The 72,089-nt window shown below is 44.4% G+C and overlaps 1 protein-coding gene across 1 annotated transcript; it reads right to left on the reverse strand.

Moving 5' to 3' along the window:
- Positions 1 to 1,359: 1,359 nt before the first annotated feature.
- LOC137359001 (probable G-protein coupled receptor 139) lies at positions 1,360 to 34,459 on the reverse strand. Its single transcript, XM_068025147.1, has 2 exons — positions 34,321 to 34,459; positions 1,360 to 2,264 (listed from the first exon to the last, which is right to left on the reverse strand). The coding sequence occupies exons 1-2, from the start codon at positions 34,457 to 34,459 to the stop codon at positions 1,360 to 1,362; spliced, it is 1,044 nt and encodes a 347-aa protein (XP_067881248.1).
- Positions 34,460 to 72,089: the final 37,630 nt, after the last annotated feature.

Below are 72,089 nucleotides of genomic sequence, written 5' to 3' on the forward strand. Positions count from 1 at the left end.
TCTTCATTAACCAAGGCCCCAGGCACTCCTTTCAGGTGAAGCAGCGATTTACTTGTATTGCTTTCAATGTATTATACTATATAATAAACCAAACACAATCATAAAGGATAATAAAAGCTTATCAAGGGTTATAAAGGATTTTAAACAGTTACAAAGGATTATGGATGATTGGAAAGTGTTATAAAGTATTATAAAGGTTTAAAAAGGTTTAAAATGGGGTATAAATGGTCATCAAGTATTATAATGGTTATAAAGGCGTGTAAAGAACAAAGAAAATTACAGCACACGAACAGGCCCTTCGGCCCTCCAAGCCTACGCCGATGCAAATCCTCTATCTAAACCTGCCGCCTATTTTCTAAGGGTCTGTATCTCTTTACTTCCTGCCCATTCATGTAGCTGTCTAGATACATCTTAAAAGATGCTATCGTGCCCGCGTCTACCACCTCCGCTGGCAATGCGTTCCATGCACCCACCACCCTCTGCGTAAAGAACGCTCCACGCATATCCCCCCTTAACTTTTCCCCTTTCACTTTGAACTCGTGTCCCCTTGTAATTGAATCCCCCACTCTGGGAAAAAGCTTCTTGCTATCCACGCTGTCTATGCCTCTCATGATTTTGTACACCTCAATCAGGTCCCCCCTCAACCTCCGTCTTTCTTATGAAAATAATCCGAATCTACTCAACCTCTCTTCATAGCTAGCGCCCTCCATACCAGGCAACATATAAAGATAAACATGTACAGATGTTTAAATGTTTACAAATAGTTATAAACATTGATAAACGTGTCTAAATATTGTAAAGGTTATAAATTGTGTCACAGAATATGCCACACCCCCAACCCGTCACTTTGGAAACATTCCCCGTCCACACTCTCCATCATCCTGGGAAACAGGCCCCGGCCCCAATTCCTGTCACCCTTGGAAACTGGCCCCGCCCCCGCTCTCCATCACTCTGGCCAACAGACCCCGCCTCCAGTCACCGTCATCATGAGATACTGGCCCCGCTCTCTCCCTCCACCATCGCACAGACCGCGCTCTCGCTCTGACTCCATAGCTAAAGTTCCCGACCGCACGCTGTCACCATAGTTACAGGCCACGCCCCACACTGTCACCATAGCGACATGTCCCGCACCGCTCTGGCTCCATACTGTGTGCCCCCGTCCTCGTTCTGCCTCCATGATGACAGGCCCCGCCCCTCTCTGGCACCATAGTAACATGCCCCGCCCCACTCTGTCACAATAGAGACAGGCCGCACCCCCCGCCATGTCTCCATTGTGACAGGCCCCACGTCACTCTCTCTCCAGAGTGACAGGCCACGATCCCCGGCTGCTGGAAATAGTCAGTAATTTAGTTTCTCTCATCACTGAATGAATTTAACAATTGTAGTAAAGGGATATTTCAGCACATTCTTCAACTGCTCTCTGAACTGACTCTGAGTCACGGCATAAATCGCAGTGTTTGTGGAGCAACTCAAGAGCTGCAGCATGAAGCCCAATTCCTGCAAATAAGCAGGTGGAGCTTCAGACTCAACCACAGGCCCCAAGTTCAACATCCGCCATCTTATTGTATTCACCGTAAACATTGCCCATAAGAGAATGAAATTCCCCGAGATAACTAACAGTAAAATTATGGATTTCCTTCGGCTCTCCATCTCTGGGTCTCTGCGACTCTCCCCACTGCTGTGAACCCGGAGTCTCTTGCGTCCTCTGCTGCTCACTAAAATGTGTCTGACGGTGACAGCATTGAGCATCAGAATCAATATAAATGGGGCAATCGGGGTTAGAATGTTATGGAGGAACTCGATTGCTGCCCAGACACGAGAGATCCTGACATCCAGTGTTACAAAACAAAACAAGGGATCGTTCGACAGCCAATACTGACCTGTTAACATAAAATACCAGAAGATGTTCTTTAAACAGCTCAGCACAGTCACTGTTCCCACAACCACAGCCGACGTTTTCTCACTGCAATATTTATTTTTCAGTTTCTGGCAACAAATGGCCACAAATCGATCAAAGGTGAAAGTGACGGTGAACCAGACAGAACAGTCTGTTGCTGCGTAAAGCAGGACGGCGTGGATATTACACACGGGGATGGAATACAGGAACAGAAACTGTTTCCGATAAACAATGGGAATGTGTCTCAATATCAGGTCCAGGATAATGACCAGCAGGTCCGCCGCTGACATGGCCACCAGGTAGCGAGTGACACATTTGGAGAGACCGCACCTTCCCCGAGACAGGATCCCAATCGTCAGCAAGTTAACTGTGAGGAAGGGAAATAAACAGAGAAATTATACATCAGGCTGGAGCAAAGTTACCAGTTCGATTGAGGACTTATTGAGATTTATAAATGTGTTCCTGTATCCAGTGAGGTATTAAAATGATTGGACCTGAATGAACAAATAGGAAGGTCTATGATACGGTGGAAGACAGGAGAGATTAAATAACAAACGGATGATATCGAAATTGTCAAACTGAATGTTGATCATAATACGCCCCCTCCCTCCTTTCCCCGTCTGGTTTAAAAACTGTTCCATCTCTAATCTCTCCCAGTTCTGATGAAGGATCACTGACCTGAAAGATTAACTCTGCTTCCCTTTCCACAGATGCTGCCAGACCTGCGGAATATTTCCAGCATATTCTGTTTTTATTTCATATTTCCAGCATCTGCAGCACTTTGCTGTTGTATATAAAGCTAAATGGTGGACTGACTGAGAGTTTCCCGCAGCTGGGAAAGGCAGCACAGAATTTAATTATTTCAAAGCAACAATTGAGAATGAGTCCACTGAAAAAATAATGAAACAAATAATCTCAATTGTTACTAAGTTGACTGTAAACAAGGGAAGTTATCAGGAAATGTTACACCAGGTTGGAAGAAAAAATAACATTTTGAAGGAATTTGGGGTGACATTTGTACATTTGTTACTACATTCAGGGATGGATCTAGTTTTTGTATCAATGACAGCAATTTCTGCTGGGGACAGGAAGCTGAATATAGTGGAGCCAGCAGGGTTCCTGACGGCAGGCCGAATATATGAGCGGAACCAGATCTTAGCAATTCAGAGCTCATTACTGACACAATTCAGTGGCACTCGGGCAATTAATTGCCTGGTTCCATGGTGCACATCCCTTTAAGGTTGGGGATTCCGCCTGCCAAAGTTGCTGAACAATTAGAGGGCCAGCAGCTCAGTTGTATTTGCAACACCACCCGGACCTTGGGAACTGCCAGTACTTCACAAGGCCTGGATGCAGGGCCATTCTGGATCCTTAAACCCTAGATTAGTGTGGAGAGGACACCAGATCCAGTCAACTGGTCATGGCCACTGCCAGGACAGCCCTGGGACCAGGACCCTGACTAAAGACCTGTACCCCTGGCAACAGTAGCAAGGACACTGGAGCCAATCATTGAGTAGGGCCACTGCCAATAATACACCAGGCCAGGGACGAATGGTACAGGTGGGAAAAGGGATGAGGTTCTGAAATCAGAATTTAGGGAGTTAAGAAGGAAATTAAAAGCAGGACCTCAAGAGCAGTAATCGCAGGTTTACTCCCACTGCCACGTGCTAGTGAGCATCGGAATAGGAGGATTGATCAAATGAAGACGTGGCTGGAGAATTGATGTAGGAGGGAGGGAATCATATTTCTGAGGCATTGTGACCGCTTCTGGGGCAGGTGGGACCTGTACAAGATGGACAAGCTACACCTTAACATTACTGGAACGAACATCTTCACAGCAAGATTTGATAGTGCTGTTGGGGAGGATTAAAACTAGCTTATCATGGGAGTGGGAACGTGAAGGGTAGCTCAAATTGGAAGTAAAGCTGATAACAGGAGGTAGAAAAGACAGTGAGGCAAAAGGAAAATGAGGTGGTGTTGCGCAGATAATAAGGGATGAAGACAGTATATTTGTAAGGGAGGATCTCAGATCGGAAGAAAAAAATGTGGACTCTGTTTGCGTGGAGCTAAGAAACAGCAAGGGGCAGCAAACATTGGTAGGAATTGTTTATAGACCACCAAACAGTAGTGGTAGTGTGGGACATGGCATTAATCAGGAGATTAGAGAAGCATGTAACATCGGTAATACAGTAATCATAGGTGACTCCAATTTGCAAATCGACTGGGTAAACCTAATGAGCAGGATGAGTTTCTAAGTGCGTCTTCGGGATGATTTTCTTGAGCAGTATTTTGAGGAGACGACTGGAGAACAGGCTATTTTAGATCTAGTATTAGGTAATGAGAAAGTACTAATTAATAATTTTGTTGAAAAATAACCTTTCGGGATAAATGACCGTAATATGATAGAATTTTACATTATGTTTGTAATTGAGGTTTTTCAATCTAATGCTAGGGTGTCAAATTTGAACAAAGGGAATTATAGAGGTATGAGGGGCAAATTGGCTGAAATATTACATAGTTTACAGCAACGATACATTCAAGTCACAATAACCAGAAAAGTAAAGGCAGTCAACCGTGGATAACAAAGGAAGTTAAGGATTGTATAAGATTAAAAGAAAAGGCCAACACAGTTACCAGAAATAGTAATGTAACTGAGGATTGGGATCATTGTAGAAAACAGCAAATGAAGAAACGATAAAGAAAGGGAGTTTAGAATATGAATGTAAGCTAGCAAAAACATATAAACGGACTGCAAAAATCTTCTATAGGTACATAAAAAGGAAACGTTTGGCTAAGACAAATGAAGGTCCATTGCAGACAGAGTCAAGAAATTTATAATGGGGAATAGAGAAATGGTAGAGAAGCTAAATGATTATTTTGTGTCTGTCTTCAATTAGGAATATGTAAGAAATCTCCCAGAACTTGAGATCCAAGGGATTAGGGGGAATGAGGAATTGAAGCAAATTAGTATCAGTAAGAAGGTTGTATTGGAGAAATTGATGGGGTTGAAGGTTAATAAGCCCCCAGGACCTGGTATTCTACATCCCAGAGTGTCAAGTGAGGTGGCAATGGAGGTAGTGGATCCATTGGTGACCATCTCCCAAAATACTATAGATTCTGGAGCGGTGGAGAGAGAGAGAGAGAAAGAGCCTGCTTTGGTGATGGATTTTCAGTTACTGTGTCTGCTGTCCGTGGGATAAAGCTTCCAGTTTCTGCAGAGCTGTGAAGGCTGTCACATGACTCCATCAAACTCTTTTGTTTTTTATATTATTGAGGGTTATTCTGGAATCCCCTTCTGGAATTCAAGGGGCTGCATGCCCCCGTGTTGATAAAGCAATTCCAGATAATTCAATCAGGGTAAGCCATTGTTCTGGTTAGGCTTTGGGAGACTTTTCGTCTGCAGTTTGATCTTTTACTGTTTCACATCTAACTTACGGTGGCCATCTTGGATGCCAGCGTTTTGCTTTTTAAAGTTACTTGCAAGACTTTTCATTAAATGTTTAATGTAAGTTACCAATTAATTCCATTAATATATCCCCTTTGGCTTGTGGAGTTTTTCATGACACATATTAATAGAAGAGGGAAACCCTCCAGTGACACAATTAGGGTCCACGGCGACTGACATTAATTACAGTCAATCAACAAACAGGTTCAGTAAACCCCTTTTAAACCAGCACTTTTTGTACCACAATAAACGGAACATTTACCCAGTCTAGATGATAGATATGAGGGTTGCTGAAGGAAGGAATGGTGGAAATGGCACAAGCACTGACCATAATCTTCCAATCATCCTTGGATATGGGAATGATAACAGAGGGCTTGAGGTTTGTACATTTTCTACCCTGCTTACAAAAGGATACAGAGAATAACTCCTGTAACTGCAGAGTAGCCAGCATAGTGCCAACGCTGGGAAATGTTCCGCGTTCACAACCCAGGACAAAAATATTAATTGTTTGGAAAATGATAGATTTATAAATAACTTGCAGCCTGGATACAGTAATGACAAAGCAAGTCTGGCAGATTTCAAAAATTCTGTTTATAAAGTGTTTTTAATATCGTAGAACATCCAGTGGTGCTTCACAGGAGCATTATAAAACAAAACATGACAGTGAGCCACAGCAGGAGATATTAGATCAGATGACCAAAAGCTTGGATCAAAGAGGTGGGTTTGAAGGAGAGTCTGAGAGGAGGAAAGTGAGGTGGAGATTACGGAGAGGTGCAGGGAGGATATTGCAGAGGGTTGCACAAGATGTCTGAATTAATGGAGAGCAGCTATCTTGGAGGGTTGTGGGGCTGGAGGAGATTACAGCGATAGGGAGGGGCGTGCCTTTGGTGGGATTTGAAAACAAGGTTGAGAATTTAAAAATCTAGACTTTGCCTGACTGGAAGCCAGTGTAAGTCAGCAAACACAGTGGTGACAGAGGAACGGGACTTGATGTTACTGAGATGTAAGCAGGCGATTTTAGTGATGCAACAAATATCAGGTCAGAAACTCATCTCGGAGTCACATGTAACACTAAAGTTGCAAACAGACCGATGTAATCTCATACCGTTGTCAGGGAGAGGAATGGAGTCTGTAGCATTGGAGGGGAGTTTGGACCAAGGACCAAAACAATGACTTCTGTCTTTCCAATATTTAATTGGAGGAAATTTCTGCTCATCCAGTACTGGGTGTTGGGTATGCAGTCTGATAATTTAACAACTGTGGAGGAGTGGAGAGAGGTGGCGGTGAGGTAAACTTGATGGAGTTCTTTGATGAAGCAAAGGAGGTGGTTGATGAATGTACATGATTGAAGTTATGTCTTTGGACTTTCAAAAGGCGTTTGATCCACTTCCGCTAAGAAACTGTTTGTCGCCTCAAACCCAACATTCAGCTTCGATGGGAAGGCAAAACAACTTCTTTCCCCTCTTTCAGCATAGCCTGGACAATAACCCACGTTCGTATCCACCTATTATCACAATGCACACCCACCATGTTCTCCTTCCCAAATATCCGGGAGTTTTGGCCCCAATTCCTTTCACCTTTTATTCTCACCTTCATTTCGTCCCCAGATTAAATTTCATCCCGGCAGATTGCCCTCCGAGGGGCCGGGCGCTCGAAATTTCTCTGCATCCATACTGTTGCTGTTAATGGACTAAAAGAGCCATAAAATCCAAAAAGAAACCCCCTCCCACAGCCCTCTGAGCGTGCCTACATTTGGTCAATGCTGTCAGTACCTCCAGAATGGATAGCAATGGCGAGAACTATGAGGAATTCCAATGCCAGCGTTCTGTGGGAATTGAGTATTAAAGAAAAAGAGATAATTTAAATTCCTGAATAGGTCCTCTGCGAACAGGGCTCAAATAAAAGTGGGATAAGTTGAAAGTTTTAACCACTGGACCATGGCAGCTGAAATCACATGCCTTTAATACAGATCAAGAATGATCTTGCACTAATTCACTTTAGTCATGTTCTTGTTTCCTGGGACAAAAAAGTTGTTTACAGATGTCAATCACAATAAACAAACTGTTGGAGGGAACTTCCTTTATTTATCAAAAAAAAAACAAAAATCAGCAATTGTCAATCAATACAGCCCAATCAGAGAGAGAGAGAGCGAGAAAGAGAGTGAGAGAAGAGAGAGAGATGAGACGGTCGAGCAACTTCCTATATCCAGTCCTGGCCCTGTTACACTTACCTGCTGCTCACCCAGGCCCCACTCTCCTAACCAGTCAATATCCTTATCGAGACCCTTCAGATATTGTTCAAGAAATGAGAACAAATTTCAAAGTTCATCACAGCTGGATTGAATGGAACAAAGTTGAATAACATTTTTACTGTCACTCGGTAACCACGTTAGACATTCCTTCAATTGGTACCACTGTTGCAATAACCTCTATGTGAGGTATGTTCCAGCATCATAAACCGGGAGAATGCACTTCATCATTAACCGGGAGAATGCACTTCATCATTTCAGGGCAGTTAGGCAATTCACATCTTGATTCTGCCCTGATTCACTTTTCCAAAGCGGACCTACAGATTCTACAATCTGGGCACTGGAGTTATTGTGTTTTTTTTTTCTTTTTAAGTTTTCTCCTTCCGGACTGACAATGTATTACAAATCTCAGATCAACCTTGTGTCATGTCCCAGTCTCGGTTAGAAGTGACACATAGCAACACCAACACGCTTTCAGACACAACACGGTCACATTCAGAGTTAGTCTGATTAATTTTGAGAATTGTTTCCAGGTCGAATGCAACTTTGAACAAATAGTGGGTGACTGAGATGCCTTTCAAATATTTACAGTGAATTTCTGCACGCAGAGCAAGTGTTTCAAACAGACATTCCGAAATCCTATCCTAAGCAAAGGTAGATAACTTTCCTGCCTGATTGTCCGACTCAATTTCACAACGTCGTCTGAATTCAGGCTGTGCTGGGATTTTAAGCCAGGATATTCTGTTTACTAGACAGCTGTTTTTCACCAACTTAGTCACAGAGCAAAATATTGCCATGTGCTTTCCTTGAGCTATAGGTTATTACAGGTCTCTGTTGCTGTGTTTATCCTGGATATTACATTTCCAGGTTCTTTTAAATCCATCAGTTTACATTTCTTTGCGAGAGAGCAGGAGCTATGAATATATGTTTAGAAGATTTCCCTGTCAATCATTCCCATCACTATCTCTTCCCAAACTTTGTACAAAGGCATTAATGAAGGAATCAAACACAGCACGTCTTGAAAATTGTCTGATAAACTTTGGAAGTTGAAAGTGCTTATTGGAGGGTATGTATTTCTGCAGAAATATAGCAGATATGAAAATAACCATTATTGGGACATGGTTTGTACATGTAACCTATTTGTATACAATGCTAATAACACAACGCTTTGATAGCATAATGATGTTATGGGAGTGGTTCTTCTTTTTCTTTAAGAGATGATATTTAAATTGTGGACTGAGTGAAGTGTTCACAGACTGCAAGGCACCTTGTTCCAAGCAGCACAACAAGAAAATGAGAGGAATAGTTATAACTGTCACATGATTTGATTGTTAATTTTAGTCTCAGTTTGCACTGTGAAATAAGTGCAACCTGGACCAGCAACATGCAGTGAGCTTTTTGCAAACCAGCGAAAAAAGCAACTCTCTGTAAAAGAAGACTTGCCTCTCTTGCAAAAATAAATCCTACTTTTGAGGTGTGGCTATCGCCTACCTGGAGAGAGGAAAGGACCCCCGGAGGGAGAAACATACCCAGGAAAAGAGGAGTTGCTACTCTCTGTGGAGGAAAAGCTGTTTTGCAGATAGGAAGCCCCTGCAATTTGAAAGGTAACAGATTCATTTTGCCTCCAGTCTCTGAAGAATCCCTGCCTCAAGAGTGATTCCTGTTGCCTCTTTTGTATTGGGAGATACTGAAATATCAAGAAAGCATCTAATGCTAGACTGCTACTTCGAAACTCAAGTACACCTGTTGCTACCCCCTTGTGTGACGGCTGCTGCAGCCAAAACAGAAATAGATCCTACAGAATTACTGGGCTGTCCTCGCAGCATATCTGGCACCATTTGCAGCCACAAAGTCCATCAAAGTTCTGAACCTCCTCAGCTCCTTTCTCCCAGGATTTAACTGCTGTCTTTAATCTGACAGCAGTTTCCATTCTATTGCAAACTGAACACGGACAGTTTCCACCAGAACAGCCCACCTCTCCAGAACTTCCTCAACTCTGCTTACTACAGTCTCGATGGTGTGCATCCACCAGTAGCACATTTATCCAAGCCCTTCAGTGACAGCTGTAAGCACTTAATGGCCAGGTCTGTTTAATCAGCCACTTTAAGTAAAAGAAACAGTTCCTGAATTCAATCTTCACTTTCTTTAGCTTGACGGTGGTCCACTCCTGGGTGATGGGCCTGATATAGAGAGGAATATGTCTTATTTTATCTGATTCCAATCAGTTTCAGTTTCCCCAGAAACCCAAAGATTTTCCCAGTTTCTGTTTCAGCGTTGCTTTCCATTTCTGTTTCAATGTTAGTTTCCCTTTCAGTTCGGGCATGTCTTAAAAGACAAGCTTTGAAAAAAAAATGTCATTGACCCAACATTCAAGAAGTCATTTGATCAGCCAGCAGCTGGCACAGCCGCCACCTCCGCCCCCACCGCCCCCCATCACCCCTCCATTGCTCCACAAACTGCAGATTTCATCAGCTTGCTAAAAATGGTGATGACAAGATGAGATAAAAGTTTATTAAAACAGGCAGTTGACAGCAGCAGGGACTGCAGTGAAAAAGATCATGCGGCTTCTGGTGACTGTCCTACTTGGGTGATGGAGAATTTGGCTGGCTCCAAGGCTGAATCAGATGGTGAAGATACCATTTGTACATCGGATAAACGTGCTTATTTTGGGACAATATGGCAGAGCCCATGGGATACAGCGGAAGACGAGGAACATATGAGAGTGCTCAACAAACATTCAGTTCTTATATTAAAATAATTGATATGATTTTTAGGGCGAATAACATTTTCAAGGTGAAAATGAAGATATCAAGGCTCAGACTGTAAGAAAACAATGCTATTAATGGAGATTGGCTTGGAAGTGTGTGGCACACGAACAAATCCTACCCGAACAAGGTAAACAATGTGTCATTTGAAACAATCATCAATAAGTTGGTGGAACATTTCAACTCAAAGCCATTAGAGATAGTGGAAAGCTACAAAGTAGGAACCAGACATGCAAAAAGTGGTGAAACAGTTGGTGAGTACATTGCGGCAGTGAACAATTTAATATTCCATTGCAGTTTCAGCACATTCTTTGACCGTGCATTATGAATCAGATTTGTGTGTGGATTGGTGGAGTTACTAAATACATAAAATCTTATATTTGAGCTGGTGTGAACGATGACTCGTTCTATAGAAGTTACCTTAAAAATGCCCGGAGAATTCATCCTGTGCAAGTGACTAGTACAGCTTTTTTTCCACAGTCAGAAGGATTTTGCCAAGCCTATGAGTAGAAAACTAGTCAGAAGTATGCTGGTGATGGCGGTTCAGTGTCTCGTTATCACTGGAAGGGCAACCACACGCATTAGCGTGTCAGTAGAGAAATGTCAAATGTTTTAATTGCCAAACGAATGACCACATTGCAACTGCTAGCTGAGAAAAGGCCAAAGCAAGAAAGGGAATTCATTCCGGTGGAATGCAAAACACTTACAGCACAAGGGTGCAGTTCAAAATCTTCAGTAAATCAAGAGTGCTTAAGTAAAGAGGAGCTATGGCTCTTCAACATTTATGCCACTCGCAATAACTCAAATGACAGAGAGCTTTGTGCAAAGGAGTTAGTAAATCAGCAGTGAAAATTGCTCCATTATGAATGCAGATATTTACGAGGTCAAATTCAGTGTCGTGCCTCTAACTGAGAGCACAGCTCAGGTGGAAAACTACTCTTCTGATGTGTTAGAAACGTGTGGACAAATGGAGTGTAATTTCCAACATAATGGCAAGTCCCTCAAGTTACCTATTGTTGCAGTGAAATATCTCAACCAACCAATGTTAGTGGTCATAGACTGACTTGACAAGCTGAAGTTAGAGTGGAAGCACATTTTCCACTTTGCTACAGTCAAGAAACTTTCTCAGCCATTGAATAATTTTCAGCAACATGTCCGTGGCTAGCTATGAAGACATAATCGGTGTGAAAGTGCACATCTGAATCAGTTCTGAATCAAAACCAGTAAATTGAAAAGCTGGGCCAGTTCCTTATGCTCTAAGAACCCAGGCTGAAGACGAGATATAGAAGCCATAGAGGAACAGTGTGTAAGAGAAAACTGATCACAGAGATTGGTAACCCCGATTGTAGTAGTGCCCAGGTCAGAACAAAATCATAAGACTATGCAAGGACTACAAAGTTGCAATCAACCAGGCAGTGGATAATGAGCAGTACCCACTGCCGACCTCTCAAACGTTGTATGCGGACTTCCTGGGATGCAAGCTGTTCATGAAGTTGGATTTGTCCCATGCTTATGCATAGCACATGGTGGATCTAAGGAGTCGGCAGTATCTTACAATAAATGCACACGTGGTGTTATACTCGTGCACAAAGCTGTCTTATGGTGTGAGGTTCTCTCCAAAAAGCTTCCAACATACAATTAATAAGATTTTGTAATGAGTTATCCATTGCTTGTGTAATCAGGATGATGCGTTGTTCATGACTGCAACAGAGGAAGAGAATCTTCAAGTGATGGATGAAGTATTAAAAGGTCTCCCTGATCTCAATGAGAAGTTCAAAAAAGAGCAAGCGTACCTTTGTTCTCTCTGAAGGTATGCACGTAAGATAAGCTTGACAGGTGATGCACTACACATTCATCATAGCACAAATCGTGACCTGTAGCCAACATGCAAGGCTTCACCTATGGCGTTGAAGCAGTGATCAATCATGCCATGTATGATGGTCAAGAGGAGCATGTTCTTCATGTGCATTGACTAAGAGTGAATGCAACTACACGCAGGTAGAAAAGGAAGTGATTGGAATCATCTTCTGGATGATAAGGCTTCACCAGTTTTTGAAATATGAAAACTACACCCCAGTAACAGATCATAAATATCTACGAATTATTCTGGGACCAAAGTCTACAATACTGACAGTGGTAGCATGAAGGATGAAAGGTGGGCTGTACTTCTCTTACAGTATGATTACATCGTCAAATATCACAGTTCGGAGAGTAACAGGGTAGTTGCTATGGGGGACTTTAACTTTCCAAATATTGACTAGAAATACTATAGTTCGAGTACTTTAGATGGGTCAGTTTTTGTCCAGTGTGTGCAAGAGGGATTTCTGACACAGTATGTAGACAGGCCAACCAGGGGCGATGCCACATTGGATTTGGTACTGGGTAATGAAACCGGACAGGTGTTACATTTAGATGTAGGTGAGCACTTTGGTGATAGTGATCACAATTCGGTTAGGTTTACCTTAGCGATGGGCAGGGACAGGTATATACCGCAGGGCAAGAATTATAGCTGGGGGAAAGGAAATTATGATGCGAATTGGCAAGATTTAGGATGCGTAGGATGGGAAAGGAAACTGCAGGGGATGGGCACAATCGAAATGTGGAGCTTATTCAAGGAGCAGCTACTGCGTGTCCTGTCAGGCAGGCAGGAAGTTGTCGAGCGAGGGAGCCGTGGTTTACTAAAGAAGTTGAAGCGCTTGTCAAAAGAAAGAAGAAGGCTTATGTTAGGATGAGACGAGACGGCTCAGTTAGGGCGCATGAGAGTTACAAGCTAGCCAGGAAGGATCTAAAGGGAGATCTAAGAAGAGCATGGAGAGGACACGAGAAGTCATTGACGGATAGGATCAAGGAAAACCCTAAGGCTTTCTATAAGTATATCAGGAATAAAAGAATGACTAGAGTTAGATTAGGGCCAATCAAGGATAGTAGTGGGAAGTTGTGTGTGGAATCAGAGGAGATAGGGGAAGCGTTAAATGAATATTTTTCGTCAGTATTTACAGAAGAGAAAGAAAATGTTGTCGAGGAGAATACTGAGATTCAGACTACTAGGCTAGATGGGATTGAGGTTCACAAGGAGGAGGTGTTGGCAATTTTGTAAAGTGTGAAAATAGATAAGTCCCCTGGGCCAGATGGGATTTATCCTAGGATTCTCTGGGAAGCCAGGGAGGAGATTGCAGAGCCTTTGTCCTTGATCTTTATGTCGTCATTGTCGACAGGAATAGTGCCGGACGACTGGAGTATAGCAAATGTTGTCCCCTTGATCAAGAAGGGGAGTAGAGACAGCCCTGGTAATTATAGACATGTGAGCCTTACTTCGGTTGTGGGTAAAATGTTGGAAAAGGTTATAAGAGACAGGATTTATAATCATCTTGAAAAGAATAAGTTCATTAGCGATAGTCAGCACGGTTTTGTGAAGGGTAGGTCGTGCCTCACAAACCTTATTGAGTTTTTCGAGAATGTGACCAAACAGGTGAATGAGGGTAAAGCAGTGGATGTGGTGTATATGGATTTCAGTAAGGCGTTTGATAAGGTTCCCCACGGTAGGCTATTGCAGAAAATACGGAAGTATGGGGTTGAAGGTGATTTAGAGCTTTGGATCAGAAATTGGCCAGCTGAAAGAAGACAGAGGGTGGTGGTTGATGGCAAATGTTCATCCTGGAGTTTAGTTACTAGTGGTGTACCGCAAGGATCTGTTTTGGGGCCCCTGCTGTTTGTCATTTTTATAAATGACCTGGAAGAGGGTGTAGTAGGGTGGGTTAGTAAATTTGCGGATGACACGAAGGTCGGTGGAGTTGTGGATAGTGCCGAAGGATGTTGTAGGGTACAGAGGGACAAAGATAGGCTGCAGAGCTGGGCTGAGAGATGGCAAATGGAGTTTAATGCGGAAAAGTGTGAGGTGATTCACTTTGGAAGGAGTAACAGGAATGCAGAGTACTGGGCTAATGGGAGGATTCTTGGTAGTGTAGATGAACAGAGAGATCTTGGTGTCCAGGTACATAAATCCCTGAAAGTTGCTACCCAGGTTAATAGGGCTGTTAAGAAGGCATATGGTGTGTTAGCTTTTATTAGTAGGGGGATCAAGTTTCGGAGCCACGAGGTCATGCTGCAGCTGTACAAAACTCTGGTGAGACCGCACCTGGAGTATTGCGTGCAGTTCTCGTCACCGCATTACAGGAAGGATGTGGAAGCTTTGGAAAGTGTGCAGAGGAGATTTACTAGGATGTTGCCTGGTATGGAGGGAAGGTCGTACGAGGAAAGGCTGAGGGACTTGAGGTTGTTTTCGTTGGAGAGAAGGAGGAGGAGAGGTGACTTAATAGAGACATATAAGATAATCAGAAGGGTTAGATAGGGTGGATAGTGAGAGTCTTTTTCCTCGGATGGTGATGGCAAACACGAGGGGACATAGCTTTAAGTTGAGGGGTGATAGATATAGGACAGATGTTAGAGGTAGTTTCTTTACTCAGAGAGTAGTAGGGGCGTGGGACGCCCTGCCTGCAACAACAATAGACTCGCCAGCTTTAAGGGCATATAAGTGGTCATTGGATAGACATATGGATGAAAATGGAATAGTGTAGGTCAGATGGTTTCACAGGTCGGCGCAACATCGATGTTCTAAAAAAAAATGTTAACGCTGATATACTGTCGTGTTTGCTGCATTAGATCTCAGAATTAGGCAGTGAAGGTGCAATCTTCATAATAGGTGTAGTGGATGATGACTTTCCAATCACTGCAACTGAAATTGCAGCTGAAACTCAGAAGGACTCAGTGTTGAAAAACAAATCCATGAACAGGCATTGAATGGATGGACAGAAAGTGACCAGTGTACAGGCGGGTAACTGAAACCATTCCACAATCATCACAATGAGTTGTCTTGTGAACAAGGGTGCATGAAGTGGGGTCATAAAGTGGTGGTACCAAGTTGTTTGAGAGATAGAATTCTGACAGAATTCCATACGGAACACACAGAAATGGTCAGTATCAAAGCTATGCAAGACGTTTAGTTTATTGGCCTTTTCTAGACAGCTATCGAGGATTATTGGTTCGCAAATGTACAAGTGCCAAAACTGCGGAAATAAGCTGCTTCAAATGCCTTAGCAATTGTGGCCATGGACGAGTCGACCATTTCAAAGAATTCATGTATAGCTTTGTAAGAAAATAAAATTACAATTTCTTAGTACTGATTGATAACCACTCGAAATGGATCAAATCAAGGTCATGAATCTAAACACCAATGCTATTATTGCTTCTCATGCTTTACCAAACGAGTTTGTCTCAGTTAATGGCTCTCAATTCAATTCTGCCTCGTTCCAAAATTTCATGAAGCGAAATGCTATCAAACCTCTCCTCACTTCATTATCATCTGGCATCAAATGGAGCTGCTGAAAGATCCTTAGGATAGTGAAAGAAGCAATGACGAAACACATGCTTCATGGTTGTTCAAATCCCAGTATGTATCCGCGGTTGGCTAATTTCCTGCTGAAGTATAGAAAAATCTCACCCTCCAGTACAGGGTATACACCTGCTGAGGTTTTGGTGCATCACAGAATCGTTAAAGTGCTGGAGGAGGCCATTCTGCCGATCGTGTCCTCACCAGCTCTCTGAACGAGCAACTCCCTCAGTTCCATTTTCTCCCTTCTCGCTGTAACCCTGCACGTTCTTCCTTTTCAGATAACTGTATAATTCCCTTTTGAATGCTTAAATTCAACCAGCCTCCAGCACACTCTCAGGCAACACATTCCAGATCTTAACCACTCGCTGCACGAAAAGGTACTGCCTCATTTCACTTTTACTTCTGTACCAATTTAGTTATATCTGTGCCCACTCGTTCTCATTTCTTTCACGAGTGGGACCAGTTTCTCTTTATCTACTCTGTCCAGTCTCCTCATGATTTTGAACACCTCTATAAAATCACTTCTCGGCCTTCTCTTCTGTGAGGAAAACAGTCCTAACGTCTCCAGTCTATCTTCATAACTGAAATTCCTCATCACTCGAAACCATCGCATGAATCCTTTCTGTACTCTCTCCAATGTGATCACATCTTTCCTAAAGTGAAGCACCTAGAATTGGACGCAATACACCAGCTGAGGCCGAACCAGTGTCATGTACAAGTTCAACATTACTTCCTGGTTCTTGTACTCTATGCTCCTATTAATGAAGCCCAGTATACTATGTGTTTTATAAACCGCTCTCTCAACCTGTCCTGTCACCTTCAATGACTTCTGCACATATACACGCAGGTCCCTCTGCTCCTGCACTCCCTTTATAATTGTACCCTTTATTTTATGTTGTCTCTCCATGTTCTTCCCACCAAAATGAATTACTTCCCATTTCTCTGCATTGAACGTCTTTTGTCACCTGCCTGCCCACTCCACCAACTTGTCCATGTCCTTATGCAGATTAACACTATCCTCTTCACAGTTCACGATGCTTCCAACTTTCGTATCATCTACAATCTTTGAAATCATACCCTGTGCTCCAAGGTGTAAGTTGTTAATATATATCAGGAAAAGCAAGGGTCCCAACACGGACCCCTGGAGAACTCCACTACTAACTTTTCTGCAGCTTGGAAAACATCCAACAACCAATACATATTCTTTCCTGTCACTCAGCCAACTTCATATCCACGTTCCCATCATCCATTTTATTCCATGAGCTACACGTTTGCTCACTAGTCTGTTGTGTGACACTGTATCAAATGCCTTTTGAAAGTCTGCAATTTCTACCGTCACTTCCCTCAGTAACCTTGGATGCATCTATCTGGTCCTGGTGCTCTATCCACTTGATGTACAGACAGCCTAGAGAATACATCCTCTCTATCAATTTTAAACTTCTCTACTGTCTGAATTACCTCCTGTTCCACCATTGCCTGGGTTGCATATTCTTCCTTGGTAAAGACAGATGCAAAGTATTCATTTAATACCTCAGCTATGCCCTCTGCCTCTATGGGTTAATCCCCTTTTCGGTCCCTAATAGGCCCCACTTCTGCTTTTACCACCCTTTTACTATTTAAATGTCGATATAAAACTTTGGCATATCTTTTAATGCAAGCTGCCAATCTCTGTTCATGCACACTTTTTGTTCCTCATATTTGCTTTTTCACATCCCCTCTGGACCTTCTATATTCAGCCTGGTTCTCAATAGTATTTTCTACCTGGCATCTGTCATCAGCGCAATTTTTCTACTTTATCGTAATCACTACCTCTTTTGACATCCAGGGAGCTCTGGATCTGTTTGCCGTGATTTCCCCTTTCGATGTAATATACCTTGACTGTGCCCAAACTATCTATTCTTTGAAGGTCGCCCATTGTTCATCTACCAGCCTTACTGTCACCTTTTGACTCCAGTTTATTCGCCCCAGTTCCATTTTTACCCCATTGAAGTTAGCCCCCCACCCACCCCCCCCCCACCCCACCCCGTTAATTATTCTTAGTCTGGATTGCTCTTTATCCTTTCCCATAGTCAGCCTAATTCTTATGATGCAATGATCACTATCCCTAAGTGCTCTACTACTGATAATTGATCCATTTGGCCCACCTCATTCCCAAGAATGAAGTCTAGCACTGCCTGCTTTCTCGTTGGACTAGAAACATACAGTTGTCGAATATAGCAACATAGGAGCAGGAGTAGAACATTCAGGCCATCGATCCTGCCCTGCCATTCAATATGATGCTGAGCGTGTACGAAGGACCCTCACAAAGTCAGAGGGAGGTAGAAGAGCAGACATGTACGCAAAGCTCTGAGAACTGGATGAACAATAGGGCAGCAATATAAGGGATTTAAATTCCCCAAATATTAAATAGGATAGTTTTAGTTTGAAAGGATTTGATGGAGCAGAACTGTTGAGATGCAATCAGGAGAACATTTCTGCCCAGTATCTGCCAAGTTCAATAAGATAGGGGGCAATTTTAGAATTACTTTTAGAAAATGAAGGTGGGCAGGTAGAAGGAGTAGCAGTGGGAGAGTGTTTTGGTGGTAGTGATCATAATTCAGTCAGTTTTAACATAATTATTGAAAAGGACAAACAGAGAACAGGAGTTCGAGTTCTCAATTGGGGCAAAGCCAATTTTACTAAACTGAGGAGTGATTTAGCGAAAGTGGACTGGAAACAGCTAATTGAAGGTAAATCAGTCTCAGAGCAGCGGGAGGCACTAAAAGGGGAGATTCAAGGTGTTCAGGGTAAACATGTTCCAACAAAGAAAAAGGGTGAGGCGGCCAAATCTCAACCCCCGTGGATATCAAGTTTAGTTTTAGCTTAGAGATACAGCACTGAAACAGGCCCTTCGGCCAACCGAGTCTGTGCCGACCATCAACCACCCATTTATACTAATCCTACACTAATCCCATATTCCTACCACATCCACACCTGTCCCTATATTTCCCTACCACCTACCTATACTAGGGGCAATTTATAATGGCCAATTAACCTATCAACCTGCAAGTCTTTGGCATGTGGGAGGAAACCGGAGCACCCGGAGGAAACCCACGCAGACACAGGGAGAACTTGCAAACTCCGCACAGGCAGTACCCAGAATCGAACCCGGGTCGCTGGAGCTGTGTGGCTAACCACTGCACCACTGTGCCGCCCCAAGCACCCGATAAGATAAGATGAGGCAGAACAGGAAAGCTTTTGTCTGACACCGAAAACTCAACATTACAGAAAGCCAAGAGCATAGAAAGTGGAGGGCTAATATCATAATGGAAATTAGGAAAGCAAAAAGAGATCATGAAGGAATATTGGCAAGCAAAATCAATGTGAACCCAAGGATGTTTTTTTTTTCAGTACATTAAGAGTAAGAGGATAACTAAGGGGAGAGTAGGGCCCGTAATAGACCGAAAATGTAACCTATGTGTCGGGGAGGAAGATATTGGTATGGCTCTTAATGAATACTTTGCGTCTGTCTTTACAAAAGGGGGGGGGGCGCAGATATTGTAGTTAAGGAGGGAGACTGTGAAGTTTTGGATATGATAAACATAGGGAGAGAGGAGGCATTAATGGGAGTAGCATCCTTGCGAGTTGATAAATCACAAGGACCGAATGAAATGTATCCTAGACTGATAAAAGAAGCAAGAGATGGATTAGTAGAAGGTCTGACCATCATTTTATAGTCTTCACGGGATACAGGTGTAGTACTGGAGGGTTAGAGAACTGCTCACATTGTACATCTATTTGAAAAGTGATTGAGGGATAAACCAAATAATTACAGGCCAATCGGTCTCACCTCAGTAGTGCGGAAATTATTGGAATCTATTCTGAGAGGCAGGCTAAACTGGCGCTTAGAAAGGTACAGGTTAATCTAGGAAAGTCAGCATGGATTTGTTAAGGGAAGATCTTGTTTGACCAACCTGATCGAATTTTTTGAAGAAGTAACAAGGAAGATAGATGAGGATAGTACAATTGGTGTGGACTACGTGGATTTTAGCAAGGCGTTCGACAATGTCCCACCTGGCAGACTGGTTGGAAAAATAAAATCCCATGGGATCCAGGGAAATACAGCAAGGTGGGTATATAATTAGCTCAGTGGCAGGAAACAAAGGGTAATTGTTGATGGGTGTTTTACCGACTGGAGGGCTGCTTTCAGTGGTGTTTCACAGGGCTCAGTATTGGGTCCCCTGCTTTTTGTGGTATATATTAATAATTTGAAGGTAAACGTAGGGACCATGATCAAGAAGTTTGCAGATGACACAAAGATTGGCCATGTGATAGATAGAGAGGAGGATAGCTGTAGGCTGCAGAAGATATTGATGGTCTATTCAGATGGGCAGAAAAGTGGCAAATGGAATTCAACCTGGAGAAGTGTGAGGTGATGCATTTGGGGAGGTAAAACAAGGTAAAGGAATACACGATTAATGGGAAAATACTGAAACGTGTAGAGGAAGTGCGGGACATTGGAATGAATGTCCAAAGATCACTGAAGGTAGCAGGACAGGTCGAAAAGGTGGATAAGAAGCATATGGAATATTTTTCTCTATTAGGCGAGGTATAGAATATAAGAGCAGGAGGTTATGTTGGAACTGTATAACTCATTCGCGAGGACTACACTTGAGTACTGTGTGCAGTTCTGGTCACCACATTACAGAAAATATGCAATTGCACGAAGAGGGCACAGAGGAGATTTACGAGGATTTATCCAGGACTGGGAAAATGCAGCTATGAAGAAAGATTGGATCGGCTGGGGTTGTTCTCATTGGAACAGAGAAGGCTGAGAGGAGATCTGATTGAAATGTACAAAACTTTGAGGGGCCAGGATAGAGTGGAGGTGAAGTGTCTACTCAACTTAGCAGAGAGGTCAGTGACTAGCGGGCATAGATTTAAAGTGATTGGGAGAAACATTAGAGGAGAGATGTGGAAAAACCTTTTCACCCAAAGGGTGGTGATGCTCTGGAAATAACTGCCTGAAAAGGTAGTTGAGGCAGAGACCCTCAACTCATTCAAAAGGAGTCTGGATATGCACCTTAAGTGCCATAATCTGCAGGGCTATGGATCAAATACTGGAAGTTGAGATTGGAATAGGTGGATCGTTATTCGGACAGCACAGACAAGATGGGTCAAGTGGCCTCTTTCTGTGCCTTAATTTCCTATGATTCTATGATAATCCACTTCAATGCTTGTTCCCACCTACCCTCATATCTCATTATGTCATTTGTGTTTGGGAATCTGTCAATCTCTGCTTTAAACAGATCCAATGAATGAGCTTCCACAGCCCTCTGGGGTAGAGAATTACAAAGATTCACAACCCTCCGAATAACGAAATTCCTCCTCATCTCTGTCCTAAGTGAATTCCCCCTTGTTTTGAAATTGTGTCCCATGGTTCTAGACTCTCCAACCAGAGGAAACATATTACCTCCATCTACCCTGTCTAACCGGTTAAGTATTTTGTAGATTTCAATTACATCACCTCTCATTCCTGGAAACGCTAGAGAATACAGGCCCAGTTTCCCCAATCTCTCTTCGTAGGACAGTCCCACCATCCTAAGAACAAGTCTGTTGAACCTTCGCTGCACTCCCTCTAAGGCAATAATATCCTTCTTAAGGTATGGGGAACCAAATTGCACACAGTGCTCCAGGTGTGGTCTACACAAGGTTCAATACAATTGATACAAGACTTCACCACTCCAGTGATCAAATCCTCTTAAGATAAAGGCTAACATGCCATTAGCCATCTTAATGGCTTGCTGCATGTTAACTTCCAGTGATTTATTAATAAGGCCACACAGGTCTCTTTGTGCATCTACATTTCTAATCTCTTACGATTTTGGAAATATTCTGCACATCTATTCCTCCTACCAAAGTGGATTACCTCACATTTTCCACATTATATTCCATCTGCCACGTTCTTGCCCACTCACTAACTCTGTCCAAATCCCTTTGAAACCGCTTTACATTTTCCTCACAACACACATTCCCACCAAAATTTGTGTCATCTGCAAAATTGGAAATACTACATTTGGTCCCCACATCCAAGTCACTGATATATTCTGTGAACAGCTGTGGCCCAAGCACTGATCCCTGCAGTACCCCAATAGTCACAGCCTGCCAATGTGAGAATGACCTGTTTATGTAATGTTCCTGAACATATTCTTGGAACTCTTGCCCCTGACTGCCCTTTGCACTAATATTATTCCAGTCCATGTTTTGTTAATTAAAGTCCCCCTTTATAACTACCCTATAATTGTTGTTCCTTTCTGTAATTTCCTTGAAATGTGTTCCTCCACGTCCTTCCCACTAGCTGGTGGCCTATAGGCAACACCGAGCAATGTAACTGCATCTTTTATGAACCTTAGCTTTAGCCAAATTGAATCGGTCCTACATTTCTGGGACATCCTTTTTCTCCAGCACTGCAATGTTCTCCTTAATCAATAATGCCAACCTTCCCCCTTTTTTCACGTTCCTGTCTTTCCTGAATACCGAGTATCCAGGAATATTAACACCCAGTTGTGCCCTTCATTGTGCCAGGTCTCTGTTATTGCTGCAACACTATATTTCCTCATGGCACACTGCACCTGTACGTCACCAGTCTTATTAACAACACTCCTTGTATTCACATACAAGTGCATTAACCTTTATTCAGACTTTATTACTTTCTCCCTTACTCTGGCACCACCTAATAACATACTATCCCTACTCGCGTGTTATCTATCAACCCCACCGTTCTGTGCACCTTGGTATTCTTCTCTAATAGTTGCTCCTGGTTCTCGCACACCTGACAAGTTCCATACCCATGACAATTTAGCATAAACCCTCCCGAACAGCACTAGCAAATCGCCCTGCGAGGATATTGATCCAAGCCCCGATACGATGCAACCCATCCATCATGTACAGGTCCCACTTGCCCCAGAACCGGTCCCAATGTCTTAGAAATCTGATGCCCTCCCTCGTACTCCAGTTCTCCAGCCACGTGTTCACTAAATTCTCCTATTCCTATTTCACTAACAGTGGGACTGGGAGTAATACTGAGTTTATTGCTTTTGAGGGCTTTCTTTATAATATCCTTCCGAGCTCCCTAAAATCTGCTTTCAGGAGCTCATCCCCTTCTTACATATTTCATTGGTACCAGTATGGACCACGACCTCTGGCTGTTCACCCTCCCCCAGAAGAATGTTATTCAGCCTTTCCATGAAATCCTTGACCGTGGCACCAGGGAGGCAACACAGCATCATGCAGTCACGTTTACTGCCGCAGGACCGCCTGTCTGTGCCCCTAACTAACGAATCCACTATCACTATTGCTCTTCCACTCCTCTTCCACCCCTCCCGTGCAGCTGAGCCACCTGTGATGCCACAAACCTGGCTCTTACTGCACTCCTCTGAGGAACCGTCACCCTCACCAGTATCCAAAATGGAAATTCGATTAGTGAGTGAGATCATATCAGGGGACTCCTGCACTCCCTGCCTGGTTCTCTTAAACTGCCTGGCAGTCATCTGCCTGTATGTTTCTAACCTGCGGTGTGACCACCTCTCTAAACGTGCTATCCACATAGGTCTCTGCCTCGCGGATGCACAACAGCGACACCAGCCACCGTTCGACTTCCGAAACCCAGAGATCAAGCTTCTGCAGCCGGTAACACTTCCTGCAGAAGTGCTTGTTTTGGACGCATGGTGTGTCCATGAGCTCCTATATGCCACAGCATGTAGAGAATGCTATGGACTCATTTTTGAGTGTGGTTCTACCAAACCGGACTGCTAACGTTGAACACAAACAAACCAATCAAAAACATCAGTATGACACAAACAAGGGAGAACACAGTTTCACATAAAATAATGAGCATGCTTGTGTTTTCAGCCATCTCACAAGTTACACAAGTCCTACCAAAATGAATCACTTCACATTTCTATGCATTGAACTTTATTTTCCACCTCTCTACCCATTCCACCAACTTGTCTATGTCCTTTTGAAGTTCTACAATATCCTGCTCACAGTTGACAACGCTTCCAAGTTTCGTATAATCTGCAAACTTTGAAATTGCGCCCTGTACACCAAGGTTCAGGTCATTAATATAACAAAGTAATTCATGACAACGCTACTTCATCGGACACGTCATCAGGATGCGCCGCGGTGCGCACATGCGCAGACTGTCTCATGCCCCCTGCGCATGCGCTGCGGTCCGGCTGACCTGATCCGCATAGCGCATGCGCAGATGACGCTGTACGCGCATGCGCACACAGTCTCCTCAGCTCTGCGCATGCGATGCGGTCCGACCTGCGAGGATCGTTGTGCGCATGCGCAGATGACGTCATCGCGTGATCTCGTCTTCCTCGCCGATGCGCCAGTTTGGCCTGTGCGCATGCGTCAAAGCTTCGGCGCGACTTTTTGAAAGTGGAAGGAGGGGAGGTTTCGTCGGGCATTTTCTCGCATTTTATCTGAATTATTTATTCGTTTTGGAGACTTGCTTCATTTTTATTTGACACAGGAGATTGTTCCAAGGTAAGTTGCTCTGCCTTTGTGAGTTGCTCTGAAAACATTTCCATTGTCTGGGCCACCGCCTGTTCTCCAGTCCCTGTTGTGAGTTGTTCTGAAAACATTTCCATTGTCTGGGCCACCGCATGTTCTCCAGCCCCTGTTGTGAGTTGCTCTGAAAACATTTCCATTGTCTGGGCCACTGCATGTTCTCCAGTCCCTGTTGTGAGTTGCTCTGAAAACATTTCCATTATCTGAGCCACCGCATGTAGCAGGATGAAGGCACAGTGACTGTGATTTCTGGCGCCAAACAGTACACACTGCAGATACATGATGGCCAGGCTACCTGCAGCTGCATCTTCTCCATTCAGCCTTTGTTGCACTGCAAACATGCTGTTGTTGTGCAGAGGCATCTGGGTCTGCCTCTGGACAGGCTCGCCCCCAATTGTCGCTGGCGTGCATCTCAGACACCAACGACGACAGGCATGGCTGCTGCCATTGTGATTACAGAGGAACAGCCAAGGCCCCTCAGCCACAATGAAAAATACCGCTTGCTTTCAGATCAATTGTACCAGCTACAACAGGCCGTTCTGCAGAGTGGAACGGCAGCATTCATGAGGAGATTGGACTGGCTGCGGCAACAGACTCTCTGCTGGCAGCAAGGACTGGCTGATGAGATGGAGCCATTTACTATGCCCAACAATTGCCCGGAAGCACCTTCGGATGGAGGTGGCCGCGTGCTGGACATCAGTCACGTGTCACAAACCCTGGATCCTGAGCGTCTCACCCCCTGGCCTAATGATCTGATGGACCATACATATGCCTGCCTGTTCAAATCTCCACTTCCCCTACCTGCGGTACCCTCTTCTTGCTGCTCAGTTACACAGTCACCTGCTCCTACACCCATCAGGGCAGTGCACATGGACACACAGTTACCTGCTCCTACACCCATCAGGGCAGTGCTCATGGGCACACAGTTACCTGCTCCTACACCCATCAGGGCAGTGCACTTGGACACACAGTTACCTGCTCCTACACCCATCAGGGCAGTGCTCATGGGCACACAGTTACCTGCTCCTACACCCATCAGGGCAGTGCTCATGGACACACAGCCACCTGTTTCCCCATCCGACGTTGAAACAACCATGCAGAGCCTTGTGAGACTCCGCAATTGCCAGTTGCGGCCTGTCAAGCAGAGAGGGCGTCCAAAGGGGTCAAGCACTTGGGGAACATTCAGCAAGAAGAGACTGAGCACTAAAAGAAACAAGCATGCCGTGTCCAGTGGTAGCAGAAATGTGAATGCTCTTGCTGTGAACACAACTGGTGATAGTAGTAGGCAGGATTAAATGGGAATGGATGGAAAGACGCACGAGTAACATAACCACTGGCAGGGAACTGCTGGGCTAAATTGCCAGCTTTATGTTCATAGCCCAAAAGAAATGTGTTTCTTTTCCAGCACCCTCACATCATTCATGTTTTCCCTGAGAGCAGCATTGAACCATCACGAGATAGGGGCAGTAACATCATCCTGCCTCCTGCAGCTGAGGTGGGTACTAAGTGATTCATTGGCGGTGTTATCAGGACATGCCTTTACCGCAGAACACAAAGCATGCTCAACAGTAATTTCATTGGAGGGAGGGAAGCTCTGACACTGATGTTCTTTCCTTATTTTCTTTCATGTAAAACGTGCCCTTGAGAAAACAATCCTTGAGACTTAAGGACGGCATTCAAGCAAAGGAGGCAGTGCGGGAGAGGACGCAAGGATGTGCTGATTCCTGCATCTGAGGTGGATAATAAGTGCTTCATTGGCGACGTTATCAATTGGTGCCTTCACTGCAGAACTTAAAAAGGTGCGCACAACAGTAATTTCAGTGGATGGAGGGAGGCAAGCTCTGACTCTGATTTGCTTTGTTTCTTTTCATGTAAAACATGCCGTCGAGAAAACAATCCTTGTGACTTAAGGTCAGCATTCAAGCAACGAAGGCAACTAGATCATGCTGCGGAGCTCATCACGATGTGGAAAGGAACATTGCATTTTTGGATGAATTGGGAATGCACATTGGGATGCGCTTGGGGAACATTCACCAAGAATAGACTGAGCTCAGACTCTTGTGACTTTGCCTTCTTCACATGGACAATACAGTAGTGGAATAGAGAGCCAAGCGTTTATTCACCACAAGGCTCTCCAGGAACAATCTCTTTAGCTGTGCATAGCAGAGACTCGGCCTGTCTGTCTAACGGGAATGCTGGACACAACACTCATGTATCCATGCACAGCAGTTCCTCGGATACTTAATGAACTTAATAAAACTTTTCAATAATTAAACCCAGAATTGTTGAGGTTTTGTTTTGCATGCTATTTCCCCGACTTTGCAACTGCACTTCAGATATTCAACTATGGTGGGGGGGTAGAGGGAGGGGTGGGTGAAGAGGGGGAGGGGTGGGGAGAGCGGGGAGGGGTGGGGAGAGGGAGCATGCAAAATGCAGGGACCAAACAGTTGCAATGCCTGAAGTACTGTGGAGAAGTAGAGAAAGCAACTGGGTAGGGGAGAAAGCAACTGGATTGGGCATCCGCAGCTGGAGGGAACGACTGAATGGAGAGGGCCGGAAGCGAGAGGCCGTAGAGAGCCGCGGGGAGCGAGCGTGCGAAGACCTTGGTGTCACCGGGTCCAGGGACTGGCCAGTAAGTCTTTTGCTGTTGTGTTTACGGCACATGCACAGAAAAAGGCGCTCCTCTTCCGTTCCGCTGCTCCCCCCCCCCACTCTCTCCCCTTCCTCCCTCTCCCCCAGCTCTCTCCCTCCCCCCTTCCTTACCCCTCCCTCTCCCTCTTTCTCTCTCCCTCCCCACTTCCTTACCCCTCCCTCTCCCTCTTTCTCCCCCTTCCTTACCCCTCTTTCTCCCCCTCTCCCTCTTTCTCTCCCCTCCCTCTTTCTCCCCCCTCCCTCTTTCTCCTCCCTCTCCCTTCCCCCCCCCTCGCCCCCCGGCACCGCTACCGCTGCTCTCCCCGGCCCCCGCGCTGCTCAACCCCGGCCCCCGCGCTGCTGTCCCCGGCCCCCGCGCTGATCTCCCCGGCCCCCGCGCTGATCTCCCCGGCCCCCGCGCTGCTCTCCCCGGCCCGCGCGCTCATCTCCGCGGCCCCCGCGCTGATCTCCCCGGCTCCCGCGCTGCTTTCCCCGGCCCCCGCGCTGCTTTCCCCGGCCCCCGCGCTGATCTCCCCGGCCCCCGCGCTGATCTCCCCCCCCCCCACCGCGCTGATCTCCCCGCCCCCCGCGCTGCTTTCCCCAGCCCGCTCCACTCTCTCACTCCGGCCATTGAATTCTGCCACGTGTTTGTCAGGTTTCATCTCTGTGATTCTTTGAGCAGCGCCATCTTTAGTCCTGGCAGCTGCGACAGTCGCAAGCTGTGACGTTTTCGTGGCACATGCTGTATTTGCGCATGTGCCAAAACAGCGCCACCTACCGATCGCGTTGTCAACAATTGCGGTCTTAATATAAACCAGTAAAAGCAAGGATCCCAACACTGATCCCTGGGAACCTCCACTACAAATCTTCCTCCAGCTCGAAAATATCCATTAATCACTACTTTCTGTTTCCTGTCACTAAGCTAATTTTGTATCAGTGTTGCGTGTGGCACTGTATCAAATGCCTTCTGGAGGTCCATGTACGCCTCATCAACAGCATCACCCTCTTGAACCCGCTCTGTAACCTTCTTATAAAAACTCCAGAAACTTAGTTAAACATGCTTTTGCCTTAATGGAATCATGCTGCCGTTCCATAATTAGCGTACATTTTTCTATGTGACGATTGATTTTAGGCCAAATTATTTTTTCTAGACGCTTTCCCACCACCGAAGTTAAACTGACTGGCCTGCAGCTGCTGGGCTTATCTTGACACTATTTTTTGACCTGGGGTGTAACGTTTGCAATTCTCCAGTCCTCTGCTACCACCCCAGTCTATGGAAGACTGATAAATTATGGCAAGTGCCTCAGCGATTTCCACCCTCACCTCCCTAAGTATCCTTGGATGCATCTCATCCGGCCCTGCTGCTTTATCCACTTAAGTACAGACAGCCTATCTACTACTTCCACATTATCAATTTTAAACCCGTCTAGTGTCTAACTTACCTCCTCTTTCAACATTGCCTGGGGTGCATCTTCGTCCTTGATAAAGACAGATGCAATGTTTTAATGTAATACCTCAGCTATGGGGTTCACACGGAGGATAATATCACAGAAGAGACGGTGGGATGCGGTGCCATTGTTACCGGACTAATAACGGGGACACCCAGCGTATTGCTCTGGGAACAGGGGGTCGAATCCCACCACAGCAGAACAAAGAACAAAGAACAAAGAAAATTAGAGCACAGGAACAGGCCCTTCGGCCCTCCAAGCCTACGCCGATCCAAATCCTCTATCTAAACCTGTCGCCTATTTTCCAAGGGTCTGTATCTCTTTACTTCCTGCCCATTCATGTATCTGTCTGGATATATCTTAAAAGACGCTATCATGCCCGCGTCTTCCACCTCCGCTGGTAATGCGTTCCATGCACCCACCACCCTCTGCGTAAAGAACTTTCCACGCATATCCCCCCTCAACTTTTCCCCTTTCACTTTGAACTCGTGTCCCCTTGTAATTGAATCCCCAACTCTGGGAAAAAGCTTCTTGCTATCCACCCTGTCTGTACCTCTCATGATTTTGTACACCTCAATCAGGTCCCCCCTCAACCTCCGTCTTTCTAATGAAAATAATCCTAATCTACTCAACCTCTCTTCATAGCTCGCGCCCTCCATACCAGGCAACATCCTGGTGAACCTACTCTGCACCCTCTCCAAAGCATCCACATCCTTTTGGTAATGTGGTGACCAGAACTGCACGCAGTATTCCAAATGTAGCCGAACCAAAGTCCTATACAACTGTAACATGACCTGCCAACTCTTTTACTCAATACCCCGTCCGATGATGGAAAGCATGCCGGTTGCCTCTTGACCACTCTATTGAACTGCGTTGCCACCTTCAGGGAACAATGGACCTGAACACCCAAATCTCTCTGTACATCAATTTTCCCCAGGACTTTTCCATTTACTGTATAGTTCACTCTTGAATTGGATCTTCCAAAATGCATCACCTCGCATTTGCCCTGATTGAACTCCATCTGCCATTTCTCTGCCCAACTCTCCAGTCTATCTATATTCTGCTGTATTCTCTGACAGTCCCCTTCACTATCTGCTACTCCACCAATCTTAGTGTCGTCTGCAAAATTGCTAATCAGACCACCTATAGTTTCCTCCAAATCATTTATGTATATCACAAACAACAGTGATCCCAGCACGGATCCCTGTGGAACACCACTGGTAACACGTCTCCATTTTGAGAAACTCCCTTCCACTGCTACTCTCTGTCTCCTGTTGCCCAGCCAGTTCTTTATCCATCTCGCTAGTACACCTTGGACCCCATGCGCCTTCACTTTCTCCATCAGCCCACCATGGGGAACCTTATCAAACGCCATACTGAAATCCATGTATATGACATCTACAGCCCTTCCCTCATCAATCAACTTTGTCACTTCCTCAAAGAATTCTATTAAGTTGGTAAGACATGACCTTCCCTGCACAAAACCATGTTGCCTATCACTGATAAGCCCATTTTCTTACCAGATGAGAATAGATCCTATCCCTCAGTATCTTCTCCAGCAGCTTCCCTACCACTGACGTCAGGCTCACCGGTCTATAATTACCTGGATTTTCCCTGCTACCCTTCTTAAGCAAGGGGACAACATTAGCAATTCTCCAGTCCTCCGGGACCTCACCCGTGTTTAAGGATGTTGCAAAGATATCTGTTAAGGCCCCAACTATTTCCTCTCTCGCTACCCACAGTAACCTGGGATAGATTCCATCCGGACCTGGGGACTTGTCCACCTTAATGCCTTTTAGAATAGCCAACATTTCCTCCCTCCTTATGCCGACTTGACCTAGAGTACTCAAACATCTGTCCCTAACCTCAACATCCGTCATGTCCCTCTCCTCGGTGAATACCGATGCAAAGTACTCGTTTAGAATCTCACCCATTTTCTCTGACTCCACGCATAACTTTCCTCCTTTGTCCTTGAGTGGGCCAATCCTTTCTCTAGTTACCCTCTTGCTCCTTATATATGAATAAAAGGCTTTGGGATTTTCCTTAACCCTGTTTGCTAAAGATATTTCATGACCCCTTTTAGCCCTCTTAATTCCTCGTTTCAGATTGGTCCTACAATCCCGATATTCTTTCAAAGCTTCGTCTTCCTTCAGCCGCCTCGACCTTATGTGTGCTTCCTTTTTCCTCTTAGCTAGTCTCACAATTTCACCTGTCATCCATGGTTCCCTAATCTTGCCATTTCTACCCCTCATTTTCACAGGAACATGTCTCTCTTGCACGCTAATCAACCTCTCTTTAAAAGCCTCCCACATATCACATGTAGATTTACCTTCAAACAGCTGCTCCCAATCTACATTCCCCAGCTCCTGCCGAATTTTGGGATAGTTCCCCCAATTTAGCACTCTTCCTTTAGGTCCACTCTCGTCTTTGTCCATGAGTATTCTAAAACTTACGGAATTGTGATCACTATTCCCAAAGTAGACCCCTACTGAAACTTCAACCACCTGGCCCGGCTCATTTCCCAACACCAGGTCCAGTATGGCCCCTTCCCGAGTTGGCCTAGCTACATAATGCTCTAGAAAACCCTCCTGGATGCTCCTTACAAATTCTGCTCCATCTAGACCGGTAACATTAAGTGAATCCCAGTCAATGTTGGTAAAATTAAAAGAATTCGAAGGTGAAACTTTAATTCAATTAATAAATCTGGAATTAAAAAGCTAGTCTAATATTGGCCATGAAATCATTGTCGATTTTTGTAAAAACCTATCTGGTTCACTAATGTCCTTTAGAGAAAGGAATCTGCTATCCTTGTCTGGTCTGGCCTACAGGTGACTCCAGATCCACAGCAATGCGGTTGACTCTTTCATGCCCTCTGAAATGGCCTAGCAAGCCACTCAGTTGTACCTAACTGCTACGAAGTCAATAAAAAGGAATGAAACCGAGCAACCACACGGCATCGACCTAGGCACCAGAAACGACAATGGCAAACCCACCCCTGACGACCCTGCAAAGTCCTCCTTAGTAACATCTGTGGGCTTGTGCCAAAGTGGGAGAGCTGTCCCACAGACAAGACAAGCAACAGCCTGACGTAGTCATACTCACGAAATCATACCTTGCTGACAATGTCCCAGACACTGCAATCACTCTCCCTGGGTATGTCCTGTCCCGCCGGCAGGACAGACCCAGCAGAGGTGGTGGAACAGTGGTATACAGGAGGGAGGGAGTTGCCCTGGGAGCCCTCAACATTGACTCCTGACCCCATGAAGTCTCAAGGCATCAGGCCAAACACAGACAAGGAATCCTCCTACTGATTACCACCTACGGCCCACCCTCAGCTGATGAGTCTGTGCCCCTCCATGTTGAACTCCACTTGGAGGAAGCACTGATGGTGGCAAGGGCACAGAATGTACCCTGGGTGGGGGACCTCAATGCCCATCACCAAGAGTGGCTCGGTAGCACCACTACTGACCGAACTGGCTTAGTCCTAAAGGACAAAGCTGCTAGACTGGGTCTGCAGCAGGTCATGAGGGAACCAACAAGAGGGCAACGCATACTTGACCTTGCTCTCAACAATCCGCCTGCTGCAGATTCATATATCCATGACAGTATTGTTAGGAGTGACCACCGCACAGTCCTTGTGGAGACGAAGTCCCGCCTTCACATTGAGGATACCGTCCATCGTGTTGTGTGGCACCATCACCGTGCTAGATGGGATAGATTTCGAACAGATCTAGCAATGCAAAACTGGGCATCCATGAGGCGCTGTGGTCCATCAGCAGCAGCAGAATTGTACTCAAACACAATGTGTAACATCATGGCCCTGCATATCACCCACTCTACTATTACCATCAAGCCTGGAGACTAACCCTGGTTCAATGAAGAGTGATGGCGGGCATACCAGGAGCAGCACCAGGCTTACCTCAAAATGATGTGTCAACCAGGTGAAGCTGCAACCGAGGACTATCTGAGTGCCAAACTGCATAAGCAGCATGCGAGAGACAGAGCTATGTGATCCCATAACCAACGGATCAGAACTAAACTCTGCAGTCCTGCCACATCCAGCCATGAAGGTGGTGGACAATTAAACAACTAACTGGAGGAGGTGGCTCCACATATATTCCCATCCTCAATGATGGGGGAGCCCAGCACATCAGTGCGAAAGATAAGGCAGAAGCATTTTCAGAAATATTCAACCAGAATTTTTAAGTTAATAATTATCTCGGCCTCCTCCTTCAGTCTCCATTATCACCGATGTCAAACTTCAGCGAATTCGATTCACTCTTCTTAATATCAATAAAAACACAAGACACAGGATACTGCACAAACTGTGGGCCCTGACAGTATTCCAGCAATAGTACTGAAGACCTGTGCTTCAGAACTTACTGCGCCCGTAGCCAAGCCTTTCCAGTACAGCGACCACATTGGCATCTTCCCGACAATGTGGAAAATTGCCTATGCATGTCATGTACGCAAAAAGCAGAACAAGTCCAACAGGGCTGACTACCACCCCATCAGTCTACTCTCAATCACAGTAAAGTGATGGAAGGTATCATCGACAATGCCATCAAGCAGCATTTGCTTAGCAATAACCTGCTCAGTGACACTCAGCTTGGTCTCTGCCAGGGACACTCAGCACCTGACCACACCACAGCCTTCGTTCAAACATGGACAAAAGAGCTGATCTCAAGAGATGAGGTGAGAGTGATTGCCCTTGACATCAAGGCAGCATTTGACCGAGTACGGCATCAAGGAGCCCAAGCAAAACTGGAATCAATGGAATCAAGGGGGAAATTCTCCGCTGGTTGGAGACAAACCTATCGCAAAGGAAGATGGTTGTGGTTGTTGCAGGTCAATCATCTGAGCTCTCGGACATCACTGCAGGAGTTCCTCAGGGTAGTGTCCCAGGCCCAAGCATCTTCAGCTGCTTCATCAATGACCTTCCTTCAATCATAAGGCCAGGAGGGGGGATGTTCTCTGATTATTGCACAATGTTCAGCACCATTCACAACTCCTCAAATACTGAAGCAGTCCTTCTGGAAATGCAGCAAGACCTGGACAATATCCAGGCTGGGGCTAATAAGTGGCAAATAACATTCGTGCCACACAAGTGCAGGTTAATGACCATCTCCAACAAGAGAGAATCTAACTATCTCCCCTTGATATTGAATGGCATGACCATCGCTGAATCCCCCACTATCAACATCCTAGTGGTTACCCTTGACCTGAAACTGAACTGGAGTAGCCATATATATATAGCGTGGCTACAAGAGCAGGTCAGAGGCTAGGAATCCTGAGGCGAGTAACTCACCTCCTGACTCCCCACTGCCCGCCAACATCTACAAGGCACAAGTCAGGAGTGTGATGGAATTCTCTCCACTTGCCTGGATGGGTGCAGCTCCAACAACACTCAAGAAGCTCGACACCATCCAGGACAAAGCAGCCCGCTTGACTGGCACCCCTTCCACAAACATTCACTCACTCCACCACTGACAAACAGTGACAGCATTGTGTACCATCTACAAGATGAACTGTAGCAACGCACCAACGATCCTTTGAGAGCACGTTCCAAATCCGCGACCCCTACCACCTAGAAGGACAAGGGCAGCAAATGCATGTGAACAACACCACCAGTAAGTTCCCATCCAAGTCACACACCAGCCTGACTTGGAACTATATCGCCATTGCTTCACAGTCGCTGGGTCAAAATCCTGGTGCTCCCTTACCATCACCACTGTGGGACTACGTAACTCACATGGACTGCAGCGGATCAACAAGGCTTTACCAAGGGCAATTAGGAATGAGCAATAAAATCTGCCCTGGCCAGCGACGCACACATCCCATGAATGAATTAAAAAAGGTGTTAGTCGGTCATGTAATTAGTCATGATGGATAGCTCGATTAATTAATTAATTAATAGCTAGATAGTGAGTGAGAGACTTACCAAGGACACCAACAATAGCGAGAATCGGATAGTAAATATACTGAATCATCATCAGTGCCCAATAGATCCGATGGTCTAATGTTACCCAATAATATTCTGCAGTAAGATGGAAAAACCAAGAGGATAAACTCCTTTCCATTGTAGCAACATTCCAATCTATTGTTCTCAGATTCTGATCCATTCTTGCAACATTCCAATCTATCGTTCTCAGATTCTGATCCATTGTTGTAACATTCCAATCTGTTGCTCTCTGATTCTGATCTATTCTCTCAGTTTCTCTGCAACTGCTGATCTCTGTTATTGCCGGGGATGATGCTCCCACTGACACAATGGAATAACACACTGAAAGCAGTCCCTTATTAATAGAAGGACAAAACCCTCCAATGCTACAATTAGGGTCTATGGAGACTGACATTAATTACAGTCATTGAACAAACAAGGTTCAGTTAACCCCTTTCAATCAAATATTTTTGTACCACAATAAAGTAGGACATTTAGCCGATTTGGATGGGTTAACTGAGAGTTGTTGAGGGAAGGAAAGGAGGAAATAGCAGAGTCAATTGGAGGTATCTTTCATTCCTCTTTGGTTGTGGAAGTGGTGCCATTGGATTGGTGGTTTGCATCAGTTAAACTTTGTTTAAGAAAAAAGAGGGATAGAATAAACCATGTAATTGCAGTGCAGTAAGAATCTCAAGGTGATACGATGGTGGGAACGTTTCAGTCATGAACAAGCACAAAGCTGCTTGTTATTTTACATGGGAACATAGGACAAGCAGAAGGCCATTCAGCCCATTGAGCATGCCGTGTCATTTAATATGATCATGGCTGATCATCAACGTCACTGTCTTTTTCAAACACTATCCTCATATCACTTTATATCATTGACAGGTTTCTAAATACCAATTCTTTATTAGAACATTATTAGAACATTACAGCGCAGTACAGGCCCTTCGGCCCTCGATGTTGCGCCGACCTGTGAAACCATCTGACCTATACTATTCCATTTTCATCCATATGTCTATCCAATGACCACTTAAATGCCCTTAAAGTTGGCGAGTCTACTACTGTTGCAGGCAGGGCGTTCCACGCCCCTACTACTCTCTGAGTAAAGAAACTACCTCTAACATCTGTCCTATATCTATCACCCCTCAACTTAAAGCTATGTCCCCTCGTGTTTGCCATCACCATCCGAGGAAAAAGACTCTCACTATCCACCCTATCTAACCCTCTGATTATCTTATATGTCTCTAATAGGTCACCTCTCCTCCTCCTTCTCTCCAACGAAAACAACCTCAAGTCCCTCAGCCTTTCCTCGTAAGACCTTCCCTCCATACCAGGCAACATCCTAGAAAATCTCCTCTGCACCCTTTCCAAAGCTTCCACATCCTTCCTATAATGCGGTGACAATAACTGCACGCAATACTCGGCCAAACCAGAGTTTTGTACAGCTGCAGCATGACCTCGTGGCTCCGAAACTCGATCCCCCTACTAATAAAAGCTAACACACCATATGCCTTCTTAACAGCCCTATTAACCTGGGTAGCAACTTTCAGGGATTTATGTACCTGGACACCAAGATCTCTCTGCTCATCTACACTACCAAGAATCTTCGCATTTGCCCAGTACTCTGCATTCCTGTTACTCCTTCCAAAGTGAATCACCTCACACTTTTCCGCATTAAACTCCATTTGCCATCTCTCAGCCCAGCACTGCAGCCTATCTATGTCCCTCTGTACCCTACAACATCCTTCGGCACTATCCACAACTCCACCGACCTTCGTGTCATCCGCAAATTTACTAACCCAGCCTTCTACACCCTCATCCAGGTCATTTATAAAAATGACAAACAGCAGTGGCCCCAAAACAGATCCTTGCGGTACACCACTAGTAACTAAACTCAAGGATGAACATTTGCCATCAACCACCACCCTCCGTCTTCTTTCAGCAACTTCCCACTACTATCCTTGATTGGCCCTAATCTAACTCTAGTCATTCTTTTATTCCTGATATACCTATAGAAAGCCTTAGGGTTTTCCTTGATCCTATCCGCCAATGACTTCTCGTGCCCTCTCCTTGCTCTTCTTAGCTCTCCCTTTAGATCCTTCCTGGCTAGCTTGTAACTCTCAAGCGCCCAAACTGAGCCTTCACGTCTCATCCTAATATAAGCCTTCTTCTTCCTCTTGACAAGCACTTCAACTTCTTTAGTAAACCACGGCTCCCTCGCTCGACAACTTCCTCCCTGCCTGATAGGTACATACTTATCAAGGACACGCAGTCGCTGCTCCTTGAATAAGCTCCATATTTCGATTGTGCCTATCCCCTGCAGTTTACTTTCCCATCCTACGCATCATAAATCTTGCTTAATCGCATCATAATTTCCTTTCCCCCAGCTATAGTTCTTGCCCTGCGGTATATACCTGTCCCTGTACATCGCTAAGGTAAACCTAACCGAATTGTGATCACTATCACCAAAGTGCTCACCTACATCCAAATCTAACACCTGGCTGGGTTCATTACCCAGTACCAAATCCAAAGTGGCATTGCCCCTGGTTGGCCTGTCTACATATTGTGTCAGAAAACCCTCCTGCACACACTGGACAAAAACTGACCCATCTAAAGTACTCGAACTATCGTATTTCCAGTCAATATTTGGAAAGTTAAAGTCCCCCAAAACAAGTACCCTGTTACTCTCGCTCCTGTCGAGAATCATCTTCGCTATCCTTTCCTCTACATCTCTGGAACGATTCGGAGGTCTATACAAAACTCCCAACAGGGTGACCTCTCCTCTCCTGTTTCTAACCTCGACCCATACTACCTCAGTAGACGAGTCCTCAAACGTCCTTTCTGCCGCTGTAATACTCTCCTTGATTAACAATGCCACACCCCCCCCTCTTTTACCATCTTCTCTGTTCTTACTGAAACATCTAAATCCCGGAACCTGCAACATCCATTCCTGCCCCTGCTCTATCCATGTCTCCAAAATGGCCAGAACATCGAGATCCCAGGTACCAACCCAAGCTGCAAGCTCACCCGCCTTATTTCGGATGCTCCTGGCGTTGAAGTAGACACACATTAAACCAAATTCTTGCCTGTCAGTGCCCTCTTGCGTCCTTGTAACCTTATCCCTGACCTCACTAATCTCAACATCCTGTACACTGGAACTACAATTTATGTTCCCATCCCCCTGCTGAATTAGTTTAAACCCCCGAGAAGAGCACTAGCAAATCTCCCCCCCCCCCCCCCCCCAGGATATTGGTACCCCTCTGGTTCAGGTGAAGACCATCCTGTTTGTAGAGGTCCCACCTACCCCAGAAAGAGCCCCAATTATCCAGGAAACCGAAACCCTCCCTCCTACATCATCCCTGCAGCCACCTGTTCAACTCCTCTCTCCCCCTATTCCTCGTTTCGCTAGCACGTGGCACGGGCAACAACCCAGAGATAACAACTCTGTTTGTTCTCGCTCTAAGCTTCCACCCTAGCTCCCTGAATTTCTGCCTTAAATCCCCATCTATCTTCTACCTATGTCGTTGGTGCCTATGTGGACCACGACTTGGGGCTGCTCCCCCTCCCCCTTAAGGATCCCAAAAACACGATCCGAGACATCACGTACCCTGGCACCTGGGAGGCAACACACCAAACGTGAGTCTCTCTCGTTCCCACAGAACCTCCTATCCGTTCCCCTAACTACGGAGTCCTCAATGACTAATGCTCTGCTCGTCTTCCCCCTTCCCTTCTGAGCAACAGGGACAGACTCTGTGCCAGAGACCTGTACCCCATTGCTTACCCCTGGTAAGTCTTCTTTAAACATACTCAATGACTAAACTTCCACAGCCATTTCGGGTAGAGAGTTCCAGAGATTCACAGCCCTCTGAGTAAAGAAATTTATCTTCATCTCGGTCCTAAGTGGCTTCTCTCTTTTGAAATTGTGTCCCTTGGATCCAGACTCCCTAACCAGGGAAAACATCTTACCTACATCTGCAGTGTCTATCCCTTTAAGTATTTTGTAGGTTACATTCTTCGAAACTTCAGAGAATACAGCCCAGGTTCCCCAATCTCTCTTCATAGGACAGTCCGCCATCCCAGGAACAAAGTCTGGTGAACCTTCGCTGCACTCCTTCTATTACAATAATACCCTTCCTAAGGAAATGGGACTAAAACTACACATAGCACACCAAGTGTGGTCTAACCAAGGTTCTATATAATTGAAGCAAGACTTCCTTACTCCTGTACTAAAATCCTCCTGCAATGAAGGCCAACATACCATTAGCCTTCTTAATGGCTTGCTGCACCTGCATATTAGCTTTCAATGACTGATTGACAAGGACACACAGATCCCTTTGCACGTCTACACTTTATAATGCCTTATCGTTAAAAAGAAATGCACTGCACATCAGTTCCTCCTTCCAAAATGGATAACCTCACTTTTTTCACATTGTGCGCCATCTACCATGTTTTTTTTATTCATTCATGGGGCCAGCGTCGCTGGCGAGGCCAACATTTATTGCCCATCCCTAATTGCCCTTTAGAAGGTGGTGGGGAGCTGCCTTCTTGAACCTCTGCACTCCACGTGGGGTAGGAAGGGTGTTCCAGGATTTTGGCCCTGTGGCAGTGAAGGAACGGCGATAAAGCTCCAAGTCAGGATGGGGTATGGCGTGGCGCGGAACCTGCAGGTGGTGGTGTTCGCATGCATTTGCTGCCATTGTCCTTCTAGGTGGTAGAGGTCGTGAGTTTGGAAAGTGCTCTTAAAGGATCCTTGGTGCGTTGCTGCAGTGCATCTTGTTGATAGTACACACTGCTGCCAGTGTGCATCGGTGGTGGAGGAAGTGAATGTTTGTGGATGGGGAGCCAATCAAGCAGGCTGCTTTGTCCTAGATGCTGTCGAGCCTCTTGAGTGTTGTTGGAGCTGTACCCATCCAGACAAGTGGACAGTATTCCATCACACTCCTGACTTATGCCTTGTAGTTGGTGGACAGGCTTTGGGGAGTCAGAAGGTGAGTTACTCGCCGCAAGATTCCTACCTCCGACCTGCTCTTGTAGCCACAGTATTTATATGACTACTCCAGTTCACTTTCTGGTCAATGGTAACCCCCAGGGTGTTGATAGTGGGGGATACAGCGATGGGAATGCCATTGAATGTCAAGGGTAGATGGTTAGATTCTCTCTTGTTGGAGATGATCATTGTCTGGCACTAGATCATTCATCAATTCTGTTAAAATCCCATTGAAGCTGTTTTGAATCTTCCTCACAACACACACTCCCACCTAGTTTTGTGTCATCCACGAAATTGGAAATATTACATTTGGTCCCCACATCCAAATCATTGATATATATTGTTAACAGCTGGGGCTCAAGCACTGATCCCTGTGATACCACGCTAGTCACATCCTTCCAACTTGTGAATGACCCATTTATTCTACTATCCGCTTTTTTCCCGTTAACCAATCCTTAATCCATGTCAGTATATTGCCTCCTATCCCATGTGCTTTTATTTTGCTAAAGGGAATTTATCAAATGCCTTCTGAAAATTCAAGTATAGCACGTCCACTGAATTCCCTTTATCAATTCAATTGGTAACATCCTCAAAAAACTCCAACAGCTTCATGCAACATGATTTCCCAATCATAAATCCATGTTGACAATGCCCAATCAGATCATTATTATCCAAGTATCCGCTCATCACATCCTTTAAAATAGATTCTAGAATTTTCCCAACGACTGATGTACGGCTAACACGTCTGCAATTCAATGTTTTTTCTCTCTCCCTTCTTAAATAGTGAGGTGACATTTGTGACCTTGAAATCTACAGGAACCTTTCCAAAAACTATCGAATTTTGGAAGATGATCACCATTGCATTCGCTATCATCATAGGTACCATTTCAACACTCAGAAATGTAAAATATCAGGTCCTGGTGACTTATCAACCTTCAGACCCATTACATTTTGCAATACATCCTTCTTACTCAGACGAATTTCCTTCAATTCCTCATTCTCCCTAATCCCTTGGATCTCTAATCTCTGGGAGATTTCTTGTATCTTCCTCAGTGAAGACAGACACAAAGTAATCATATAGTTTCCATGCCATTTGTCGATTTTCCATTATGTTTAGTTTAGTTTAGTTTCGAGATACAGCACTGAAACAGGCCCTTCGGCCCACCGAGTCTGTGCCGACCATCAACCACCCATTTATACTAATCCTACACTACTTCCATATTCCTACCACATACCCACCTGTCTCCATATTTCCCTACCACCTACCTATAATAGTGGCAGTTTTATCATGGCCAATTAACCTACTAGCCAGCGAGTCTTTGGCATGTGGGAGGAAACCGACGCACCCGGAGGAAACCCACGCAGACACAGGGAGGACTTGCAAACGCCACACAGGCAGTACCCAGAATTGAACCCGGTTCGCTGGAGCTGTGAGGCGGCAGTGCTAACCACTGCGCAGCCCGTAAATTATCCTGACTCTGCCTGTAAAGGACGCACATTTGTCTTAAGAAAACGTTTCCGTTTTACATACCTATAGAAGCCTTTGCAGTCCGTTTTAATGTTTTTTTTTAAACTGGCTAACATTCGTATTCTATTCTCCATTTGTTTCTTCGTCTTCCTTTTCTGTATTCTAAATACTCCCAATCCTCAGGTTTACGACCATATCTGGAACCTTTATAGGCATTTCCTTTTAATCTTATACAATCCTTAATCTTCTTTGTTGTCCAAGGTTGACTGCCTTTACTTTGTTTTTTTTTTATTCCTTGAAGGAATATATAGTTGCTGTAAACGATGTAATATTTCTTTAAAGATTATTCATTGCCTAAGTACCGTCATACCTTTTAATGTATTTTCCCAATCCAGCTCGGCCAATTTGCCCCTCATAGCTTCATAATTTTCATTGTTCAAATTTAGCACCCTGGCTTTAGATTAAACTGCCTCATATTCAAACATGATGTAAATTTCTTCATATTATGATCACTCATCCCTGAAGATTATTTTACAACAAGATTATTAATTAATCTTTTCTCATTGCATAACACTCGATCTAAAATAGCCTGTTCTTTTGTCAGTTCATCAACATACTGCTCGGGAAAATCCTCCAAGCACAACCCAGAAACTCGTCCTCCACAGCATTAGTGATTATTAGGTTTACCCAGTCTATATGAAGATTGAAGGCACCCGTTATTACTGTATTACCCATGCTACATGATTCTCTTATCTCCTGTTTAATGCCATGTTCCACACTACCACTACTGTTTAGTGGCCTATAAAGAACTTCTACCAATGCTTTTCTGCAACTTGCTGTTTCTTAGCTCCATCCAAACAGATTCCACATTTTGCTCTTCCGATCGGAGATCCTCCCTTAATAAAGCACTGATCTCACCCCTTCTTACCCTCACAACACCACCTCTTTTTCCCTTTGGCCTGTCCTTCCTAAATGTCGAATATCCTTGAATATTGAATTCCCAGTCTTGGTCACCCTGTCGCCAGGTTTCTACTTCTGTATGCTAACACGACTCAACCCCACCTCAGGCCTTCTCATGTTGAAACTCTCATCTATGCCTTTATTATCTTTAGACTTGGCTATTTCAATGCTGTCGTGACAACATTCACACAGTCTGCCCTCTGAAAACTTTAGGTCATTTAAACCTACACTGCCATTCTCCTAGCCTGCACCTAATGCCGTTCACCAATCACCTTTATGCTCACTGGTAATGAAATCCTTGTTTTGAAAATCAAGGGTTTAGAAATATCAACCATCATGAACTTGTTAAAGGCAAATTGTAGCTTACGAACGTGAAGGAGTTATGTGATGAAGTGATAGAGGGAATTGATGAGGGTGGTGCAGGTGATGTTAAGTATTTAGACTTTTAAAGGCATGTGATAAATTGCCAGTTAATAGGCTTCTTAGGAAAACTGAAAACAATGGATCAATCTGGCAATGGTTCTGTAAACATTGCATTGGCTAAGGCACAGAAAATAGGGAGAAGTGGTGAGCCATTGTTTTTTTTCTGGCTGGAGAGTTATACACATTGTTGTCCCGAAGGCACCAATATCAACAACAACAACCTATCTTTATATCGTGTACTTAATGTCATAAACAGTTCCAAGCTGATCACAGAGGAATTATAAAACAAAACATGTCACCGAGCCATAGAGCAGATATTAGGGCAGATTACTCCCGAGGGCAGATTATTCCCAAGGCCACGTGCTCGTGAGTATGTAAATAGGAAAATGAATGTGTGGCTGGAGAGATGATGCAGGAAGGAGGGCTTCAGATATCTGGGATATTGGGACCGGTTCTGGGGAAGGTGGGACCAGTAAAAGCCACAGAGTCTGCACCTGAACAGGACTGGGACAAATTTATTTGCAGGAAGTTTTTCCAGTGCTGTTGGGGATGGTGTAAAATAGTTTGGAAGGCGCATGGGAATCTGAAGGCAATTTCAGATAGGACAATTTCAGGCGAGGGGACGGAAGGCAGAAAATTAGCGCGTGACTCGGAAAGACAGGAGAAGCAAATGTTAAAAAGTGTGCAGAACAAGAATTTGGCAGTGTTAAAGGGTATTTATTCAAATTCAAGGAGTTTCGCAAATAAATGAGATGAGCTGAGGACACAGATAGACAAATTGAAACACAATAGCATTGCTATAATGGAAACTTGGCTTAAAGTAGGGCAAAAATTGCAGCTCCACATCGTTGGATATGGAGTTTTCAAGCGGGATAGAGAGGGAGATAAAAAAGAAGGGATACAGCATTATTAGTTAAGGAATCAATAACAACTTTGAGGAGGGATGATGTGCTAAATAAATCATCAAACGAGGCCACATGGGTGGAGCTCAGAAATGTAAAAAATGGACAGCCACACTATCAGTAGTGTACAATAGACCCCCAAATAGCGAGAAAGAGATAGAACAACAAATATGTAGGCAAATTTCTGAGTGTTAAAGCTATAGTTGAGGATTTCAACTAACCCAGTATTAACTGGGATACAAACAGTGTGAAGGGCACGGAGGGCACAAAATTCTTGAACTGCATTCAAGTGAACTTCTTTTTAGCCAGAATGTAACAAGCCAAACGAAGAGGGGGCGCAATTCTAGATTTAGTCTTCTTTAGCAAACAGGGTTAAGGAAAATCCCAAAGCCTTTTATTCATATATAAGGAGCAAGAGGGTTACTAGATAAAGGATTGGCCCACTCAAGGACAAAGGAGGAAAGTTATGCGTGGAGTCAGAGAAAATGGGTGAGATTCTAAAAAGAACATTACAGCGCAGTACTGGCCCTTCAGCCCTCGATGTTGCGCCGACCTGTGAAACCATCTGACCTACACTACTCCATTTTCATCTATATGTCTATCCAATGACTACATAAATGCCCTTAAAGTTGGCGAGTCTACTACTGTTCAAGATGAGGGCGTTCCACGCCCCTACTACTCTCTGTGTAAAGAAACTACCTCTGACATCTGTCCTATATCTAGCACCCCTCAACTTAAAGCTATGTCCTCTCGTGTTTGCATTACCATCCGAGGAAAAACGCTCTCACGATCCACCCTGTCCAATCCTCTGATTATGTTATACGTCTCTATTAAGTCACCTCTTCTCCTCCTTCTCTCTAACGAAAACAACCTCAAGTCCCTCAGCCTTTCCTCGTAAGACCTTCCCTCCATACCAGGCAACATCCTAGTAAATATCCTCTGCACCTTTTCCAAAGCTTCCACATCCTTCCTATAATGCGGTGACCAGAACTGCACGCAATACAGCATGTGCGGCCGCGCCAGAGTTCTGTACAGCTGCAGCATGACCTCGTGGCTCCTAAACTCGATCCCCCTACTAATAAAAGCTAACACACCATATGCCTTCTTAACAGCTCTATTAACCTGGGTGGCAACTTTCAGGGATTTATGTACCTGGACACCAAGATCTCTCTGCTCATCTACACCAGCAAGAATTTTCCCATTAGCCCAGTATTCTGCAATCCTGTAACGCCTTCCGAAGTGAATCACCTCACACTTTTCCGCATTAAACTCCATTTGCCATCTATCAGCCCAGCTCTGCAGCCTATTTATGTCCCTCTGTAACCTACAACATCCTTCGGCACTATCCACAACTCCACCGACCTTCGTGTCATCCGCAAATTTACTAACCCAGCCTTCTACACCCTCATCCAGGTCATTTATAAAAATGACAAACAGCAGTGGCCCCAAAACAGATCCTTGCGGTACACCACTAGAAACTAAACTCCAGGATGAACATTTGCCATCAACCATCACCCTCTGTCTTCTTTCAGCTAGCCAATTTCTGATCCAAAGCACGAATTCACCTTCAATCCCATACCTCTGTATTTTCTGCAATAGCCTACCGTGGGGAACCTTATCAAACGCCTTACTGAAATCCATATAGACCACATCCACGGCTTTACCCTCATCCACCTGTTTGGTCACATTCTCAAAAAACTCAATAAGGTTTGTGAGGCACCACCTACCCTTCACAAAACCGTGCTGACTATCTCTAATGAACTTATTCTTTTCAAGATGATTATAAATCCTATCTCTTATAACCATTTCCAACATTTTACCCACAACCGAAGTAAGGCTCACCGGTCTATAATTACCAGGGCTGTCTCTACTCCCCTTCTTGAACAAGGGGACAACATTTGCTATCCTCCAGTCTTCTGGCACTATTTCTGTCGACAATGACGACAGATAAATCAAGGACAAAGGCTCTGCAATCTCCTCCCTGGCTTCCCAGAGAATCCTAGGATAAATCCCATCTGGACCAGGGGATTTATCTATTTTCACACTTTCCAAATTTGCAAACACCTCCTCCTTGTGAACCTCAATCCCATCTCGCCTAGTAGTCTGTATCTCAGTATTCTCCTCGACAACATTTTCTTTCTCCACTGTAAATACTGACGAAAAATATTCATTTAACGCTTCCCCTATCTCCTCCGATTCCACACACAACTTCCCACTACTATCCTTGATTGGCCTTAACCTATCTCCAGTCATTCTTTTATTCCCGATATACCCATAGAAAGCCTTAGGGTTTTCTTTGATCCTGTCCGCCAATGACTTCTCGTGTCCTCTCCTTGCTCTTCTTATCTCTCCCTTTAGATCCTCCCTGGCGAGCTTGTAACTCTCAAGCGACCTAACTGAGCCTTCACGACTTATCCTAACATAAGCCTTCTTCTTCCTCTTGACAAGCTCTTCAACTTCTTTAGTAAACCACCGCTCTCTCGCTCGACAACGTCCTCCCTGCCTGACAGGTACATACTTATCAAGGACACGCAGTAGCTGCTCCTTGAATAAGCTCCACATTTCGATTGTGCCCATCCCCTGCAGTTTCCTTCCCCATCCTACGCATCCTAAATCTTGCCTAATCGCATCATAATTTCCTTTCCCCCAGCTATAATTCTTGCCCTGCTGTCTACGCCTGTCCCAGCCCATCGCTAAGGTAAACCTAACCGAATTGTGATCACTATCACCAAAGTGCTCACCAACTTCTAAATCTAACAACTGGCCGGGTTCATTACCCAGTACCAAATCCAATGTGGCTTCGCCCCTTGTTGGCCTGTCTACATACTGTGTCAGAAAACCCTCCTGCACACACTGGACAAAAACTGACCCATCTAAAGTACTCGAACTATAGTATTTCCAGTCAATATTTGGAAAGTTAAAGTCCCCATAACCACTACCCTGTTACTCTCGCTCCTGTCAAGAATCATCTTTGCTATCCTGTCCTCTACATCTCTGGAACTATTTGGAGGTCTATAGAAAACTCCCAACAGGGTGACCTCTCCTCTCCTGTTTCTAACCTCGGCCCATACTACCTCAGTAGACGAGTCCTCAAACGTCCCTTCTGCCGCTGTAATACTTTCCTTGATTAACAATGCCACACCCACCCACCCCACCCCCCCCCCCCGTCTTTTACCATCTTCTCTGTTCTTAGTGAAACATCTAAATCCCAGAACCCGCAACATCCATTCCTGTCCCTGCTCTACCCATGCCTCTGAAATGGCCACAACATCGAGATCCCAGGTACCAACCCATGCTGCAAGCTCTCCCACCTTATTCCGGATGCTCCTGGCGTTGAAGTAGACACATTTTAAACCTAGCTCTTGCTTGCCAGTCCCCTCTTGTGTCCTTATAACCTTATCCCTGACCTCACTACTCTCAACATCCTGCACACTGGAACTACAATTTAGGTTCCCATCCCCCTGCTGAATTAGTTTAAACCCCCCCGAAGAGCACTAGCAAATCTCCCCCCCAGGATATTGGTACCTCTCTGGTTCAGGTGAAGACCATCCTGTTTGTAGAGGTCCCACCTACCCCAGAAAGAGCCCCAATTATCCAGCAAACCAAAACCCTCCCTCTTACACCATCCCTGCAGCCACGTGTTCAACTCCTCTCTCTCCCTATTCCTCACTTCGCTAGCACGTGGCACGGGCAACAACCCAGAGATAACAACTCTGTTTGTTCTCGCTCTAAGCTTCCACCCTAGCTCCCTGAATTTCTGCTTTAAATCCTCATCTGTCTTCCTACCTACGTCGTTGGTGCCTATGTGTACCACGACTTGGGGCTGCTCCCCCTCCCCCTTGAGGATCCCAAAAACACGATCCGAGACATCACGTACCCTGGCACCTGGGAGGCAACACACCAACCGTGAGTCTCTCTCGTTCCCACAAAAACTCCTATCTGTTCCCCTAACTATGGAGTCCCCAATGACTAATGCTCTGCTCCTCTTACCCCTTCCCTTCTGAGCAACAGGGACAGACTCTGCGCCAGAGACCTGTATCCCATTGCCTGCCCCTGGTAAGTCGTCTCCCCCAACAATATCCAAAACGGTATACCTGTTGTTGAGGTTAACGGCCACAGGGGATCCCTGCACTGCCTGCTGGTTCCCTCTCCTTCCCCTGACGGTAACCCATCTACCTTCTTCTTTTACCTGAGGTGTGACTGCCTCCCTATAACTCCTGTCAATAATCCCCTCCGCCTCCCGAATGATCCGAAGTTCCTCCAGCTCCAGCTCCAGTTCCCTAACGCGGTCCTCGAGGTGCTGGAGCTGGGTGTACTTCCCGCAGATGCAGTCAGCAGGGACACCCTTGGCGACCCTTCCCTCCCACATTCTGCAGGAGGAACATTCAACTGCCTTAACCTCCATTCCCACTATTCTAAATTCCCAAGTTTTTAACCAATCACACGATAAAACAAGAAGAGAAATAGAAAAAGCCTTACCTTACCTACACACAACCGAGTCCTTTTTTTTTGGTAAGAGGAGGAGGGCGGGTGTTAGACACTACAAGAGTAGTGTCTCGGGTTCAGAAACAGCCCAAATATATAGGTTTCTACTTACCCAGCAGTCCCTGCTCCACCGAAACTCCCGATGAAATTGACTTCCCAGCTGTTCACTTCTCGCTCGCACTGCCTGTGCTCCTGGAAAAGCTGCACAACGAAAAGGTCAGAGAATTTACACAGCCCAAATATCTAAGTTTCTACTTACCCAGCAGTCCCTGCTCCACCGAAACTCCCGATGAAATTGACTTCCTAGCTGTTCACTCCTCGCTCGCACTGCCTGTGCTCCTGGAAAAGCTGCACAACGAAAAGGTAAGAGAATTTACACAGCCCAAATATATAGGTTTCCACTTACCCAGCAGTTCCTGCTCCACCGAAACTCCCGATGAAATTGACTTCCCAGCTGTTCACTCCTCGCTCGCACTGCCTGTGCTCCTGGAAAAGCTGAACAACGAAAAGGTAAGAGAATTTACACAGCCCAAATATATAGGTTTCTACTTACCCAGCAGTCCCTGCTCCACCGAAACTCCCGATGAAATTGACTTCCCAGCTGTTCACTCCTCGCTCGCACTGCCTGTGCTCCTGGAAAAGCCAGCAGTCCCTGCTCCACCGAAACTCCCGATGAAATTGACTTCCCAGCTGTTCACTCCTCGCTCGCACTGCCTGTGCTCCTGGAAAAGCTGCACAACGAAAAGTGAGGACTTTGCATCGGTATTCACCGAGGAGAGGGACATGACGGATGTTGAGGTTAGAGACAGATGTTTGATTACTCTAGGTCAAGTCGGCAAAAGGAGGGAGGAAGTGTTGGCTATTCTAAAAGGCATTAAGGTGGACAAGTCCCCAGGTCCGGATGGGATCTATCCCAGGTTACAGAGGGAAGCGAGAGAGGAAATAGTTGGGGCCTTAACAGATATCTTTGCAACATCCTTAAACACGGGTGAGGTCCCGGAGGACTGGAGAATTGCTAATGTTGTCCCCTTGTTTAAGAAGGGTAGCAGGGATAATCCAGGTAATTATAGACTGGTGAGTCTGACGTCAGTGATAGGGAAGCTGCTGGAGAAGATACTGAGGGATAGGATCTATTCCCATTTGGAAGAAAATGGGCTTATCAGTGATAGGCAACGTGGTTTTGTGCAGGGAAGGTCATGTCTTACCAACTTAATAGAATTATTTGAGGAAGTGAAAAAGTTGATTGATGAGGGAAGGGCTGTAGATGTCGTATACATGGACTTCAGTAAGGCGTTTGATAAGGTTCCCCATGGTAGGCTGATGGAGAAAGTGAAGGCGCATGGGGCCAGGGTGTACTAGCTAGCTGGATAAAGAACTGGCTGGGCAACAGGAGACAGAGAGTAGCAGTGGAAGGGAGTTTCTCAAAATGGAGACGTGTGACCAGTGGTGTTCCAAAGGGATCCGTGCTGGGATCACTGTTGTTTGTGATATACATAAATGATTTGGAGGAAAGTATAGGTGGTCTGATTAGCAAGTTTGCAGACGACACTAAGATTGGTGGAGTAGCAGATAGTGAAGGGGACTGTCAGAGAATACAGCAGAATATAGATAGACTGGAGAGTTGGGCAGAGAAATGGCAGATGGAGTTCAATCAGGGCAAATGCGAGGTGATGCATTTTGGAAGATCCAATTCAAGAGTGAACGACACAGTAAATGGAAAAGTCCTGGGGGAAATTGATGTACAGAGAGATTTGGGTGTTCAGGTCCATTGTTCCCTGAAGGTGGCAACGCAGGTCAATAGAGTGGTCAGGAAGGGATACGGCATGCTTTCCTTCATCGGACGGGGTATTGAGTACAAGAGTTGGCCGGTCATGTTACAGTTGTATAGGACTTTGGTTCGGCCACATTTGGAATACTGCGTGCAGTTCTGGTCGCCACATTACCAAAAGGATGTAGAGGCTTTGGAGAGGGTGCAGAGGAAGTTCACCAGGATGTTGCCTGGTATGGATGGCGCGAGCTATGAAGAGAGGTTGAGTAGATTAGGATTATTTTCATTAGAAAGACGGAGGTTGAGGGGGGACCTGATTGAGGTGTACAAGTTCATGAGAGGTATAGACAGGTTGGATAGTAAGAAGCTTTTTCCCAGAGTGGGGGATTCAATTACTAGGGGACACGAGTTCAAAGTGAAAGGGGAAAAGTTTAGGGGGGATATGCGTGGAAAGTTCTTTACGCAGAGGGTGGTGGGTGCCTGGAACGCGTTGCCAGCGGAGGTGGTAGACGCGGGCACGATAGCGTCTTTTAAGATATATCTAGACAGATACATGAATGGGCAGGAAGTAAAGAGATACAGACCCTTAGAAAATAGGTGACAGGTTTAGATAGAGGATTTGGATCGGCGTAGGCTTGGAGGGCCGAAGGGCCTGTTCCTGTGCTGTAATTTTCTTTGTTCTTTGTTCTTTGTTCTTTAATGAAGCTGGGCAAGTGGATGAGATAACAGTCGGTGACCATTTTGGTGATGCCAATCATAATACAGTTAGTTTTAGCATGATAATGGAAAAGGACAATGATAAGACAGGAGTTAAAATTCTAAATTGTGGGAAGGCAAATTTTACAAAACTGAGAGGCGTTCTGGTGAAAGTGGACTGAAATACAGCTGCTGGAAGGAAAATCATTGGCAAACCAGTGGGAGGCATTCAAAAGCGAGATACCACAGGCGCAGTGCAGGCATGTCACCAGAACGATAAAGAGTGATACGGCCAAATTTGGAGCCCCCTGGTTAACTAGAGACTTACAGGCTGAGTTAAAGAAGAAAAAAGAAAGATTATGACGATCACAAAAACAAAAACAAACGTAATAATTTAGAAAGCCAAGACGAGTATAGAAAGTGAAGGGGTGAAGCAAAAAAGGAAATTAGAAAAGCAAAGAGAGGACATGAAAAAATATTGGCAGGTAAAATGAAGGAAAAAGCGAAGATGTTTTATCAGGACATTAAGAGCAAGAGGATAACTAAGGAAAGGGTAGGGCCTGTCAGAGATGCACAAGGGAATTTACACATCGATGCAGATGATGTGGGCAGGATGCTTAATGAGTTTTTTTAGACTCTGTCTTCACAAAGGAGAGTGATGATGCAGACATTGCAGTAAAAGATGAGTGTGCAATATAGATATAATAAGCATAATGAGAAAGGAAGTACTAGACGTCCGATATGTTTGTAAGTGGATAAATCGCCAAGGCCGGATGAATTGCATCCCAGATTGTTTACGGAAGCAAGGGAGGAAATAACGGATGCGTTGAGGATCATCATCAGATCCTCACTAGACAGAGGAGAGACACCAGAGGACTGGAGGTCAACAGACATTGTACCATTGTCTTAAAAGGATGTGAAGGAAACGCCAAATAATTATAGGCCGCTCAGTCTGACCTCGGTGGTGGGTATATTGTTAGAATCAATTCTGAAGGACAGGATAAACTGCCATTTAGAAAGGTAGTTATTAATCAGGGATAGCCAGCATGGACGTGCTAAGGGAAGGTCGTGTCTTACTAACTTAATTGAATTTTTAAAGAAATAACAAGGAGGATTGATGAGGGTAGTGCAGTGGATGTGGTCCACATGGATTTTGTAAGGCACTTGACAATGTCTCACATGGCAGACTGGTCAGTAAAATGAAAGCCCATGGGATTGAGGGGGATGTGGCAGGTTGGATCCAAAATTGGCTCAGTGACAGGAAACAAAGGGTAGTCGTAGACAGAAGTTTTTTTGCGAATGCAAAGCTGTTTCCATTGCCGTCCACAGGTCTCAGTGTTTGGCCCCTTGCGATCCGTGGTATATATTAATGATTTGGACATAACAGTGGGAGGCAGGATTGGGAAATTTGCTGATGACCGAAAAATGGGCGAAAAGTTGATAGTGAAGAGGCGAGCCGTTGAGTCCAGAATGACAGCAATGTTTCATTGAGTGGGCAGAAAAGTGGCAAATGGAATTCAATCCAGAGAAGTGTGAGGCAATGCATTTGGGGAGGGCAAATAAAGCGACGGAATACACAATAAACGGGAGGATATGGCGAGGGGTAGAGGAAGTGTGAGACCTTGGAGTGTGTGTCCTCAGTTCCCTGACGGCGGCATGACAGGTAGTTAGAGTGGTGAAGGCGGCATATGGAATGCTTTCCTTTATTGATCGAGGTATAGAATTCAAAAGCAGAGATGTAATGCTGGAACTGTACAAAACGCTGGTTAGGTCACAGCTGGAGTATTGCGTACAGTTCTGGTCGCCACATGACAGGGAATACATAGTTGCACTGGAGAGAGTACAGAGGAGATTGAAAAGAATGTTGTCAGGGCTTGAAAGTTGCAGCTATGAAGGAGGAGTGGATCCTCTAGGGTTGTTTCCCTTAGAACAGAGGGGGCTTAGGGGTGACTTGATTGAGGTGTACAAAATTATGAGAGGCCTAGATAGGGAAGGACCTGTTTCCCCTTGCAGAGAGGTCAATTATCACTGGGCACAGATTTAAGATGATTGGGAGAAGGATTAGAGGGGACATGAGGAAAAACGTTTTCACCCAGAGGGTGGCAGGTCTCTGGAATTCACTGCCAGGAACAGGTGGTGGAAGCAGAATCCCTCAACTCATTTGAAATGTACCTAGACCTGCACCTGAGGTGCTGTAGCCTGCAAGGCTGCAGACCAGGTGCTCGAAGGTGGAATTAGATTGGGCGGCAGGTTTTCTCGGCCGGCACGGACAGGCCAGGACGGGCTAAATGGCTCCCTTCTGTGCTGTAATATTTTCTATGGTTCTATGCATGCATTTCTCATCTCTTTTGAAAAGCTTGCAAAACAACCGAAGTGGCCAGCAGAGAGCCAAACCCTGCTATTGCAAAGCAAACTAACAGGAAAAGCTCAGGCAGTTTATTCACAGTGTGACGAACTCTCATCAGGCAACAACGTGATGGCTGAAAATCCTATCCTGAGTGCATATGAGCCAGTACTGGAGGCGTACCACCAAAAGCTCAAAACTCTCTGAAAGCAGCCTGAACAATCATACCTCGAGTTTGAAAGGTGAAGCAACTCGCTTCTGTGCATGGGCACTCAAGATACAGCCCGTATATGAAACCCTCGAGTGGTGATCGTTCAGTAGGAGATCAAAAATTCACTTCCCCTTTCCATTAAGACCCAAGTGGAAGAACAAAAGGTTCCAAGAGCCAGGGAGGCAGCGACCCTAGCTGATGAATTCACGCTTGCACACAATCCCTTACCCAAAGGAAACCATTCCATAATCACCTCCATAAACCTGAAAAAGATGGAAGGTGGGAGGCAGATAGCAGGATGAACAGCCATGAGTGAGAAGGGAGAGCTGGAAAACAGGGGTCCCTCGTCAGTCCGGAACAGACGGTGCTGAGAGAAGGAGTGATGCCCCAAAGCCTGTGTGTTTCCACTGTAACAAGGCACATCACATCCGAGCTGACTGCTGGACGTTACAGTGAAAAGCTGTAGGATTAATCAGGGTACACCAGACCAATACAGGAAAAAGAGCCCTAATGGGAAGCACAGAAGACCAGGCTGTGGCTTTAACTGCGGCAATAAAACCCAGTATGCCCACCACTGAGAGTACAGGGACATTTAACAAAATCCCTGCGAGATCCCAGGATTTTGTACCCTAAGGAAAATTGACCCGATACCCCTCGAATGCAGCAATAAGCCCAAAGCCATATTTGGGATACAGGGGCCACCTAATCCTAACTGCTGGGAAATTGCATGAACTTTCTCCCAGAGAGGGCATCGAACGCTCAGGTATTAGTAAACAGCATCGGGGAGGGTAAATGCCCGTACCTCTATATTGGATGCACCTGGAGTGTCGCTTTCTTTCATTACTGGTAATCGTGGGGATTGTCCCCAGTTTACCTTTGGACAGGGTCTACCTGTTCCTGGGTAATGATGTGGTCAGGGTGAAGGTGGTAGTTTTCCCAGTGGCTTTAGAGAGACTGAACTAGGTCAGGCAGACAGAGCAGTTACAGGAGAAGGCCCCTGGCATTTTTCCTACCTTTGTGTTGTGCTGGTCCATGGCCAAACAAGCTCTTTCAGAGGAGGCTGAACTGACACTGCAGACTGATGACCCACTTGTCTAGTTATCTGAAACCTTCTTTGGGATATTAGAGGACAAAAGGGATGTGTTAAATAGGTCTTCCTTGGTCGTGGCTCAGAAAGCAGACCCAATGTTAAAACGTTAGCACAGACTGTCGAAAGTTAAACTGAAGCTGAGGGAGTTCCAGAGTGTGACTATTTTTAAAAATGAGGTGAATAGGAAGTGGAGACCTCCTCACAGACGAAGAGTGGACAGTGGTTCACCAGATAGTGGTGATCCCGAGGCACCATAAGGAAATACTGAGAATAACCCAGGAATTCCAATGGCTGGGCATGTCGACATCAGAAAACCCCAAGCCTGCAAAGCAGCATTTTGACTGTCCACAACTCCACAAAGATGTTGTGGTGTTCTGTAAAACTGTTCACATGTGCAAGGTTGTGGGGAAGCACCAACTTGCAATAAAAACTGCACCCCCAAGTCCCATACCAGCTTTTGGGGAACCCTTCAAGAGAATGCTGGTGGATTGTGTGGGACACCTGCCGAAAACAAAAGGGGTCAACCATTACCTTCTCACCATTATGGATGTGGTGACCCGATTCCAGAGGCCATTCCCCCGAAATACTATCTCTGCCAAGGTAGTGGTGGAGGGACTAATCCAATTCTTTATCCAATATGGGCTGCCTGCTGAAATCCAGATGGACCAGGGCACGAATTGCATTGTATTCGGGATGACGTCAAACTTAACAATTAACCAAAATATTATACCCGCGCATTAGGGATGCAGTCTAATTTAACAATTAACCGGACTGTTATCCACTTTTTATGAAGGATCATAACTCATATTACAATTAGCCATATATTATAGCCGGTGTATTAGCGATGACATCGAATTTGACAATTAACTGGAACGTTTTACACTCTATTAGTTATCATACTTAATTTAACAATTAACCAGATTATTGCCTGTGTATTATGGATGGAAAGTAACTGAACAATTGACTGGAATGTTGTACACTCTATTAGCTATCATGCATAATTTAGCAATGAACTAGAATATTATCCCCTATGTATTAGGGATGTCATCAAATTAAACAATTAACTGGAACGTTTTACACTCTATTAGTTATCATGTCTAATTCAACAATTCACCAGAATATTATACCCCATTAGGGATGGCATCGAATTTAGCAATGAGCTTGAACAATCTAAACTCTATATTAGGTATCATGCCTATTTCAACAATTAACCATAATATGAAACCCTGTGTATTCGGGATAATATCAAATTCAACAATGAACTGGAACTGTTTACAGTCTATGCATGTTATAAGGCCTAATTTAACAATTAACCATAATATTATATCCCGTCTGTTAGCGATAGAATTTAACTTGACAATATATTGGAATGTTTTACACTCGAGATTAGTATTCATGTCTAATTTTACAATTAAAATACAACTGTGGGCAGCACAGTGGCGCAGTGGTTAGCACCGCAGCCTCACAGCTCTAGGGACCCGGGTTCGATTCCAGGTACTGTCTGTGTGGCGTTTGCAAGTTCTCCCTGTGTCTGCGTGGGTTTTCTCCGGGTGCTCCGGTTTCCTCCCACAAGCCAAAAGACTTGCAGGTTGATAGGTAAATTGATCATTATTAATTGTCATTAGTATAGGTAGGTGGTAGGGAAATATAGGAACAGGTGAGGATGTTTGGTAGGAATATGGGATTAGTGAAGGATTAGTATAAATGGGTGTTTGATGTTCGGCACGGACTCGGTGGGCCGAAGTGCATGTTTCAGTGCTGTATCTCTAATCTAATCTAATTATACCCTGTGTAGTGGTGATGACACCTTCTTCTTCTTTGGCCTCCTTGTCTCGAGTGACTGGAGCAGGTCAGTGGTTTGTGAAGCAGCACCTGGATAGGCTATAAAGGCCAATTCTACAGTTACAGACTCTTCCACAGGCGCTGCAGATGAAATTGGTTGTCGGGGCTTTTACACAGTTAGCTCTTCTCTTTGCAATTCTATCTTTTGTCCTACCAACAGCTAAGTCTCTTCGACTCGCCACACTTTAGCCCCGCCTTTATGGCTTTCCGTCAGCTCTGGCGATCGCTAGCAACTGACTCCAACGATTTGTGATCAATGTCATAGGACTTCATGTCGCGTTTGCAGACGTCTTTAAAGTGGAGACATGGACGGCCGGTGGGTCTGATGGCAGTGGCAGGCTCGCTGCACAATGTGTCCTTGGGGATCCTGCCATCTTCCATGCGGCTCACATGGCCAAGCCATCTCAAGCGCCACTGGCTCAGTCGGGTGTATATGCCGGGAATGTTGCCCACCTTGAGGACTTCTGCGCTGGAGATACGGTCCTGCCATCTGCTGCCAAGGATTCTCCGTAGGCAGCGAAAATGGAATGAATTGAAACTTCACTCTTGGTTGACATATGTTGTCCAGGCCTCGCTGCTGTAAAGCAAAGTACTGAGGACACAGGCGTGATACACGCGGACTTTTGTGTTCCGTGTCAATGCGCCATTTTCCCACACTCTCTTGGCCAGTCTGGACATGGCAGTGGACGCCTTTCCCATGCACTTGCTGATTTCTGCATCGAGAGGGGTTACTGGTGACTTAGTAACTTAATTAAGGGGAACGTTTTAAACTCTATATTAGTTATCATGTCTAATTAAATAATTAACAAGAAAAGGTTTCCTGTGCATTAGAGATGACATCTCATTTAACAATTAACTGGAACATTGGACACTCTATGTTCGTTATCATTCCTAATTAAACAATTAGCCAGATTATCCCCCATGTATTCGGGATGACATCTAATTTAACAATTAACTGGAACATGTTACACTCCATACGCGTTACCATGCCTAATTTGAACATTTAACCAGATTATACACTCTGTATGTGAGATGACATCTAATTTTACAATTAACTGGGACATTTGACTCTCTATATTAGTTATCATGCCTAATTTAACAATTAACCATAATATTGTACCCTGTGTATTAGGCATCTGATTTAAAAATGAACTTGAACAATGTACGCTCTGTATTAGTTGTCATGCTGAATTTGAGACTGAACCAGAATATTATTTTCCAGTGTATTAGGCATTGCATTGAATTTAACAATTAACTGGAACAATTTACACTCTATACCAATTATCATGCCTAAGTTAACAATTAACCAGAGTATTATACCCAGTGTATTAGGGATGGCATTTAATTTAACAATTAACTGGAACATTGTACACTCCATATAAGTTATCAAGCCTAATTTGAACATTTAACCAGAATATTACAACCTGGGTATCAGGTATGATATCGAATTTAATAAACTGGAATGCTTTTCCACTCGAAACTGGTTATCATGTCACATCTAAGAACTAACCAGATTATACCCTGTGTATTAGTGATTATTTAGTAATTTAACCATTAACTGGAACAATTTACACTCTATTAGCTATCATGCCTAATTTAACAATCAACCAGAATATTATCCCCTGAGTATTAGGGATGACATCTAAGTTAACACTTAACTGAAACGTTTTACACCCTGTACTAGTTATCGTGCCTAGTTTAACAAGTAACCAGATTATCCCGTGTATTAAGGATGAGATCTAATTTAACAATTAGCTGGAACATTGTACACTCCATATTAACTATCGTGCCTAATTTAACAAATAAACACAATATTATACCCTGTGTGTTCGGGACGACATAGATTTCAACAATTAACTGGAACGTTTTACACTCCATACCAGTCATCATGCCTAAGTTAACAATTAACCAGAGTATTGTAACCTGTGTATTAGGGATGACATCTAATTTAACAATGAACCGGAATATTATACCATGTGTATTAGTGATGACATCTAATTTAACAATTAAACAGAATATTATCACCTGTGTATTAGTGATGACATCAAATTTAATAATTAACCTGAATATTATACACTGTGTATTAGTGATGACATCTAATTTAATAATTAACCAGAATATTATACACTGTGTATTCGGGATGACATCTAAATTAACAATTAACTGGAATGTTATCCACTTGGTATTAGTCATCATGTCTAATAAAACAACTAACAAGACTATTAGACCCTTCTGTATTAGCGATGATTTCTAATTTAACAATTAACTACTATATTAGTCATCGTGCCTAATTTATCAATTAACCAGAATGTTACTCCCAGTGTATTTGAGATGACACATCATTTCATAATTAACTTAAACGTTTCGCACTCCACATTTAAGTATTTACCCGGAATATTACTCCCTGGGTATCAAGGATGATATCGAATTTAATAAACTGGAAAGTTTTACACGATATACTGGTTATCATGTCAAATTTTAAAAATAACCTGGTTAAACCCTGTGTATTCGGGATGATACCTAATTTAACAATGTGATTGATCAATGTATTCTCTATATTAGTTATCATGACTAATTTGAGACATAACCAGAATATTATTCCCAGTGAATTAGGGATGGCATCTAATTTAACAATTAACTGGAACATTTTACACTCTTTCTTAGTTATCATGCCGAATTCAACAACAAACCAGTGTATTATCCCCTGTGTACTAGTGACTACAATTCATTTAACAACTAAGTGGAAAGTTTAACACTCCAAAAATAACTGTCAAATTTACATTCCAGATTCGTTATCATGCCTAACTTTTGAATTCACCGATTATCCGCTGGCGATGAGGGACGACGTCTAGTTTAACAATTAACTGGAATTATTTACCATCTATACTATTTGACATGCCTAATTAAACAATTAACTGGAGAAATTTACCCGGTGTATTACAGACGACATTTAATTTAGCAATTACACAGAATATTATACCCTGTGTTTGAGGGATGAAATCTAACTCAATAATGAACAGTATCGTTTTACACTCTATATTAGTTATCATGTCCAAAGTAACAATTAACCAGAATATGATATTTGTTGTTTAATAGCTGTCATCCAATTTAACTATTAACTGGAAAATTGGACACTATTAGCTATCATGCCTATTTTAACAAGTAACCAGAATAAGTTCCCAGGTGTATTAGAGATGACATCCCATTTAAAAATTAACTGGAACATTTAACACTCTATATTCATTATCACGCACAATTTAACAATTGACCAGAATATTATACCCTGCGTATTAGGGATGACATCCAATACAACAATTAACTGGAACTTTTTACACTCTATAAGGTATCATGTCTAATTCAACAATTAACATAAACACTACCCCCTGCATATTAGGGTGACATCTAATTTAACAATTAACTGGAACATTATACATTTTACATTTGTTATCATGTCAAATCTAACAATTAACCAGATTATACCGTGTATTAGGGATGACATCTAATTTAATAATTAACTGGAATGTTTTACATGTATCATTTAACAATTAACCAGAACATTATTCACTGTGTATTAGGGATGACATCTAATTTAACAATTAACCGGAATATTATCCCCTGTGCATAGGTGATGACATCTAATTTAACAATTAACCAGAATATTACACCCTGTGTATTAAGGATGACATCTAATTTAACAATTAACCGGAATATTATCCCCTGTGCATCAGTGATGACATCTAATTTAACAATTAACCAGAATATTATACCCTGTGTATTAGTGATGAGATCTAATTTAACAATTAACCAGAATATTACACCCTGTGTATTAGGGATGACATCTAATTTAGCAATTAACCAGAATATCATACCGTGTATTAGTGATGATATCTAATGTAACAATAAACCAGAATATTATACCCTGTGTATTAGTGATGACATCTAATTTAACAATTAACCGGCATATTATCCCCTGTGTATTAGTGATGACATCTAATTTAACAATTAACCAGAATATTATACATTGTGTATTAGTGATGACATCTAATTTAACAATTAACCAGAATAGTATACACTGTGTATTAGTGATGACATCTAATTTAACAATTAACCAGAATAGTATACACTGTGTATTAGGGATGACATCTAATTTAACAATTAACCAGAATAATATCCCCTGTGGAAAGGTGATGACATCTAATTTAACATTCAACCAGAATATTATCCCTTTGTATTAGGGATGACATCTAATTTAACAATTAACCGGAATATTATCAGCTGTGTATAAGTGATGACATATAATTTAACAATTAACCAGAATATTATAGCCTGTGTATTAGGGGTGACATCTAATTTAACAATCAACCAGAATATTATACCCTGTGCATTAGGGATGATTAGAATTAGAATTAGAATTGGAACATTACAGCGCAGTACAGGCCCTTCGGCCCTCGATGTTTCGCCGACCTGTGAAACCATCTGACCTACACTATTCCATTTTCATCCATATGTCTATCCAATGACCACTTAAATGCCCTTAAAGTTGGCGAGTCTACTACTGTTGCAGGCAGGGCGTTCCACGCCCCTACTACTCTCTGCGTAAAGAAACTACCTCTGACATCTGTCCTCTATCTTTCACCCCTCAACTTAAAGCTATGTCCCCTCGTGTTTGCCATCATCATCCGAGGAAAATGACTCTCACTATACACCCTATCTAACCCTCTGATTATCTTGTATGTCTCTATTAAGTCACCTCTCCTCCTCCTTCTCTCTAACGAAAACAACCCCAAGTCCCTCAGCCTTTCCTCGTAAGACCTTCCCTACATACCAGGCAACATCCTAGTAAATCTCCTCTGCACCCTTTCCAAAGCTTCGACATCCTTCCTATAATGCGGTGACCAGAACTGCACGCAATACTCAAGGTGCGGCCTCACCAGAGTTTTGTACAGCTGCATCATGACCTCGTGGCTCCGAAGCTCGATCCCCCTACTAATAAAAGCTAACACACCATATGCTTTTTAAACAGCCCTATTAACCTGGGTAGCAACTTTCAGGGATTTATGTACCTGGACACCAAGATCTCTCTGCTCATCTACACTACCAAGAATCTTCCCATTAGCCCAGTACTCTGCATTGCTGTTACTCCTTCCAAAGTGAATCACCTCACACTTCCCCGCATGAAACTCCATTTGCCATCTCTCAGCCCAGCTCTGAAGCCTATCTATGTCCCTCTGTACCCTACAACACCCTTCGACACTATCCACAACTCCACCGACCTTCGTGTCATCCGCAAATTTACTAACCCACCCTTCTACACCCTCATCCAGGACATTTATAAAAATGACAAACAGCAGTGGCCCCAAAACAGATCCTTGCGGTACACCACTAGTAACTAAACTCCAGGATGAACATTTGTCATCAACCACCACCCTCTGTCTTCTTTCAGCTAGCCAATTTCTGATCCAAAGCTCTAAATCACCTTCAACCCCATACTTCCGTATTTTCTGCAATAGCCTACCGTGGGGAACCTTATCAAACGCCTTACTGAAATCCATACACACCACATCCACGGCTTTACCCTCATCCACCTGTTTGGTCACCTTCTCGAAAAACTCAATAAGGTTTGTGAGGCACGACCTACCTTTCACAAAACCGTGCTGACTATCGCAAATGAACTTATTCTTTTCAAGATGATTATAAATCCTATCTCTTATAACCTTTTCCAACATTTTACCCATGATATCTAATTTAAAAATTAACCTGAACATTATACCTTATGTATCAGGAATGACATCTAATTTAACAACAAACTGGACGTTTTACATTCTATATTAGAGTGCCCTGTGGAAGAGTCTGTCACACTAATATTGGCCTTTCCAGCCACTCCAGGCGCTGCTCCACAAACCACTGACCACCTCCAGGCGCTTACCCATTGTCTCTTGAGACAAGGAGGCCAAAGAAGAAGAAGGATTTGTTATCATGCATATTTTAACAATTAAAAGTGGTAGAGACAGCTACGGGACTGCAACACGACAAATCTCCAGTACCTGATGGCTTACCTGCTAGGGTGTTAAAAGAGATAGTTACAGAGATTTTCGATGCACTTGATATGATTTTCCAAAATTACCTGGATTCTGGCACAGTCCCAGCAGATTGCAAGTTAGCGAATGTAAAACCTGCAGTCAAGAAAGGAGGGAGAGAGGACGCAGGGAACTACAGGCCAGTGAGCCTAATGTCTGTCATTGGGAAAATGCGGGAATCTACTATTAAGGAAGTCCTAACTGTGCACTTAGAAAAGCACAGTATGATTTGTGCAATTCAACATTATTTTACCAAAGGAACATCCTGTTTGACAAATTTAATAGAGTTTGTCAGAGGATGTTGCTAGTCGGATTGATAAGGAGGAACCTGGAGGTGTAGTATACCTGGATATCCAAAAGGTGTTCAACAAGGTTACACATAAAAAAAGGTTAATAGGCAGGATAAGAGCTCATGGAGTTGGGGGCAATATATTAGCATGGATAGAGGACTGGCTAATTGATAAGAAGTAATTAATGGGCATAAAAGGGCCATTTTGGATGGCAGTGAATCCTGGAGTGCCACAAGGACCAGTGCTGAGAACTCAATCATTAACAATCTATATTGATGACTAAGAGACAGAGAGTAATGTATCTCCGTTTGCTGATGACACAAAGGAAGGCGGAAATGCACACTGTGAGAATAACACAGAAAGGCAGCAAAGAGATATAGGCAGGTTAAGTAAATGGACAACAAGCTGGCAGATGGAATTTCATGTGGGAAAGTGTGAAGTTACTCACTTTGGTCAGAATAGAAGAGCAGAATATTTTTAAATGTCCTGAATCTTCTAAATATTGATGTTCAGAGAGACTTTTATGCCCTCCTACAAGGAACACAGACAGACAGCTTGCGGGTACAGCAAGCAATTAGGAAGGTAAATGGCATGTTTGTCTTTATTGCGAGGGTATAGGAATACCAGAATAAATAAGTCTTGCTACAATTGTGCCGAGTTTTGGTGAGACCACACCTGGAATACTATGTATTGTTTTGGTCTCCATATTTAAGTCATCGAAGATAGTACAGCAAACATTCACGAGATTGGTCTCTGGGATGAAGGGGTTATCCTGTGATGAGAGGCTGAGTAAATTGGGTTTATATTCTCTGGAGTTTAGAAGAATGAGGGGTGATCTTATTGAAGCATACAAGATTCTGAAAGGACTTGACAGGGGAGATACTGAAAGGTTATTGCACTGGGTGGAATAAGGGAGGATCATTTAGGACTGAGATGAGAATAAATATTTAAACTCAAAGCAATGTGAATCCTTTGAATTCTGTACACCAGAGAAATGTGGATGTCCCATCATTGAATATATTTAATGCTGAAATGGACAGATGTTGGTGTCTCAGGGAATCAAGGGATAAGGGCAGCAGGCAGGAAAGTGAAAACCAAGATCAGCCATGATCATGTTGTATAGTGGAGCAGGTTCGACGCGTCATATGGTCTATTCCTGCTCCTATCTCTCATCTTCTTCATGTCTAATATCATCCTGTCAATCTCCCTGTTACCTTAACCAAGGTCATGACATCCTTCTGAAAGTGTGGTGTTCGGAATTATTCACAATACTCCAGCTGAGGCTGGACCAGTGATCTGTTAAGTTTTAGCATGACTTCCTTGTTTTTTTTTTCATTGATTGAGTGCATTTGCAAAAGCAAATATTATTCACTCTTTCCTAAGTGCGATATAAACTTGCCCTGTAACATTGAAAGATTTGTGTCTATGTTCCCGAGGTACCTCCACGCTTGCATCCCACTCGGAAAAGCACCATTTAGATTCTACTGCCTCTCCATGTGGTTTTCTTTAATTCGTTCATGGAATGCGAGTGTCACTGGCTAGGCCAGCATTTATTTCACATCCCTCATTACCCTTGAGAAGGTGGGGGTGAGCTGTCTTCTTGAACCACTGCACTACGTGTGGTGTAGGGACACCCACAGTGCTATTTTACTGTAGCAGTTTAACATAACTAAGTGGATTATTCAGCTATTTTAGAGGGCAGGTAAGAGTCAACCACATTACTGTGAGTCTGGAGTTACATGTAGGCCAGACCAGGTAAGGACAGCAGATTTCCTCCACTGAAATGTATTAGTGAACCAGATGAGAGTTTACAACAATCTGGCAGTTACCTGATCATTATTGAGTTGAGCTCTTTAAACATCAGATTTAGTTAATTGAATTAATTTGCTCCATCTGCAATGGTGGGATTTGAACTGATATCTCCAGATCATTAGTCCAGGCCTCTGGATTACCAGCCCAGTATCATTAGCACTATGCTGCTGTCCCCATATTGTTTCCACAAAGTAGTTCACTTCACACTTATCCAAATTAAATTGCATCTCCCATGTTCCTGTCCATTTCACCAGTCTCTCTCTGTCATATGTCAGTCTATTAGTGTCCTGTTCACTATTGACTACATTGTCAAATGTTCTATCACCTGCAAATTTAAATTATATTCAATATACCCAACTCCATTTATATATAACAATACAATATAAAGGTGAGGAGATTTTCCACCAGCTATCTAAAACCCTGTCTATTTCACACTGGGAGTACTGTGTACAGTTCTGTACATCACACCTGAGAAAATATTTTTTGGCTATTGAAGGAGAGCAGCACAGAGTCATCAGAATAATATGAGGGCACCAAGGGTTAAATTGTGTGGTCAGGTTACATAAACTAGGCTTGTAGCTTGTATTCTACGGAATGTTCAGGGGTCATTCCAACAGAGTGAGGGTTTTAGGATTTTGAAAATTATTGAGAAGGCAGATAGAAAGTTTTATCTGCTGGTCGGGGAGTCGAAAACAAGGGGACATGATCTTAAAATCAGAGCCAGTTTGTGAAGGAGAGGAATTAGGAAACATTTCTTCAGACAAATAGTGATCAAAGAGTGGAACTGACCCCACAAAAAACAACAAATGAGAGCTTAAGAAATAATTTAAATCTGCAACTGATAGATTGTTACTGAACAAGGGGATTAATGGAAATGGAACAAAGACAGGTGAATGGAGTTAGCATAGAAATCAGACAGGATCACAGTGAACGGTGGAAAACACCCCAGGAGTATCACAGTCCAATCCTGTTTCTATGTACCGACCTGCACATTATACCCAGTGTCAGTAGCGGACAGAAGGGCAGGTAGAATACATAGCTCCCTCTACATTACCCTGACAGTGAACCCCCATTATATACCCAGTGTCAGTATCGAGCTCTCCCGTGTAGGTACAATACAGAGCTCTCTCCACATTACCTTGACAGTGAACACCCACTATATAACCAGTGTCAGTATCGAGCAATCCTAGTGTAGGTACAATACAGAGCTATCTAGACATTAATCTGACAGTGAACCCCCATTATATACCCAGTGTCAGTATCGAGCTCTCCCGGTGTAGGTACAATAAAGAGCTGCCTCTACATTACCCTGACAGTGAACACCCACGATACACCCAGTGTCAGTATCGAGCAGTCGCAGTGTAAGTACAATACAGAGTTCCCTTTACAGAACCCTGGCAGTGAACAGCATTGTAGACACTGTGTCAGTTTCGAGCGCACCCAGTGCAGGTGCAATACACAGCTCCCTCTACATTACCGTAACAGTGAGCCCCATTATATACACAGTGTCAGAATCAAGCACTCCCAGTGTAGGTACAATACTGAGCTCCCTCTACATTGCCCTAACAGTGAACACCCACTATAGACCCAGTGTAAGTATCGAGCACTCCCAGTGTAGGTACAACACAGAGCTCCCTCTACATTACCCTGACAGTGAACCCCCTTAATTACCCAGTGTCAATATCGAGCTCTCCCAGTGTAGGTCTAATACAGAGCTCCCTCTACATTACCCTGACATTGAAACCCATTATATACCCAGTGGCAGCATCGAGCACTCCCAGTGTAGGTACAGCACAGAGCTCCCTCTGCATTACCCTGAGAGTGAAACCCATAATATACCCAGTGTCAGTCTCGAGCACTCCCAGTGTAGGTACAATACAGAGCTCCGTCTACAGTACCCTGAGAGTGAACACCCACTATATACACAGTGCCAGTATCGAGCACCACCAGAGTAGATACAATACAGAGCTCCCTCCACATCACCCTGACAGTGAACCCCATTATATACCCAGTGTCACTATCAATCTCTCCCAGTGTAGGTACAATACAGAGCTCCCTCTACAGTACCCTGACTGTGAACCCCATTATATACCCACTGTCAGGATCGGGCACTCCCAGTGTAGATACAACACAGAGCTCCCTCTACATTACCCTGACAGTGAACCCCCTTAATTACCCAGTGTCAATATCGAGCTCTCCCAGTGTAGGTATAATACAGAGCTCCCTCTACATTACCCTGACATTGAAACCCATTATATACCCAGTGTCAGCATCGAGCACTCCCAGTGTAGGTACAGCACAGAGCCCCCTCTACATTACCCTGACAGTGAACACCATTATATACCCAGTGTCAGTACCGGGAAATAACAGTGTCTGTACAATACTGAGCTCCCTCGACATTACCTTGACAGACAACCCCATTATATACCCAGTGTCAGTATCGACCTCTCCCAGGGTAGGGGCAATTCAGAGCTCCTTCTACGTTACCCTGACAGTGACCCCCATTATATACCCTGTGTTAATATCGAGCACTCGCAGTGTCTGTACAATACAGACCTCCCTGTCCATTACCCTGACTGTGAACCGCATTATATACCCAGTGTCAGTATCGGGCACTCCCAGTGTCTGTACAATACAGAGCTCCCTCTACATTACCCTGACAGTGTCCCCCATTATAAACCCAGTGTCAGTATCGATCACTCCCAGAGTCGGCACAATACAGATCTCCCTCTACATTTCCCTGAGAATGAAACCCATTATATATCGAGTGTCAGAATAGAGAACACCCAGTGTAGGTACAATACAGATCTCCCTCTCCATTAGCCTGACAGTGAAACCCCACTATATACCAAGTGCCAGTATCGAGCACTCCCTATGTAGGCACAATACAGATCTCCCCCTACATTACCCTGACAGTAAACCCCAATATATACACAGTGCCAGTGTGAAGCACTCCCAGTGTACGTACAATACAGATACCCCTCTGCATTACGCGGACAGTAAACTCCTTTATATACCCAGTGTCAGTATCGAGCACTACCAGTGTTGGTGAAATACAGAGCTCCCTCTACATTACCCTGACAGTGAACCCCAATATATACCCAACGCCAGTGTCAGGCACTCCCAGTGTCTGTACAATACAGAGCTCCCTCTACATTATCCTGACAGTGTCCCCCATTATATACCCAGTGACAGTAGCGATCACTCCCAGAGTAGGCACAATACAGAGCTTCCTCTACATTTCCCTGAGAATGAACCCCACTATATACCAAGTGCCAGTATCGAGCACTCCCTATGTAGGCACAATACAGAGCTCCCTCTACATTACCCTGACAGTCAACCCCATTATATACCCTGTGTCAGTATCGAGCACTCCCAGTGTAGTTACAATACAGAACTCCCTCTACATTACCCTGACTGTGAACCCCATAATATACCCAGTGTCAGTATCGAGCAATCCCAGTGTAGGTACAATACAGAGCTCGATCTCCAGTACTCTCACAGTAAACCCCAATATATACCCAGCGCCAGTGTCAAGCACTCCCAGTGTAGGTACAATACAGATCTCCCTCTACATTACCCTGACAGTGAACCCCAATATATACCCAGCGCCAGTGTCAAGCACTCCCAGTGTACGGACAATACAGATCCCCCTCTAAATTACGCGGACAGTAAACTCCTTTATATACTCAAAGTCAGGATCGAACACTACCAGTGTAGGTAAAATACAGAGCTACCTCTACATTACCTGGACAGTAAACCCCAATATCTACCCAACGCCAGTGTCAAGCACTCCCTGCTTAGGTGCAATACATTTCTTCCTCGACATTACCCTGACAGTGATCCCTATTATTTCCCCAGTGTCAGCATCGAGCACTCCCAGTGTCTGTACAATACAGAGCTCCCACGACATTACCCTGACAGTGAACCCCATTATACACCCAGTGTCTACATCGAGCTCTCCCAGTGTCTTTACAATACAGAGCTCCCTCGACATTACCTTGACAGTTAACCCCATTCTATGCCCAGTGTCAGTATCGTGCTCTCCAAGTGTAGGTACAATGCAGAGGTCCATCTACATTATCCTGACAGTGAATCCCAATATATACCCAGGGTCAGTGTCAAGCACTCCCAGTGAACATACAATACAGATCCCCCCCGACATTTCGCGGACAGTAAACTCCTTTATATACCCAATGTCAGGGAAAAGCACTACCAGCGTAGGTACAATACAGAGCTCCCTTACATTACCCTGACAGTGAAGTCCAATATATACCCAGCGCCCTTGTCAAGCACTCCCTGCGTAGGTACAATACAGAGCTCCTTCGACATTACCCTGACAGTGAACCCCATTATATACCCAGTGTCCGTATCTGGCACTCCCAGTGTCTGTACAATACAGAGCTCCCTGACATTACCTTGACAGTTAACCCCATTATATACTCAGTGTCAATATCGAGCACTCCCAGTGTCGGTGCAATACAGAGCTCCCTCTGCATTACCCTGCCAGTGAACCCCATGATATACCCAGTGTCAGCATCGAACACTTCCAGTGTAGGTACAACACAGAGCTCCCTCTACATAAACCTGACAGTGAATCCGATTATATACCCAGTGTCAGTATTGAGCACTCCCAGTGTCGCTATAATACAGAACTCCCTCTACATTACCCTGACAGTGAACCCCAAAATATACCCAGCGCCAGTGTTTAGCACTCCCAGTGTAGGTACTGTACAGATATCCCTCTACATTACCCTATCAGTAAATCCCAATATATATTCAATGTCAGTGTCGAGCTCTCCCAGTGTAGGTACAATACAGAGCTCCCTCTACACTACGCGAACAGTGAACAATCCATTATATACCCAGTATCAGTATCGAGCACTCCCAGTGCAGGTACAATGACGACGTACGTCTACATTACCGTGAAAGTGAACCCCCATTATAAACCCCGTGTCAGCATCGAGCTCTCCAAGTGTAGGTACAATGCAGAGCTCCCTCTACACAAACCTGACAGTGAATCCGATTATATAACCAGTGTCAGTATCGAGCACTCCCAGTGTCAGTACAATACAGAGCTCCCTCTACATTACCCTGACAGTGAACCCCATAATATACCTAGTGTCAGTCTCGAGCACTCCCAGCGTAGGTACAATACAGAAATATTGGGGGTCACTGTCAGGGTAATGTAGAGGGAGATCTGTATTGTCCCCACACTGGGAGTGCTAGACATTGGCACTGGGTATGTATTGGGGTTGACTGTCAGGGTACTGAAGAGCGAGCTCTGTATTGTACCTACATTTGGAGTGCTCTATACTGACACTGGGAATATAATCGGGTTCACTGTCAGGTTAATGTAGCGGGAGCTCCGTATTGTACCTCCATTTTGAGGGCCCGATACACACACTGGGTATATAATGGGGCTCACTGTCAAGGTAATGTAGAGGGTGCTCTGTATTACCCCTACCCTGGGAGAGCTCGATACTGACACTGGGTATATAATGGGGTTAACTGTCATGGTGATGTCGAGGGAGCTCTGTATTGTACAGAAACTGGGAGTGCCCGATACTGACACTGGGTATATAATGGGGTTCACTGTCAGGGTAATGTCCAGGGAGCTCGGTATTGTACAGACACTGGCAGTGTCCGATACTGACACTGGGTATATAATGAGGATCACTGTCAGGGTAATTTCGAGGGAGCTCTGTATTGCACCTACGCTGGGAGTGCTTGACACTGGCGCAGGGTATATATTCCGGTTCATTGTCAGGATAATGTGGAGGGAGCTCTGTATTGTTCCTACACTGGGAGTGCTCGACACTAACACTGGGTAAATAAAGGGGGATCACTGTCAGCGTAATGCAAAGGTAGCTATGTCTTGTACCTGCACTGGGAGTGCTCGATACTAACACTGGGTATATAATGGAGTTTAATGTCTGCCTAATGTAGATGGAGATCTGTATTGTACGTACACTGGGAGTGCTGGACACTGGCGCTGGGTATATATTGGGGTTCACTGTCAGGGTAATGTAGATGGAGGTCTGTATTGTACCAACACTTGGAGAGCTCGATACTGACACTGGGTATATACTGGGGGTTCACTGTCAGGGTAATGTAGAGGGAGCACTGTATTGAACCTGCACTGGGAGTGCTCGATACTGACACTGGGTATATAATGTGGTTCAATGTCAGGGAAATGTCGAAGGAGCTCTGTATTGTACCTAAGCAGGGAGTGCTTGACACAGGCTCAGGGTATATATTGGGGTTCACTGTCAGTGTAATGTAGAGGGAGCTCTGTATCGGACCTACACTGGGACTGCTCGATACTGACACTGGGTATGTAATGTTGTTCACTGTCAGAGTAAAGTAGGGGGAGCTCTGCATTGTACCTACACTGGGAGTGCTCGATACTGACACTGGGTATATAATTGGGGTCTCAGTCATGGTAAGGTAGAGGGAGTTCTGTCTTGAACCTGCACTGGGAGTGCTCGATACTGACACTGGGTATATAATGGGGTTCACTGTCAGGGTAATGTCGAAGGAGCTCTGTATTGTACCTAAGCAGGGAGTGCATGACACAGGCGCAGGGTATCTATTGGGGTTCAATGTCAGTGTAATGTAGAGGGAGCTCTGTATTGGACCTACACTGGGACTGCTCGATACTGACACTGGGTCTATAATGTGGTTCACTGTCAGGGTAATGTAGAGGGAGCTCTGTATTGTACCTACACTGGGAGTGTTCGATACTGACACTGGGTGTATAATGTGGTTCACTGTCAGTGTAATGTAGAGGGAGCTCTGCATTGCACCTACACTGGGAGTGCTCGATACTGACACTGGGTATATAATGGGTTTCACTGACAGGGTTATGTCGAGGGAGATCTGTATTGTACGAACACTGTTAGTGCTTGACAATGGCGTTGGGTGTATATTGGGGATCACTGTCAGGGTAATGCAGAGGGAGCTCTGTATTCTACCTACACTGGGTTGCTCGATACTGACAGTGGGTATATAATGGGGCTTCACTGTCAGGGTAATGGAGAAGGAGCTCTGTATTGTACTTGCACTGGGAGTGCTCGATACTGACACTGGGTATATAGTGGGGGTTCACTGTCAGTGTAATGTCGAGGGAACTCTGTATTGTACCTACACAGGGTGTTCTCCATTCTGACACTGGGTATATAATGGGGTTCACTGTCAGGGTATTGTAGAGGGAGCTTTGTATTGTACCTACACTGGGTGTTCTCCATTCTGACACTGGGTATATAATGGGGTTCACTGTCAGGGTAATGTAGAGGGAGCTCTTTATTGTATCTACACAGGGTGTTCTCCATTCTGACACTGGGTATATAATGGGGTTCACTGTCAGGGTAATGTAGAGGGAGCTCTTTATTGTACCTACACTGGGTGTTCTCCATTCTGACACTGCATATATAATGGGGTTCACTGTCAGGGTATTGTAGAGGGAGCTTTGTATTGTACCTGGCCTCGGTGTGATCGATACTGACACTGGGTATATAATGGGGGTCACTGTCAGGGTAATGTAGAGGGAGCTCTGTATTGTACAGACACTGGGAGTGCCCCATCCTGACACTGGGTATATAATGGTGTTCACAGTCAGGGTAACGTAGAGAGAGCTCTGTATTGTACAGACACTGCGAGTGCCCGATGCGGACACTGGGTATATAATGGGGTTCACAGTCAGGTTAATGTAGAGGGAGCTCTGTATTGTAGCTACAATGGGAGTGCTGGATACTGACACTGGGTATATAATGGGGTTCACTGTCAGGGTTATGTCGAGGGAGATCTGTATTGTACTTACACTGTTAGTGCTTGACACTGGCGTTGGGTATATATTGGGGTTCACTGTCAGGGTAATGTAGACGGAGCTCTGTATTGTCCCTACACTGGGGAGCTCGCTACTGTCACTGGGTATATCATGGGGCTTCACTGTCAGCGTAATGTAGAGGGAGCTCCGTATTGAACCTACACTGGGAATGCACGATACTGACACTGGGTATATAGTGGGTTTTCACTGTCAGGGTGATGTCGAGGGAGCTCTGTATTGTACCTACATTGGGAGAGCTCTTTACTGACACTGGGTTTATAATGGTGTTCACTGCCAGTGTAATGTAGAGGGAGCTCTGTATTGTACCTACACTGGACAGCTCGATACTGACACCGGGTATATAATGGAGGTTCACTGTCAGTGTAATGTCGAAGAAGCTATGTATTCTACCTGCCCTTCTGTTCGCTACTGACACTGGGTATAATGTGGAGGTCGGTACTTAGAAACAGGATTGGAATGTTATACTCCTCGGGTCTTTTCCACCATTCATTGTGATCCTGTCTGATTTCTATGCTAACTCCATTCACCTGTCTTTGTTCCATTTCCATTAATCCCCTTGTTC

This window comes from Heterodontus francisci, unplaced genomic scaffold (assembly GCF_036365525.1).
Source record: "Heterodontus francisci isolate sHetFra1 unplaced genomic scaffold, sHetFra1.hap1 HAP1_SCAFFOLD_300, whole genome shotgun sequence".
In the NCBI taxonomy this organism is placed as follows: Eukaryota; Metazoa; Chordata; class Chondrichthyes; order Heterodontiformes; family Heterodontidae; genus Heterodontus; species Heterodontus francisci.

Bases quoted from the DNA above. Each gene is read 5' to 3' on its own strand.
- LOC137359001 (XM_068025147.1), bottom strand. From the start codon at position 34,459: ATGGAAAGGAGTTTATCCTCTTGGTTTTTCCATCTTACTGCAGAATAT. The intron at 2,265-34,320 runs GTAAGTCTCTCA...CCTTCCTCACAG, and splicing joins CGCTATTGTTGGTGTCCTTG to TTAACTTGCTGACGATTGGG.